General features: G+C 38.6%; 7 protein-coding genes across 10 annotated transcripts; 3 read left to right on the forward strand and 4 right to left on the reverse strand.

Moving 5' to 3' along the window:
- Positions 1-26,897: 26,897 nt before the first annotated feature.
- Positions 26,898-28,440, forward strand: LOC135934253 (uncharacterized). Of its 2 annotated transcripts, XR_010574095.1 has the most exons (5): positions 26,903-27,120; positions 27,212-27,384; positions 27,571-27,721; positions 27,780-27,996; positions 28,093-28,436. XR_010574095.1 is itself a non-coding variant. In XM_065475853.1 (4 exons), exons 1-4 carry the CDS (start codon positions 27,025-27,027, stop codon positions 27,888-27,890), a joined length of 531 nt encoding a protein of 176 aa, XP_065331925.1. In that variant the 5' UTR covers positions 26,898-27,024; the 3' UTR covers positions 27,891-28,440. The 2 variants fall into 2 exon arrangements, 1 of the variants encoding a protein (XP_065331925.1); XM_065475853.1 differs by having other exon boundaries at positions 26,898-27,120; positions 27,780-28,440.
- Positions 28,441-28,936: 496 nt separating this feature from the next.
- Positions 28,937-29,707, forward strand: ATPsynG (ATP synthase, subunit G). Its single transcript, XM_065475854.1, has 3 exons — positions 28,937-29,071; positions 29,220-29,380; positions 29,504-29,707. The coding sequence occupies exons 1-3, from the start codon at positions 29,032-29,034 to the stop codon at positions 29,600-29,602; spliced, it is 300 nt and encodes a 99-aa protein (XP_065331926.1). The 5' UTR covers positions 28,937-29,031; the 3' UTR covers positions 29,603-29,707.
- A 6-nt stretch (positions 29,708-29,713) lies between these two features.
- Positions 29,714-35,420, reverse strand: Tom70 (translocase of outer membrane 70). Its single transcript, XM_065475850.1, has 10 exons — positions 35,104-35,420; positions 34,799-34,969; positions 34,431-34,638; positions 34,230-34,374; positions 31,377-31,581; positions 31,188-31,322; positions 30,905-31,129; positions 30,751-30,847; positions 30,575-30,698; positions 29,714-30,519 (listed from the first exon to the last, which is right to left on the reverse strand). Exons 1-10 carry the CDS (start codon positions 35,371-35,373, stop codon positions 30,354-30,356), a joined length of 1,746 nt encoding a protein of 581 aa, XP_065331922.1. The 5' UTR covers positions 35,374-35,420; the 3' UTR covers positions 29,714-30,353.
- A 307-nt stretch (positions 35,421-35,727) lies between these two features.
- U3-55K (U3 small nuclear riboprotein factor 55K) lies at positions 35,728-38,389 on the forward strand. Its single transcript, XM_065475851.1, has 8 exons — positions 35,728-35,944; positions 36,667-36,892; positions 36,951-37,193; positions 37,248-37,372; positions 37,431-37,621; positions 37,676-37,873; positions 37,926-38,065; positions 38,124-38,389. Exons 1-8 carry the CDS (start codon positions 35,876-35,878, stop codon positions 38,363-38,365), a joined length of 1,434 nt encoding a protein of 477 aa, XP_065331923.1. The 5' UTR covers positions 35,728-35,875; the 3' UTR covers positions 38,366-38,389.
- A 92-nt stretch (positions 38,390-38,481) lies between these two features.
- On the reverse strand, positions 38,482-44,362 carry Cka (Connector of kinase to AP-1). Of its 2 annotated transcripts, none has more exons than XM_065475849.1 (11): positions 44,083-44,362; positions 43,581-43,684; positions 43,366-43,527; positions 42,925-43,297; positions 42,748-42,865; positions 42,552-42,694; positions 42,139-42,484; positions 40,704-40,871; positions 40,512-40,642; positions 40,250-40,451; positions 38,482-40,194 (listed from the first exon to the last, which is right to left on the reverse strand). In XM_065475849.1, exons 1-11 carry the CDS (start codon positions 44,311-44,313, stop codon positions 40,025-40,027), a joined length of 2,148 nt encoding a protein of 715 aa, XP_065331921.1. In that variant the 5' UTR covers positions 44,314-44,362; the 3' UTR covers positions 38,482-40,024. The 2 variants fall into 2 exon arrangements, with proteins under 2 accessions (XP_065331921.1, XP_065331919.1); XM_065475847.1 differs by having other exon boundaries at positions 42,139-42,487.
- A 356-nt stretch (positions 44,363-44,718) lies between these two features.
- baf (barrier to autointegration factor) lies at positions 44,719-46,337 on the reverse strand. 2 transcript variants are annotated; one of them, XM_065475856.1, is made up of 3 exons: positions 46,210-46,337; positions 45,792-45,935; positions 44,719-45,371 (listed from the first exon to the last, which is right to left on the reverse strand). In XM_065475856.1, exons 2-3 carry the CDS (start codon positions 45,915-45,917, stop codon positions 45,225-45,227), a joined length of 273 nt encoding a protein of 90 aa, XP_065331928.1. In that variant the 5' UTR covers positions 45,918-45,935; positions 46,210-46,337; the 3' UTR covers positions 44,719-45,224. The 2 variants fall into 2 exon arrangements, with proteins under 2 accessions (XP_065331928.1, XP_065331929.1); XM_065475857.1 differs by lacking the exon at positions 46,210-46,337 and adding an exon at positions 46,117-46,139.
- A 688-nt stretch (positions 46,338-47,025) lies between these two features.
- Positions 47,026-49,265, reverse strand: LOC135934252 (uncharacterized). Its single transcript, XM_065475852.1, has 7 exons — positions 48,877-49,265; positions 48,431-48,582; positions 48,097-48,374; positions 47,856-48,041; positions 47,637-47,800; positions 47,372-47,482; positions 47,026-47,317 (listed from the first exon to the last, which is right to left on the reverse strand). The coding sequence occupies exons 1-7, from the start codon at positions 48,950-48,952 to the stop codon at positions 47,049-47,051; spliced, it is 1,236 nt and encodes a 411-aa protein (XP_065331924.1). The 5' UTR covers positions 48,953-49,265; the 3' UTR covers positions 47,026-47,048.
- Positions 49,266-69,672: the final 20,407 nt, after the last annotated feature.

Here is a 69,672-nt window from a genome sequence, read left to right on the forward strand (position 1 = left end):
CGTTGCGTTTTTCTAAATCGCGCGGCATGAGAGACGCGAGTTGCCCTTTGTTTTCGTCGAGGGAAAAAGTTATAAGGCCCGATGAAATCACGAGTTCGGCGTGATGAAATGCCGCCAGTGCGGCTGTCGGCGGTGTTTCCCAACAGAAGATCAATCGCTTACTCAATTCAACCATTTCGGAAAATATTATTCCGAGCGTGATCAGTTGGTATATTTTGCCATGCATTTGACGTTTGCCCGTGGATTGCCTTGTTTGCTATGCAATCTGATGTCTGTCTGATTTATTTCCCCCTATCAGTTGGTCACAACAAGATTTCAATACCAAATAATCTATGCTATAAAAACACGAAATGCAAAAGTTTCTTTGCAGCCAATATTTAAAAATATGCGTATGCTGACAAGGAAATTTCATTGATTTTTCAAGTGTTCTGTACAGAAAATTTGAATTCAACGCCTGGACTTAAAAGAGAAATTGTTTAAAAATCAATCATTAATTGTTCTTTGGAAGACTCCATTTGACTAAATAAATCGATTGATGCGTTACATTTTCCATGCCTGAAATGTCCACTGGAATTCCGATTTTTGGTCTATTATGCAAAAAAATGTAGCTTTGTGTAAGGCTCAAAATAATTGCTCCAAAATTTATTTGCTGGTAAAAATAAAAATCTAGCTCCATTTTAATCATTAGGGAAGTTCTAAAAAATATATACATATTTAAAAATCAACTTAACCTAAAATATAAAATTAATTGTTTGGGAAAAATCAAAACTGCAGGCAGTGTTAATGAACTAACCTATGAAACTCATTTTCGAACTTTTTTAGAGTTCGAAGCTGCCTATAGAAGTCACCACCGTATATACTTACTATTATGGGGCACATCAACTGTGATTTAAGACTCAATACTGCTGCTGTATATTCTTCACTTCAACTGATTGCTTTTGAATTGCTTAAATTAAAAATATGTTCAGCCATTCTTACTTCAGATGTCAAATTGAAAAAAAAATCAACAAGAGAATTTGATTCAAATCGCATGCACAAATTCAATTAGATTGCTACGGCCATACTTATCAAAAGACTTTCCTTTAGAGAAAAATATTTTTTGAAGTGATGGATAACTTCTGCTTACCGCACAAACTTATTTAGTTAAAAAAACGCATCATCCCATTTTTTGTGGGTTTTAGACCTCATATTTACTTGGGCTCAAAAATCATGGTCTGACAGCGCTTTCATGAATATTTTTTTCCATTGTTTCGTCATCTTGGACGGCGGATTATAATTCAAATTATATATCCTGCCAAAAAGAAATGGAAAAGTACCACGGGCGAACAAAAAACCAAACAAAAGATCTGATGCTCCTCCCATTGAAAAAGCAACACACGGCTAATGATTTATTCTCCGTAATCATACACCCGGGGCCGCTTCCAAACAAAACAAAAGCAGCTCATTGTTGGTGCCCGCACAAGCATATTAATACACGAGAAGACAATGTCAGCGATCTTTCGCCGTCGAGTGATGCATTTGAATAATTCACTTCGAGACCGCAATGCGCGCTGTAATTAAGATAGCCCTCAACGCAGTATCCGGTTTCTGAAAAAATGCTTTTACATTCGGCCGCATGATAAACTTTTATTGACCAGCAGGCACTTTTTAACGCGCATATCGTAATTATTTTGACGTGTTTTCCGCACTCAGGGACATGAAGTGTACGCATAAGTGCTTTATTGTCCCCAATTTGCGCGTGGTTATGCTCGAATAAAAAAGTACGCAGCCGCAAAACATGTTCTGGCGCATTTATCGCAAGCAACATTCCAGAATTCAACTTTTTATAATTAAAACTTAAGTACCGCACTCACCGCATGCAAAATGAAACATCAAAATTTGGGCTTGCGTATACCCACCGTCATGAATAATAACTAAATTAGCATGATTGCGCGGGCCGAAAAAGGGAAAGAATTCGCCTCCGACATAGACTACTTGGGCAATTTTCTTGACTCTCGCCAACTGCCTGTTTATAGCTGAAACAACCCCAGTCTCCTTTCGCACGACCTGAGTTCACGTGTGGACGCGACTTTACAAAGCTAGGACTCGTCCAGAAGCATGAATTAAGGGCCGTTCGTCGCTCGCATGCATTATGCAAGCGTGCTTTTTATAGTGCTTTTCCAACGGTGCCCTCCGACCCAGCCCAGCTCACGTTGTAGGTGTATTCTAATGCAGATCGTGTTGACATCGCGCTGCACGCAAGCCCCGATGGAAAATCACGTCTATATTTGGCCGTGCATTGATATTTAATGGCGAGCAGAAAATAAGGCGCGCGCGGCAATCAGAAAGGAAGTCGGCCGCGTGAGATGCCAATTTCCGCTGCACTCTCTTTTCATCTAGCCAACCTCAAAACCAACATGCACACAAGCAAAATTGTTCGATGCACGCGCCTACCTGCGCTGAAAAAGCTATCAGCGCCGTGTGTGCGTTACGTATTGATTGCACTTTTTGCGCACGCTCTTTTTGCTTTTTCAAGCAGCCGCCATTGACTATTTGAAAAGGTGTGGATCGCGCGAGGGGGGTGCTAAGTGATTTCTTCAAATTATTCCGCCGATTTGTGAGCGGAAGACAATGTAGAAAATGAATTAAAGCTTTGAAAAATCGCGTAATCAGCAATTGAATTGTTCTTTTACCGCAGCCATATCCTGCTTTTTGTCCTGTACATATTAGATATATTTCTTGTTTAAGGGCAAGTACATAATTGTACTAAAATTTTCGACGGTTTTCTTTAAAACCCTGCCAAGCTGCGCCACCCGTCCGGGCCAAAATTCGGATGCAGTAGTTCATTCAGCTGCCGCCACTGAAAATTCCAATTTTTTCCTTCCCAATCTTCCCATATATAGTTTTCCACCTTGAATTAATCTGCGGCGCAAGGCTAATCCAAGAGATAATGACAGATAATGTTGGAAAAATTCCATCACAGCAGACTCCTTAAAAGCTTCAATCACTAATCACTATAATTGAAAAAATATCATAATTAAATTTTAAATTCTTTTCATTCAGTAAAAATGTGATTGTGAACGGAATAAGCATTGCTCTGAAAATTTATTATACATAATGACGAAACCAATTAAATATATCTATTTATTGATTAACATTTTATACATCAATTTATTGATAAACTTTATATATTAAAATATAAAATTAAATGTTAAATACATTAAAAGTAAAAATATTTTTGATAAGTAAAAAATAAAAAGTAAATATTTTTAAATTTTTTTTGAGTTAGTATTCATATAAAGTTATGTTAAAAGTATAGCATTGTAAATACAATTTTTTTTAAATCAAAATATGCAAAATTTTAAACAATCAACTGGTAGCTGTATTTGCTTAAGTTATATATACGGGCTTCAACAAGGATTTCCGCAGCCACATCAACTCGAAACTGCTGGAATGAAACTGTTCTGTATTCCTCATCCAGTGTCGGTGTATATCCTCAAATATCTTCTGCAATGATGTTCATTGGCCATTATCAGCCAAAGGCTTTTTCCCATGGCAATTCTGGGTGTTCTCTTTACTTGCCTCAGCGATATCATCGTGGTATAGCTGAAGCCATGCGAACAAGCAACTTCATATATCCCTCTGGTGAACTGGGCAGGCTGCAAAAGCCAGAAATGTTTCATTTCCCTGAGACGAGTGACAAAAAGTCATGCGATTGCTGGCTGGAACACCTGGCTGACCATGCACTTATTGGCAGGATTGTTCAGAGCACTTTTAGACATAATATACGAGAGTCACAAGACGCAGCCGCCGTGGCAACACAAGCGCCGCGACACCGCCAGCACCGCTACAGTTCTGCTGGACCATGAGCTGCGGATGGTATTGGGGTATTTGGTGCCCTTTTTATGTGTCGCGCACGACAATTTACGGCTCAACGCTACCTTTTTCTTGTCATTCATGATTTCTTTGCACTGCTCTTTGCAATCTTAACACAGCCAAGCTGGTATTTGCAGGGTTGCTCCTCACCGCGCACTCTCAATTACTCTCTTTTTTCCAGCCTTCTTTTTCTTCTTATTTTTCTTCTGCTTTTTGTTTTCCTTGCGGATCTCCTTTGAAAGTTCTTCCTTGGTGATTTCCTCGTAGAGTATATAGCATGAGTTTTGACATGCCCCTCTATTCATATATACTGCCAATTGAAAATAAGCTGTGTAAATGATGTATAATTTAATTTACTCCTCTTGTACTTCATAATATACAATATTAGTTCTATAGATCTATGAATTTTATTATAACAGTCGATAAATGTACTGATAATGGTATTTAAAAATCTGGATTAATTTTCTACCTTTACAAAAGAGTATTTCATGGAAATAGAGACTCGAAGGAAGCTTTCCATATCAAAAAGGGAGGTAAGAACAGGCAAGAAAATAAATATGATATCAGTTTATGAATATACAAAAGAATGAAGTACAAAATTTCAAAAAAGGTTATATACAGCAGACTTAAAAAATAAATTCAAAACATTAATAATATTGCGTGATCATATTGGCCCTGAAATATTTCGCAAATTATGCATTCGTTAGCAAGACAGAAGAAATCCGTTTCGCATTCACTAGCGTGTTCATCAGCGGTTCGGAATTAGTCCATATGAAATTGACAGGAGAGCAGACGCATGCCGAGGAAAATAGCGTCGAATGTTGCATGCGAGCGGCCCTGCGTGTCGGCGACTACCCCGCCCGCGTGCACCCTCGGCGCGCAATCCACTTCCTCATCACACACGTATGTTAATTCGCCTGATAATTAGCGCATCAGTTTCGCCTCCGCATGATGCACATTACATTCCGTGCGAGCACATAAATAAAGTTGTAGTTAGCAAGCGGAGCTCATTAAAAATTCATGTTCGTCCGCCGCGCGAAAGGGAATAAAATTTAACGACGCCCGAGTTATTGGACGTGTTAATTTGAATACAAATTAGGTGGCTCGCGCACTCATTAACCGCTCTCAGCGCGTCGTGTTGGCCACGACTCGGCGAATCAACCGCGAGGAGGCTCCGGGTGATAAACAAACGCGCTGCTGGACTGGCGTGCCAAATCCCTCTTCATTTTATCGTCCGCAGCATGGACGACGCTACATAATTCAATCTTTTATGTTTTTGGTCTGCCCTTGCCGGAACGGATGCTTGGGAACGTGTATATAATGCCTGCATATATTCAAACATCAGGGGATTTCAACGCCTGTCAAGCCGTGCATGCTGTGCGTGCTGCATTGTTCTCCATGCGGCCCAAGTCGCTTGGAATTCGGGAAATCCAATTGTTCGCCAATATCCACGACCGTCGGGGATGAGCAGCAGGTGAAGGCGCAATTCTCCAATTGCGTACCTTGCCGTCCTCGGACAGTATTTTTCACTTTGTGGCCTCGAACAATTTAATTTTATTTGTTTCAGTTCGGGTGAACCAAGACAAATGCGAATATAACGGCGACTAACTTTAAAATTAAAAAATCGATTCACTTAAAAGTTTAATTGCACGAAATAAATCCAAATTATCTAAAAGGGAGGACACTGAAACAAAACAACAGAAAATCATATTTACTAATGCATAAGAATTTAGTATAAAAGCACAAATTTTCCCAAGAAAGTAATGGTAAATTTATCTTGCGTCTGTATTCTTCCAATTTTAGCTAATTTCAGAATACAAAATTCCGAGAAAATTGGCTCAAAAGAGTGAGTGTGCAAGGGTTTTACTCTTTCCATGTAAATATTTTACTAGTTTAAATGGAGGTTCCCCTTTTTGAGAAATACACCGTTGGATGTGTCACGGTTAAACAAATTTGTACGAAAATTGATAAGGAGCAGATTATATTTCGATAATTAACCAAATTTGAAATTTCAATAAATATAGTGTATGTTTACATTTTCATAAAATATTAACTCTTATTTAGCATTTACTGAAGCCAATAGTGCACAACATCGTTTTCATTTTCGTCCTATTGTAATCCAATTCAATATTTTAACTATATTTTAATTCTTTTTAATAAATATTAGCTGTTTTTATAATGTTTAGGTTTGTTAGTGGTTTGATCTAATTGTTTATTTTTAAATATTCAACCTTTCGGAACATGGTAAACAAATCTTTAAACGACAATTTAAGATGTACAGCATTTTTTGCAATTAAACTAACAAATATTAAAATGCTGAACTTGCAAAATTGGCCTCAGAGTATAGGGTAAACATCCATTCCTAAGACCTTTGCGCCTACTTTTGAAATTGAAATAAGGCGCAAAATTTCACTGGCACACTTTTAATGCAATAATCATCTTCAAAATATATTTCGTGCGTATGTGTCAAGCGTTACAAAACAACGTCTACACAGCGTATAATTAAATGCAATAACCAAACAAAAAATGTATAAGCGCATATCATATAAGACAAACATGATGTTCGTGCAGCGGAGGTGTGGAGAGAAAACGTATAAAAATGTTTCAGGCATAAATTTCATTAAAATGACTGGTACATAATTTGGGAGTTTAATTCATTCTTGGCGTTTCAATGAGCAAGCAGAGGAAACGGGCAGTTGCATGCTACGGGGCGCATCATCATTTCCATTATTGCTTTCATCGAATCAAACGCGCACATGAATTATTATCTCGAATGGCAGCGTGTAATTATTTAAGTTTCAGCACGAGATAATACGAAAACGGCTGTTTCCTTTTTTTGATCTCGCACGTTATTTATTTGCTTAACCTTTTTCTTTTCGAAAGGGTCGCCCGTCAGACACATGATGCACTCATCTCCTCGGCCAAATCCTTTTTGAAATAAATTTTGTATAAATTGCTAGAAAACGCGTTACATCCTCCTCGACTGATGATCACGAGGTCATTGTGTGAGAGGCAGCGGAAAAAAATGGATGAATGAGTTCTCATTACGTCCCAACGAGATGATGGAGTCTATTGTGCAGAGGCATATATGAGCAAAAAGTTGATGAGAACGATCTAAATCCATGCCTTTGCTCACGATTTCCGACGTCCAATCAGTTTTTTATTCTAAAATTTCTCGCGCCGCGTGGGTCCTTGTTACCGGTCCAACCGATTTCCGACAGCACATGCGCTCAATTTCCACTCAATTAGCTCTGATTGCAAATCATCAGAAACTGCCTGACGACTGAAAATAAAATTATTTTCGCCGTTACTGCACCTGGATTGCCGGGTTTATTTCTTGGCTGACTGGCTATGGCTATGCATGCGCCATTAGACACTGCGCTATGCGGTGATATTTCCACTGCGAAATTGCTTTTCCCCAGTTCATCTGCGAAATGGCATTGACTTTGACTCATGCACGCTTTCGCCCCCTGCTGCGCGAATCCTCGCGCACAATAACGTCGTGTAAGCCAGGCATGAATTATTTACGACTAACAGCAGAAGCTCAGTCCCGTGTATTTTGTTGGCCAAGTTATTTTTCTCTCCATACCATTTGTCTCCAACAATAGGTATCACAAACGAGCCAGTGCGAATTTTTAGTAAGATGTACGCAGCAATTTCTGCAAATAGGCGTCTAAAGCGCGTGTTTTCGACCGTCGGCGTTTTATTAAAAAGGTGCACAAAAGGTCAACGGTATTAAAATAGACCTCACGCAGTGACAGACGGCCATAGTGGAAAAAGTCTATGAATAATTATCGTGAGCTGTCCAAGCCCTTTAATTTATTTTATTAACGCCTAATGCAGCGCTGCGATAACGACTTTGAAGAAAACGGTTTGACTGAATGTATTAAAGCTTAGCTGCGTGTTTGAAAATGAGTATTAAAATAAATCCCAACTCGTAAAACAAAACTGAAATTCACGAATGAATAAAAAAAGCACGAGACTCTTCAACTTGTTAATGATTTTGATGAAGACCAGAAAGAAATATCTCCGTTTGGAAATAAAAACTTTTGCCGTGCATTGTGTTGAGCGGTGGAAAACTTTTTTAATAGCAACGCCCATCAAAGCTCGACAACGATCTCTATTTAAGAAACTCTCAACACTCAAAATAACAACAATATGCATGCTAGTGGAACTTGCTGATGACAGAATTGCGTGCCGCACAAAAGTTAAACGAGAATTTTCAAACTCCATTCAGAGCAAGCCATTTGCATTTAATGTGTTGCTGAGAAATATAATGCCGAGCAGTCGGTCCGTTTTAACATTATATCCTCCACTGTTTGCCCTCGCTTCAAAAAGAGTTTCTGCGCCAGTAAAAAATCTCCATAAAAGAAGAAAATAAAAGAATCCACATAAAATGCGCGCGGCGCTCCTTGTTCCAGCCGCCGCGTGTTTCGTGCAAAAATTGTTAAATGTTAAATTCGTGCCTGCACGAGATAATTTGTTTGACAAAATAAGCCGTCTTTTTGCTGTCTGCCTCACAGGTGAATTGGGCGCTGTTTCGTTCGTTTCGCCTCAAAACTTGTACCCAATGTAATTATACGTCTTGGCCAAAGCGGGTTCTGTAAGTGGCCAGACCAGAGCCTCAGCAGCCATTTAAGCGACTTTCGTGCTGAACAATGCTAATTATCATGCGAGGCCGGCTAAGATAATGGCTTTATTTTCCTCAACTTATCTTTATTAAAATGAATTTTGATTCAAGTTTTTGCATAAGATAATAAATCATATTCCTAATGTAAAACGATATACACTTGCCGATTTTCAATTAAAACACCTTAAATTTAACCATAATTTTTATCTTCAAAATTTCAGTGTAGTTTACTGCTGTCTTCATTGAATTTTCCATATAGCAAAAATATCGATTGAATAGGTTGGTTTCAGTTAAAACCTTTCAGCAGATTAAAAGTTTTTTTTTATTCGTTTAAAACCAGTGACAATAAAAATAGATGAGCATACTCTGTACCGATTTGAAAGTCAGAATGCGGTGGCTATTAATGATAGTGAACGATGGCAAGGAAAAATAATGCTCAGATCTCAGCACCAGAATTTTACCTGTATTTTCTGCAGGGAATTTTTGAATCACTGGTCCTTGGAGATAATTTGGATTGCTGAGCGCACATTATGTTGAAATAAAATGAAATCATATCGAGTCCCGCCAATGGCCCTCCTTGAGACAAAACTACCTCGTGCAAAATTTTATTGTATTTATTTCCAGATGTTTCAAAGAGTGAAATTCTGCATTTTAAAACTAGAGAAACAAATCAAGGCTGGAAAAACTCCTCAATAAAAAATGGCCGTGAAATAATTTGCCATTTAACAAGTTAATATCAGGTCAGTTTTTTTTAAACAGAAATTAAATTTCCTGTGCCTGCTATTATTCTTTTATGATTTCTTTGAAACCATAGGTAAATGTTATAATTACTTAGGTTTTTACTGACAACAGGTTACATTTTTTCTGTGTTAAACCCAAAATCCTATGAGTAACATGTCGGACAGAAAAAGTTAGACACAAATTAAAAAACTTACAACATTTCCCTCGACTGAATCTCCTAGCCCTATAACAGAAAATTTAAACCAGAACGCATCTTTTTCATTTCCCTTACAAAATAGAATACAGTTTGTAGCATTTGTTGTGCACATCTGCCATAATGCGAGCAAAATGCGGGAAGCTTGAACGCGGAGCAGACCCTAATAATGCGGTGGGCGTTCCTTTTTTGATAATATTCCTCTCTTTTTTTATATCTCACGATGGCCGCGCTCTGGTGCCAATAATAATGATGTAATCTAGAAAGAGCTGTTGGAGGCAGGAAAGTGAACCCAATCCCGCGTGATTGGCTCTTTTTTCAGAGCCCCAGCTGCTGACGCAGGTCATTAAAAACTCGCCTGGCGATCTTTTTAACCGCAGCACGGCTCTGCTTTGGCGAGCTCATTAAAAACTGCTGGTACACTTAATTGCCTGGCTCTTATCAAAACAAAAATAAATAATAAAATTTCCTTGCTCGCTCGTTCGCTCGCTCTCATTCCGTGTCGGGGGGGGCCCATCCTGATTTATTTCTGTGTGATGATCGATTTCAGTTTGAAATAAATCAACCAGCTGATAGGAACAAAAGTAAGAAATAAATCTCTCGGTTTGTTTTGTTTCCTTTCTGTGTTTGGCTGCGAGGCGGTTCGAAATTGTGCGCTGGCTGGATTATAATAAATACACACAAAGAGCTGCGAGGCTCATTTTATTCATGGGGGCCGACCGCAACTTTAATTTCCATCCAACTCCACACAAACAAAGTCTGGCCCGAAAACCACCGCGTGCATGCATGAGAGAAATCGTCTCGGAAAATGAGATAGCATATCAGAGCGCGCGGCGAGATTCGCTTGCTTGGGAACACCTTTTCCTCTCTTGTAATTTACAGCTGCCGACCGCAGATGTAGAAAAAAAGGAATTGGAACAAAATGAGAAAAGCAATCAGCGGTGGCAGCGGGAGGAAGACACAATACAAAAACAGGAGCTTTTCCTTCCCGCCTGGCTTGCGGCGCACACACAAAAAAGGGGCCATGATTGAAAATTGTATTTTCCGTGCGCGGCGTAAATTGGCTGCCTGCGTGATGGCCGCTCTCGTGGGTATAATTTCGATGTTTTCCCATCTGTAAGTAACGAAATAATAATGCGATGATGATTCAGGGGGAATTGCACGCGGCGGCTGCACACTGCTGGAAGATGTTCCCGCCGCGCCATCGACGCGACCAATCCGAAATTGCTTTGTGTCCCTCGCATCTGCATGTTTGTCTGTCCCTTACCGCACGGTGGTGGTAATTTGTGGTCAGTGCGGCTTTGGGGAATAAATGAAACACGAATCGCAGCTTAGCGAGAGTAACAACAGATTTTTTCTAGTAGTTTTTAAAGACTTGTGTGGACGGCAACAAACATGAGATTGGTTTTGGTTGGAACAGAATTTTAGAATTCCAAATTTAGGTCTTCAAACAGGTTTTTCACATTTCAATTGATGGAAAATAGCCGGATATTTTTAAGACTAAAGCAAACCTTTGATAACTATGCTAGTTCCTTTTTTCCGGATTGGAATGGAAACGCAATATAGGAAGAAATAATTTCTGAAAATAGAGTCAAAGACATTAAGGGATTGATTTGATCTTTAATTAAGAGAAGAGAAGATAAATCTAATTATTTTGATTTTGTGTAATTCGTTATCGTCTGTGGTTAAATTAGCGTCAATAATCTATCTGTCGAAACCGAGAGTAAAAAATTTATGCAATTTTTCGGTAGAGGAAATTTAGGATTTAAAGTTTTTTCCCCTATCATTTTAAATTTCAACATTTATTTCGTTGATCTATATATTTGGCAGTGGGAGGGTAAGGGGGAAAGTTCCTTACCACTCCACAGTAATTATTAAGCTTCTAAATAACAAATCTAGAAAAATATATGGTAAATTAATTTAAAAAATAGAATTAGAAATGTTATAATACATTTTAGCATTTTTTATTTTCTCCTACTTCATTATGGAATTGAAAAAAAAATAAGAAATAGCAAACAACTAATTGAATTGTGTTAGGAAAACTTGTTACGCAATATTCCAACGTCATCCAGTTCTGTTAAACGTATATTGAAAAATAATTAGAAATCACGTAGGACGTATGACAAGAATGCCTGACGTTAATTGCCGATTTGCATTACAGTTTAACTGTATCTCAATCAATCTTGGCACATAATGGAAAAGACAAGCAGACTATTTTGTGCGACTGGTACTCTCCGCGTTCAAGGCGATTATCTACATTGTCGTAATTCAGTCTTGTCATGCGAAAGTGAACAAATGCTCCGAGTTGCACCGCACAGCACTGTGTTTGTGCGGCACAAATTCAATAATTAAAAAGGCGTGCAGAATCGCGAGAAGGGAGGAAATAAAAGACGTTTGTCTTTGTAAATCGAATGCAGGCGTCGCATCAATTATATTTGCTCTGCTTGAAGACAAGCGCAACAACCGGCCGTTTGAGAACAAAAATTGTTTCCTAGAAAGTCCGCCATTGATGGAAAACCTGCTCTTTTGTGCACCGATCCGAAACAGGAAGTGACCAAAAAACGATCGGCATCATAAGAAAGGATGAATTGACAACTTCTTCGTCTTCACACTGTAAAAACACTCGACCAATCTAATTACGTCATTAAAAACCAGCAGTGAGACTCTCAAGTCTGCGCTTTTTCTGCCGCCGCCGACGCCAACCGACGTCATGACTGCGGCGGGAAATGAAAAATTGCGACACTTGCGTCACCATATTGTTTTAATATCAAAGGCGACAAGCTGCTGCTGATATTGGAGAGAAGCAATTTGCGCCCAGCGGTAAAAGATTGCAGTGATGGCCACTTTTTATTTGCGGTGTGACATATTGCTGGCACAAGGGGCCAATTTTACCGCGTGCTTTTTTTGCGGTGCTACTTTATAGCCTCCTCAGTGGCAATATGTAAAAGTAATATACGCCAGTGATATCACTTATGGTATCAAGAGCCGCACACAGGGAGCCGGAACTCTCCGTTCAGTACCAAATTGTTCAATCGTGGAGACTAAAAATTGATAATTAACTGAATTTTGACAGTTTTTAACCCACGTAAAATTTTTTAATAACAAATTTTTTCAAAATTCAACACTTGTACATTATTTTACACAATGTACAGTTTAAACAAAGTGAAATTAGTGTTTTCGTTTATGTTTTGCGTTACGTCTAGAAGTTGGGAAATTTTTAAATTATGTCGTATAGTTACATGAACCTAAAAAAGGTTTTTTTAATGTGAACGCCAAAATTTGTTTTTTCCGCACAATAAAATTAAAACTGACTTTCCAATTTTCATTTTCAGGTTTTAAAACTATCGAAATATCTACTTCTTGCAGCAACCGGAACGTAATTTTGGCTATTTAGGCATAATGTCTCGTATTTCTGTTAAACTAAAACAAAAATAAATTTTACCGATTTGTCCGTCCACCAAGTTCCGCTCCCTGTGACAATAAGCCAACTTTCATATCATACGCGAGCAAGGCAATTCGATGCAGCAATAGCGTCGAGTGAGAAAAGTTGTTACGTCTTCTCACCGTCGCGGTGGTGAATTTGGGCAGAGGAACAGGCGGCAGATGTCTCAAACTGCTTTTCATCTCATCTTCCCGCAGCAGCAGCAGCAGCGGCACAAGAGCAAAAGTTTGCAGAGCGTGATCTTTAATAGTAATAAGCGGACTGGAAAAAAATTGTCGCCTCTTCAGCAGCCGCTTCTGATTTTCAGCGCCAATGACTTTTTTATAGGATCGTCCTCTTCAGGCGTGCGCTCTTTTTTTACGCAGCAGCACCGGTTTGTGTCGGGCGCAGAATTAAATGAAAAAAGCGCAAGCTGTTTTGTACATAAAACGTGCGCATTTCGCCCGGTGATATACACTCAAATTGTATTGTCAGCAAAATTATTCAATACATGCGCGCACGCCGCTTTTTTATTACGAGGCACAGCTTAGCGCGGCAGCTCTGGAGATTTTATCTGCGGACAAAACTCTCGGCGGTTCGAGGCGGTGTGCACGAATAATAAAAAATAATACGGTGTGTAAATTAGCATATAAAAATGGAGACCGCGCGGCTGCATGTTCAGCTGGAATAAAATATGCCATTGTTTCACTGTATGCAAATGCGCTGCCTTTTTCAAACTCGGCTTGGTGATTCGATGTTTTGCTGCGCCGAGAAATGAGCCGGGCAATTTCATTATTTTTCAAATGGCCACACTGCAGCGCGCAGGCAAGGAAACTTTTCCATACGGAACGATTTTATTGCTCGCTCGAGCGGATATTCTGCCTGATTTGGAATTCAAAATCTTAATGATGATATGCACCTTGCCGCTTCGCCGGCTGGCCTTTCCCAGGATGGAAATAATGGAGTTGTATATGTATTTATTATTTCTATACACGGAAAGAGCGAGCGGCTGGCGTTTTCAATATTTATCGACAGTAAGATGTAGCCCAAGATGAAATATTTATGGCTTCATTAATATTGAACAAAATGATATCAATGAAAATCCATTAATTCAACTGAAACCATATTCTTTTGTATCCCGATTTCAACTTCCCAATAGAAGTAAAAAATTGAAAAATTGCCTTTGATAAAAGAGATCGTTTTTTAATTTAATTTAATCGCAATATTTCTTGAGGGTTTTTCCAGTGTTGAATTACTGTATGAAATGCAAGGCAGTCAACTAATGTTGTATTAGATGCCTTGCCAGCAAAATGCTGAAATTAATGGAATCTCATGTCCTGCTAAAATTTTGCAAAACAATGAGTTGCAATGTATTTACAACAAAAGTTTTTGAAAAGCAGGAACATTTAAATTTTTAACAATCTATATCGACACTGATTAAAAATTCAGTTAGTGTAATTTATTTTTAAATATTAATAATTTTTCATGTTTATTTAAATTATCATAGATGGATCAAATGTTAATTATAGGCATACCTATTTCAGTGTACAAAAACATGAAATTGACCACACTACAAGGGGAAAAAACAGCAGAACGATACGCTGGCCAATTTGTATCACAATTTCTTGATTTTATAATCATCTGCTTTGAATGTAGCTTATATAATATGTGTTGCGATAAAAAAAAACTCGAAGATATCTGATATTTATTGCTTTTGTATATGCATGCTATAGTCTACATATTTCTAAATGTTTGTATTTATTTTAGGATGACAGTAAAATGGTTCCATTAAAGTAAAATTTGAATCTAAAGTATTTTTTCCAATCGCATAGTGAGACACAAATTCCGAATAAAAAAATTGTTGCTCTAAATTAATAATTAATTCCAAATTCTATTTCAAACTTTTATTTTAGAACGTTAATTTATATATTTGTAACAACTTTTAATTGTAAAAGTATAAGTATCACAATATATATTTAAACTGATTTAAAAATGAACTTTGACCTTCCCAATTTCCAAAACTCGCCTCGCTCTTTTAAAAGGAAATGGAAATACACTAATTCATGATGCTGGAAGACGTATTATTTTTGTATTTATATTTCAAACGATAAAAATAAACATGAGATTTAATTGCAAGCGAAAGTGCATGGCTGCCACCATAAGATAAAATTTATTAAAGATACAAATTGGTCTCTCATGGTTTGCGGCATCACGTTTAAATGCGCTGCTACTCGCTCGAGTGGGATAGGGGTGTGTTGTGGGAAAAGCAAGCGCTGGCACACGTTGTGACAAAGAGCGAGCGGCGAGAGATATGCAACGGGTCGTGCACCCTCAAAGCACATAATGCGAGCGACAAGGGACCACAAAGCTTATCTCTCACTGAATTGATACTCGCACAGGATGAAATAAATCTATTTTCGTGTGGGGTGCATTACATGGAGCGTTTTGTGCATGGGTGTCATCCTAAGGGATGAAAGGAAACATTCATAGATTAGCCATATATCTGGCGACGAGAATCGCACCCAACATAATGTTTAGTCAACAAACACGCCACATTACTTCCAAGTCAGCACACCCGAATCTCAAAAGGCGCAACCACCCAACAGCACCCTGCTGCGGGGTGGCAGAAAAGCTCTTGAATAAATTGTATGGAGATTCTTCTCCCAGGTGCATTTCCATTTTTTTCCCGGAGAATCATGACAAATAAATGTCAAGTAATAATCAAGGTATTTTATTTTTTTGAGATATCATCCCTGACCTGCAACGAAATTCCAACCTATCAAGAGCGGTGAAAAATATTCCAAAATTTCGGCCCATCTCTTGGAATACAATTTGGAGAAGTGCCACTTTTGATTGTTATTAATATTACGTATTATGCTTTTTATTAGGGTTGCAGCGTTGGACCAACTTATTTAATTTGTTTTTATAGCGTTATAAATTTGTCTCATTAATTTACGTAGGAGCTACGACAGCACCAAAGCATCGGAATCTGCAAGGCGCTTTAATAGCTGTTGTATTACCTGAGAAATAAGCCCCTGCTGACCCCCTGAGGAGTTTGTTTTACAAAAACGGAACGGCGTTTCTTTATTTATACAATGCGCAACATAAGAGGCACGAGAGTGAAAATGTGCGTCCGCACAATGCATCTTGCAAGGTGGTGTGTAGTCAGGATGACACCTTTTCACCTTTCCAATGCAGCCGCCTGATAATAACTGTGTGTGTGTGAGAGATGTTGTGCGTTTATATATACGTAATTGTAAGAAATTCAGCGGCACAACAAGAAGAGGAATATGCGTGCCGCCAAAGCCGATCTAACCACAGGAAAAAATCAACACAATACGGCCGCACACAAGTTTGGTTTTCAATTCTGCCATTTTTCATCCAGCTCCGCTGACTTCTCTTGGACCAAAATCCATTTAATGCTTTTTATATCTGCAGGCAGCATATTTGTATTGTGCTCACCTGTCTATAAGAGTTGTAATCAACAAAAACGTTGTTGTTTGTTGTCTGACATTTGCTCGCAAGCCAGAGCGGCCACATATTTCATGGAATCATAAATCAACAATTTTATGAATCCGCCAACAACGTTTATGGCCAAATAAATGTTGCGTCCCTGAACTGGCAGATAAAAATTCAACAGACTGAAGAATTCAATCTTTGAATATATTATTAACTTGTTCAAATTAAAAGCGATTTTCACATAATTTACGACGGTAAAATCGTTTTATTCTGACTTTTAACATTGGAAAGATGTGAAAATCGATGTTTTCCAGCATGCTAATCTAAAAATCAAAATAGTTAAAAATTAGAACAAAAGTCTAATTCAATATCAACTTTTAATTTTTTTAACTAAAATTATTGAAATTAACGAAGAGAAGAAGTTGATAGACATGGTTACATATTTTACCATTCTATATGTACTCAAATGATCTTTATTTATGTATATTTATTAACATTTCAATAACTATCTAGCATTTAAAAATGGATTTGTATGTTATTTAATTTAATTTCAAATCAATATTTTAATTATTTAAAAGAATGTTTATATAAAAGAAACCGAGAAATAAAATTTAAAATTATAATAAATTTTATATTAACTAAAAAAGCATATTAAACTAAAAACCAACCGCTGTACAATTACAGTGCAAGAACGTGTTTTTTATTTAATTTTTTCCTCACAGAGTAGTCACTATTAACTTACCATTGTAAATTAATTTTCTGTGCGGAGTAGTTCCATCCAGTCCTATTTAAGTTTGAATTAGGACTTTTAAGCGTTTACTATAATTTTATTATTTTACACAAAAAAAGGTTTACAGCATCATTACTCTCAATAATATTTCATGGATAAGGCCCAAAGAGGAAACCACTGAATCCCTTTAATTAGTCAAAGGTCTATGTGAATCTAAGTTTGACAAAGTTGATGCTGCATCAACATCAACACTGCAAAGACGTCTTACATACAGCCAGCGTGCAGACCATGTGCTCCATGTGACTTGTGTGGCCAGCAAAGTTACATTAATTTCTCACGCAGCCGTGTTATTACCCAATGTTTTGACTGAAAATGTCAAAAGCGAGCGGTCAGGGCGGCTACATCAATGCGGGTCGTAAACGCCACGTGGCACAAAGAGACCTCAGGCGTAGCGACACAATTCACACCATTGGTTTTCCTGTCAACTGGCGGCCAACTTCACAAGGTACGCGACACATTTTATTCTTTTTAGCGGCGGCAGCCGTTTGAAGCAGACTGAGTGTGTGCGATTACAAAGGTGACATCCCCAGGCAAGAAGCTTGAAATGGGCACCCTGCGCCCCAAATGAGGCTCCCCACTGGTTGCTCCCTTTTTAGCGCTACATTTAGTTAAATGGAGAAGCTGACCTTTGCGGTAGGTGAGATGAATGACAGGCACAAAGTCGTTATCCACGGACAAGGCGCACATGTACAGACATAGAAATTTGTTGCGCACCTTGATAGCCGTAACAAGGGGAATGCTGGTCTATTTACGATCAAGGAGTTATGAAATCCGAGAGGACAACAAAAAACCTCAGCTCTTAAAGAAAAAATGCAATCCACTTTTTTACTAGAGGCTAGAGCAATAAAAAAAATCTGAAGATGCGTTTCATACGTTGTTAGTATATATTTATTTTTGATGTAATATGATTTTCAAGTGATATGTATCATATGTGTACAAGAATTTCAAAACAAAATAGACCATAAATACTCATATTTATTTTGGCTTGTTGCTTAAAATTTAAAAATATTTTCGTCATTTTTAATGTAAAATTCAAAATGAACCCAGCATCTCAATTTGATGCATTTGAGTAGAGTAGAGCGATTTCAAAAATTTGTGAAAGCTATTGCAAGACGTGTCTTATGAACACGTGTCTCTTTGTGAGAAAGGCTATAGAATTTGCAGTTGTGTGGTCTTATTTTTTGGACAGTATGTTTGTGGGTATTTATTTGAGCAAAAGGCATGAGTCTCGGGATATATTGACTTATTTCGAGCAATACCAACGAGATTAACACCAGTTATCAGGCTAAATAATCTACGAAAATCTGCGATAGTTAATCATGATGTGGTTAGCATTTTGCTCAGTGAAAATGAAAATAAAATATCGACACACTCAAGATTTGATATATTTATAATATTAAAGCGGACTTTATCCTCGTTGCTTTTAAAACTTCCTCTTTTAATCTATCAATCCGACATGTTTCAGCTTCAAATTAGAGCCCTATTTCGTAGATAAAACAAGCAATACCAATAAATAATAACAAAAATTAAAAATCTTGCAACGATATGACATACTTACTAAAATTTCACAAATATCAATTTATACCTATAATTTTAGCAATATATTATTTAAAGGAGGATATTTTAAGGAAAAGCGGATGTAGACCATTTTAATTGTAATACAATTTTGTTGCAATTTTTTACAGGTACTCTATGAGATATTTTTTAAATTTTGATATCGTAAATCATCTCGTGGCGTTGAGTTACTCTTGTGAAGCCCGATCGAATGAACATCTAAATTTAAGGTCATCTATCAAGATCAAAGGTAATTTTCTTAATCTTTTTGGTGTATTTTGCAGCTTTTAATTCAATCAAAAGTTTAAGTTCTTCAAAAGAAATTAAAAAATCTGTTTGAGCTTCGCGAAAAACAAATTTCACTCAAGGTTGCTGCATTCTTGATAGAAAAATGAATAGACTTCATCTTTTTATCAGGGACATTGCAGGGTTATTTTTAAATAGGGTGAACTGAATTTGCCAAAGTAAAAACTCTGGAATCAACGAGTATGAAGTCAATTTCATTGTAATTCTTAACTGGAAACTATAGTTACTTACATTATGTTGTGGACTTTTATGGAAATTTCAGTGGGGCATCCGCTTTCACTTTTGAGAGATTCCGCTTTGAAAATTAAATATTAACCCTAAGTTTTACAATTTTTGGAAATATTGTCACTGCCAAATCTCGGGTGCTAGTTACCAAAATTCCTCTAATGAACTGCAGAATTTAGTTGATGCTCACTCCACATAAAAACTTACTTCAAGTCCAATTTTTGCAAATCATTAAGAGGGTCAAAAAATTGCATCAAAAGCCCAATATGGCTAAATCAAACAATTTTAAGGCTAAAACTAAACTGTCAAAATATAGGATGAAAATGAAATCCACAGAAGAGAATAAAATTCGAGGCATGGTATATAATAGGTGCAGTTCATGAACTGTGCCTTTTATTTTCAATTGGAGCCATTCAAATCAATGCGTTTTGCCTCCGCGCTGTCAAAACAGTTTACCGTTGTGCCCGCTCTCACAACCATTTGAAATCCCGTTTCGCCAATAAATTCGCTGCTGAATTATGTCGCTTATTCTCAGATCACTGATCAAAATACTTGCTGCCTGCACTGGGCCGCGCGCAGCTTGAGAATTTATCTGGCGTGTATATTGGGAGTCATCAATTTTGATGCAAGCAGCTACGTGCCATTCGGGATTTATTTACGAGAGAGAGATCGCTGTGTTTTCAGCTCGATTACAAGCCCCTGAACGTTGTTTAGCGCATCCCAACCCCACGAGGGCTCCACAAATCAGGGCGACGGCTCTTGTAAAATGCCATATAACACTGCTGCCCGCCCAGTAGACGGCTTGTGGTGGCATTCTCTCTTTCTCTCTTCCTCAGACCTGCTATGTTAAGGCGATAATTTATCACTTTTGGTGGCTTATATCGGACTTGTTCGCGACCGATATCAGAATTTCATATCAGTGCGGCTGGTTGTAGTTCGAGTTGTTGGGGAAGAGGAGTCAAGTTTTCTGTTTTCTCTTTAGATTTTCATTTCCACTTACACTCATGCGCAGGGACGGTTGTAATTTAAAGTAGATCAATGACCAGTGAACTGTAAATCAATTTTCAGATCGTTCGTGGACCATCACACGTCAGGAAAAATTATTTATCGTCACTCTATATAGGTTTATCAAAAACGTCGAGTCGAAAAAACGAAGCATATAATCAAGAAGCACAGCTTCACGGCTGTAATTTATCGGGACCAATAAAGCAAAATAAATATCGGAGATCCATCCATTCTCCGGCCGCCGAGGAACCGAATTGTGCGTGGACGCAGGATTGAACGGGCGAGAGGCCATCGTCAGACGCATTCCTCCATTAAGACGCATGTTCACGCATTAAAGTTTCCGTTAACATTATGATTTAATCATGCTTCCATCGGGTTATTAATGGCTTTGTGTCCACAAAATACTATTTCCAACCGATTGAGCGTGCGATGCTCTCTCAGACCTTGACTCTCGCACTCTCGGTGATTTGCCGTAGAAAGAAATTTGAAACTAATTTGGAAGTCGTTAGTGAAGGAAATAAATTAATCTGGCCAACAGGTGACAAGCGAATGAGTCTTTCAAGGTCCGTTCACGCACGCACGGTGCGGTGTTTTAAGGAAACACGCCGGGAAAGTTAATAATCTGTAAACCTAATTATAACGGAGGCCCGTTCAGCCGGTATAGGTTTAATCACTTTAAGAGGGGGAGCTAGATTTTCATATTGAAAAAATTTGAAATTCAGGAAAATTACCTTTAAGCTTAGGAAATAAAGACGACGCAGTGTCTAATCGAAGAGAATTTTCCATCGAAAACTAAAAGTGTCTATTAACAGTTTGCGAACAAACAAAAATTACTTAATGATTTATTAAACGCAACACAATTTTAAACAGGATGTCGCCTCGCGTACTTGACTGTTACTGGAATGTGTCCTGAACTGTGCCTGGCAATGAAAGAAAAACTTGACGACGCTTATTCTTTGAATTTTAAACCGTTCGTTAAAGGTATACCTAGATGACTCAGCTGGTGACAAGTTTGGTGTTGTTGTGCGACAGGGACTGCAAGAAAAATTGAATCAATGCTTTGCTATATCGTCCATGGATTTGAGACCAAGGAGAAACAAGTGATCCGTAGAAGAGTTATTACGTCCAGCTCCAGACACAACAAACTGCTGAAAAGCAAAACAATACCAATAAGGATATCAGCGAAAAGGTGAAAAAGCTATGTGAAGTCTATAGAGGGAGGGCAAGATTAGCAAGAAAATCAGATCCAGCTTTTTAACCAGCGAGCCAGATACTGCTGAGACTTGGGAAATCAACACTATTAGAGCTGTCTTATAGGTTTTGAGGAACAGGGACAAAGAAGTGTCAAGAGGCTGGCAGTTTCAATTTCTGGTCTAAATACTGCCTCAATTTCATCCTCGAGGCGAAGTTCAATCTTCTTGGGATTATTCTTAAATAAAATTTCATCTTTTTCTATAGAACTGAAATGCCTCAAGGAACAAACTTAAAAATGTCTTCAAATCCACATGAAAAATTAAATATTTAATCGAAAAATAAAAAAACGCACCGGCAGTTCTGACCATTTCGTTCGATTAAATGTGGCTCAAAAGTCAACAAATTGTTTGTTTCGTGCTCTTTAAGTGGATCAGAAAAAGAAATCGATCATTTTTTAATTCCCAACCCTACATAACATAATTAACAAACGCAAAATAAAACCGCAGTTAATGACAAATTTTGCGAATAAATGTTCGCAAGAAAATTGCTCTTGATTTAATACCCTGTTATTTCAGAACTTAAATTTTCGAAAACAAAATAACGGAGCCTCGAGGCCGAGAGTAAGACATAAAATTTCATTTCCATTCGCATTCCGCGTAGTCAGAGTGCATGACGGAAAATCGTGCGTACAATTTCCTGCCGCTCGCTCGATGACGAGTTCCCTGACCAAAACACTGTAATTCATGCTCTAACGAGAGTCTGCATTAAGTGATTAAAGTTGATTACCAGCCAAACAACATGACATTACTCCTTCGACACGCCGCGCGGTACTCATGCAGCTTTTGAACGGCGCGAGTGGGTTCAGCACTCATGCCTTCCATTATCGCCTATAATGCATAAAAAGCTGCTCTCTCTCTTTCATACACCGAGTACTTTTGTCAACCGACCACTTGATGTGAGCAGAGCAGTGCATTTTTTTCCTTTTTCTTCCCGTGCTCCCCTGAATGCAACGGCCGCTGAGGAGCCGGAATTAATGGCGCTTTTCCCTGCTATGCAGAATGCAGACACGGAGAAAAGGGCATATTATCATTATTACCACGAGAAGCCTCCCGCCGCACACACGGCCGGTAAAAACAATATTTATCATTTCTAAACACACATGCACGCATGGCGCTGGAGAGGATTTTATGTAAAAAGGTGGGTCTTGGGCCTGTGTGAAGCTGTCAGAGAAATATGAGTACAACAAAACAAGCTTAAACTTGATGTCATGATTTTATTATAAATGTATTACCGGCATAATATATCGAGGGTGTGGTTTTCTTTTTCTCTCAGCTCGGTGCCTGACAAAAGGCACCATTCCATGCTGCGCGTTTATTCAAAATAAGCGTCCGCTGTGCTGTCACGACTCCATATTACCGCCGATAAAGATGCGTTTGCAACACCGTAATTTGCGCCAAGCGAAATGCGAGTGCTTCCACGCACACCGCCCAGAAAGAGCCAGCAATTTTAATAGTACATCTGCAATTTCGCCTGGAACGTTTTAATTAAAAGCGAACAATAGCCGCAGACACCTTGAATGGACGGAATTTAATTGCTTTTGCTCACTGGTGGCGCATGGTGTGCCGGGCCATGATGAATTACTCGAGTTACCGCTGCCCGCTTTTGTATTCTATTCTTTTTTTGCGTCCGCGCCGGGTTTAATCAGTTTCGCAAGCGCTTTGATTGGATGCACGATGACTGCGAGATAAGTATCGCAAAGTCTGTGCATAGCAAAGGCAAACAACGAGACATGACTCTTTCCCAGCACACGCTTCTCGGAAATATTATCGTCAAAAGATATTGAAGATGGCGACCGCGCGAGCGAGTGACTTTTCTTCCAGGTACAGTAGAAGGGCGCTTTTGATTCGAGCAGCCTTTTATTTATTTAATTATGTTCCGAGATAGCGCATGCAAGCATAAAGAATGTGCTGAGCCTGAACATGATTTCAGCACATCTTTTATATACGCGGACACGCCGACTATAAATACATTATATACAATCGGTTCGCCCAGCGGTGAGTGCTGTGTTGTGTGTATCTCCTCCCTTGTTAAGATCCAACACACATTTACATTTCGCTGCAGACTTGTTTCGAGCAGACGAACGTAATGGATTCGTCCAGAGGTATATTATCATCTGAAATTTGATTCTCGCCCCTCCGTGGAAGGAAAAATATATTTTAATGAGTTAAATAGATATATGAAACGGAGAAGCAACACAGAGAAAAATATAGTTTTGACTTTTATTAACCTTCACATGTGGCAAGAAACGCATGTCCAGCTTCACCGGAACGAATCTAGGCAACCTCACTGCATGCAAGTTGCACAGGTTGCATAGTCTTGGTCATAATATGGTCTGCAGCGAAAACTGATAAAAACTGCTAAGGTCCTTTGGAGGAGGCCCTGGTCCAGAAAAGGACCAGCTCGTTTTAATTCACCGGCTTTTTTGTCGAAACGCTGAAACAATGAAAAGGGTGGAAACAGTAGTTGTTTGGTGCCTTTTTTATCTTATTTTAGTTTGATCATCGATGATTTTTTTATTTTGTTATAAGCAAGAATTTGACATATTTATTAATTTGGTTTTCATGTGCAAACGATAATTATTATACTGGGCTTCACAAAACTATGAGCATTAAATAATTGGATCTCACAAACAGCACCAATCGGCGTTTCTTGTCGAATTAATTCCCCATCAAATACAGTTGAAACGAAAACTGCAAATTAAACTAATTTTCTTAATGCTCGACGCAATATAAGGTAGATTTCCCTTTATTCTTTCATGATTGAGGTTTAATGGAGGCAGCTAAACAAAAATAGAGAAAAAATTCATCGCTCATTATACGGAGGTAGCAGCCCTGGCGAAACCGTTTGCGTTTGCAAGTTAATTAGCCGCACAGATGGCGGCGTGCAGACGATCGTGTAAGAGACACCCAAAATTATTTATTAACTTTTCAAAGCCAAGGGCACGGCGAAAAGGTGCGTTGGCTGGGGCCAAAAAGACGATTAAGAGCTAGCGCAGCGACAGGATAGTTAATTCCCTGGCGCACGGAATAATAATCAAGTGAGCCCACCTATATATAATAATTTTCAAAGATGGAGCAGCAGCGTTATTGCCCGGCCATATTATAGGTGGAAGGATGGCTGAATCGAATTAAGAAAATATAGCCGCGTGCATGTGGCTAGCAACACGGCACAGCGGGAATGGCCAGAAGAGAGGAGGAATCGCCGCCGCGGCTCTGCGGCTTTCGGATGGGCCCCCCAAGGAGTTTGATTTACTGCCGTAATATTAGGCTCTCTACCAGCCAATTATACACAGTCCGACGTTAGATGATGTACCACAAAAAATAACCAACTCACGGCCTCCAGCGAGTTGATGGCTTTTTAGTATCAAAGAGAAACATAAAGCCTCAGATGGACGAGAGAGGAGCTGAGGGGCGGAGAGACCGCGACTCTCGGCTCGAAAAACGCTGAAAATCTTCTCTCTCTCTCACTCTCTTCGGTCTTTTCCTTTTCCATCCGCCCGTGATAAATAGTATGTAATTTTGTACCATGTGCGAGAGCGAGTGAGTGAGTGCGCGAGTCGCTCTCGCTATCATGATCATATTTTTATGAATATATTAAGCCGGCCATGCACGCCTGCCAGATAATCACTTTTTTAATCTGCCAGCACACACGACGACATGAGATTAATTCAATTTCTATGTGTAACAAAATGTAAATAAGCGCCCATGATGGAGCAGATTTTTTCATTCCTCGCCTCTGACGCGTCGTGCTTTTGAATTTCTCGATTCCCTGCTTGCCTGGTGCCACGGCTAGTCATGATTTTTAATGCTATTCGGGACGCCGAATATAATTTCTCATTTACATGCACCGTGTAAACAAAAAGATGGGAAAATAATAAAAGGTCTGTATTTCGACTGATGGTGGGCTGTTGTTATTTATTTTGCTCTTCCCATCTGACACGAACAAATTTTACGTGAAGACGGACACGGACGTGTAAAAGAAATTTGAATAGACAGCTTTTTTATCGTTTCACACTTTTCAAGGCCATTTGATTAAAATAGAGAAACTCTGAAGAACAAATATTTACTGAAAAAACAGTATAAAATTATACAATAATTACAACGAGAAACACTTCATGAATCAAATGGCTTTTGCAGGTTTCATGTTCGACAAGTATTCTGTATATTTTCCTTTCTTGCGTTATTAAGACCTTACAAACCACTTATTATTTTATTTTTGTAAAGCATAGGATAATAAAGGATTCTACGTAATAGTATTGATATTTGTTTCAAATTATCTTATAATTAAAAATTAATTTTTATATTTAAATGATATTTTGACAATATTCGCAGCAACACTTCTTCTTCCATAGACGATAGCTTTGTTGCAGCTAATTTAGACGATCGTTGAGGTCTCCTCTGGTTTCAATAAATTTTTGTCTTATCAATTGAACGAGTCAGAAAACTAATTACGACTGTATTCCTGGTGTTTTTTTTAAATCGATTGCCTCACCTCCTTATAGAGAAATGAATAGAATTGAAATATTTTTTAAGAATTTTTTGGTATAAAAAATGCCAGTATTGCCACTCTGCCTTATTCAGACTTGATATACCCAACATGTCAATATTTGAGTTTGATATTTTAAACCATTTACATCAAAATAGTTATATTTTGAAAGTATTTTAGAAAATAACGTTAAATTGCTCTAAAGCTAAATATTTATTTAGCCAAAACATGTCTAGTTTGCTCGTTTCTTTAGCGAATAGAATCATACCATTTATTAACAGTTTGTTACACGGTATATTATGTACATGCTTGAATTTATGAAATTTATCTTCCATCTGATGCGCATAGTTTCAGAATGAAATTTTATTATTAAAGATGTAAATTTCGTTTAACAAATTAATATGACAGACTTCTTGTTGACCATAAGTCTGCCTCAAAAGCACGATCTCTGCCGGTCAAAATGAAGAATTATACAAAAACATGCTTGAAGCTTATGCAACGCGCATAGCTTTGGTGATGTGACAGTTGCCAACTTTCTCCATTCTCGCTCGCTCTGTCAGCCAGGCACCAAAGATAAAGATTATTTTGTAAATAACAATCAAAAAAGAATTGGATTATAATAAAATGTAATTTAAAAAAAAACAGTGCTTTAACTTTATTCGCATTTATTTTTATTAAATTCGCCGTAGTATGTAGCGGAAAAATTGCGCATATTATGTAGCTCTACAACCACATGCGAATTTCCTTCTTGCAAGAAAAGTGCATCAATCAATTTATCAATTAAAAAACTTGAGTGTTTGTTGAGTGATGCGCAATTTTGCCGTTACCACGACGAATTGCAAAAACGATGCATAAAACTCAATAATATAATAATTATTATGATATTATTTATTTACTTTCGTTTCGCTAAACGTTTGAATTTGTCATCAGTTTGGCGCGTTTCGGCTCTGTGTGGGATGGGCAAAATACGGTGCTGGTGCTGGTGTAGCGCGGCAGCATGCGAACATGAACACTGCGAGCCAGAACCAGGGAAATCAACAAACAAGAGCACGCGTGGAGCCTGGACCTGGAGCAACCTGGAGTAGCCTTAATAACAAACAACGGCAATGACAGCTCAAGGGCTTAACAACCAAGAATTTTCCTTGCAGTTCCTTCATCCAGAAATGATGTCCATTGAAGGCATAAAATCTGTCCTTGTTGATGTAAGTCAGTCGAGCAGTTTGAGTGTCCAAACTCATTTTTAATATTGTTACTTCTAAAGTCATTATTATATCTCTAAATTTAATTTTTTAGCGCTGTATTCATTTGAGAAATATGAACACTATGAGCAAAGAAGAATTGGTGGCTGTCTTTCACCGAGTCGCAGTTCCTCAGAGTCAAAGAAACTGCTTTCGAAAGAAGAGCCATCAACAAGCCAGCCTCGATGTCAGAGTTACTACAAATTCTTTGTCAAATGAATTAAAAAGGTATATATTTAATTATTTAACTACCAACTCGTTACTGATACATTGTCCTGCATGATGTATTAATGATTTTTACTAATAAGCTTATTTTGTCGCTTTGGATTTTTTCAAAAATATAATTATAAATGTTATACAAATTAATTTGTCTTCCAGATAGTTACATTGAAACATTCTCTTCTTTGTTTGCAGGGATACGAATGCGTCCAGTGCTAGACTAAGTAACTGTATCAACTATGGCAAGAAAACAATTAGGCTTAGAGAAAATCCAGAGACTAGCAAATCTAAAGTGGCCCGAAATGAAGTTGTAACAATGGGGTCTTCGGAGATCACTTCAGAAATAGTATGTCAAATATTTTGGGTTACCTGAGAAATGAACTAATAAATAATTTTTGTTTTAGTCTGCTATGGAAACTTCAGAAGATGATACAAAACTTAAGAGGAAAGAAGTCTCAGCTGGCATTGAAAGCCCAAAAATACCACCTAAAAGAGCGAGGATTGCTTGGCCTTAGCTATTTCAAATCGTGCTCAAAACACTTCAAAACCTGGATAATTATTAATTAATTAAGGCAGGCTAATGCTAATATGTTGTATGTCTCTAAAGTCAAGTTAGAGAAGGTTTGCGGTGTTATTGGGACCCGGGTTTCAGCATTTGTGATAGTGCAGTGCGCGCCATTCCCGGTCCTCGGACAGGGATAAAAAGAGCAAAAAAAGGTTGTAATTTCGCTTCAAGAGAAATGATACAAAACTAAAAGTTATACATTTTTTTTACTTTAACTCGACTCAAGGACTGATAGTTGCTACCGCAGGGCAGATTTGAATTTTTATAGCCCAATTCGACAACCAATTTAGCAACCAACGCAATTCAAGTAAATTAAACTTGTAATAAAAACTGAAGATAAAACTGGAAAATTCTTTGTGTTACGAAAAGACTTCTACATTAATCATTTGTGATCAAAACTCAAAACTGCAATAGTTTGTTTTAATCACCTCTACGTGTCAATGCTGAAGCCTGGAAGAGATGATAAACTGACAATCCTGAGACATCTTCTCATGCTATTAAATCGTGTCATGGTAATTATTATGTTATTTTCTTCATTATTGAAATGGTGAGAAGATGACAAGACAACTAAGAGCTGAACACCATAAAAGTTAGGTCTTTTAATATTGAATTTTGAGAACTGCCCAATCAAAAATTATATCTTCCTTTTTTTCATGAAATGAATTTGATGAATAATTTAAAACTATCGAAATTAAAATCATCATAATTTTTAATCCTAATTACACACATTGTGAGTATGAATAGATGTGAAAGATAAAAGTGAGATGAGATAATCTGGCCAAAAAGCAATTATATCATAACAGTCGTAGTTTAACGTAATAATAATCATAAATTACTACAATACTGAGGATAAATTATGACTTCGCGCGGAAATTTAAATAAGTCAAAGGTAAAACCAAAATTTTTTTGCTGATATTAGAATTTCAAAATTTCATTACCTTTCAATTTTAATACTATTTAAAAATCTTGTATGGTTTTTTACAACTTTTTTTTATTTATTTTATATTTCCGAGATGGTTTTTCTAATTAGTACATAAACTTGAATCACGTTGATTCTCCTCAGTTACGCCCCTCTGTCCGATTGATCTTGAATGGCCGCCATGGCATCTAAGGCTCCAGCTCTTCTTAAATGTAAATATTTAACACTAAGTAGAATAATTTCTCCCTTTTTGACAGTATTAATCCATTCTCTGGTAATTAATCAAAAAGTCTGAGCTCATGCGAACAATTATTTGGAGGGTTATAACGGAGTACATCACGTTGAAAATTTGATTTTCAGCCGCCCTTGATGGAGCACAGCCGAAATTTCAGACCTTCTTGCGCTACGCGAAGGTAGAGTTGGCCCCTCCAACCCCCGGAGAGCTCGGCCAGGTTAGCCAGGGAATCCAGCGATTGCTGTCTGGATTCAGGACTGGCCGCTGGAAGCAGCTGACTGTCAAGGTAAACCGATTTCACTAATCATATGTTCGAGTCGGCAAATTAACACCCATTGGACAGTGGCTTAAATCTATCAATAATATTTGTTCGAAATTCCTTTATTTCATTAAATAATTTGATCTTTAGGAAGCGACTCTTAACACTCTGGTCTTCACTGAAGTTGTATGCTGGTTCTTCATCGGTGAGTGCATTGGCAAGAGGAGCATCGTTGGCTACAAGGTTTAAACATCTCGCCATTGTAAAGTGTTGTAGACAAAGTCTTGTTGAAAACAACTTCGTGTAGACTACATTCTTAAAATAAAATGATTATCGTTATAATTTAAAAACAAACATTGATACTGTTATTCTATTTGACTCGAAATGTCAGGTTTATTGTAATAACGTTCACATCTCCTACAAAGAAAATATGAAAAATCAAAACAATTTTGATTTTGAATTGAACTTTGAAACAAGTTGAATTACTTCATAATATGGTCTAGAGGAATGACAACATCTGTTCAGTAAACTAAGGACGTTTAAACAGACTTGCTGAATATATTGATCTGTGGCCTGTGGTAATGCACTGCAATCCGTAGCTCATATATTGAAACAACAGCTCAAGCATAAAATATGATGCACTGAATTTGAGAGCTGGCTCTGGAACTTGGTATTAAGCAAAATCATAACGACTAAACATCTGCAACATAAAGGCACTGCAAAGATAGCATTTGTCCCTCCACATTTTCTTCCGTCTTTTATGGCCAACGGTATAACAATTTTAATAGTATATTGACTGCTGGATGCCAAAAGCATTGAATTGGGTCAACAAAAACCTTGAATTCAGCAACGCTACGCCTATGAAATAAGCATCTGATGAACCGTGCGGAAATGTATTTACATCATGAGAGCTATCTGATAATGAAAGGTGCATTTGAATGGATATATTCTTTCCATATTATATAATCATTCCCTCTAACGCTTAATTCTACCAACAACCTCACGCGAAGTTTGGCCCTGAAGGAATTTGGATTTTGTACCGACGGGCAACCACTCTCTGGGCAATTGCTGCGTCCAGTAGGGCAAAAAGATGGGACAGTTCCATCTCAGTCTTGGCTAAGGGAACAGTTTTCCTGAATAGCTCGATTGCGTGATCCAAATTAGCTCTGGAAGTGTTTTAAAATGACAAACATTCTCAGCATAAATTGCGCAAAATCTCACCTTTGAACCTCGATGGTGCCCAATGTCTCATACGCAAACGAGCACTTGTCGTCCAGCTTGATTGCTTCATTGATTAGGTCAACAGCCTTTTCCATGTTCTGCGATGAGTGAAGAATCAAGATTGCTGTCAATGCAAGTGTAAATTATTTTAGAAGGACGCAGTTAGGTAACCATACCTTTATGCACGTAAATTGTGGCATTGTCAGGGTCAACAAGCAGTGCTTTGTTGTAGAGTTCTTCTGCATCTTTGAATTTTTCTTGTTCAGTTAGGACCTGAAGTGCAATTAAATCGTTACAAGAAACCAAATAAATGATGTAGGAGATTATAACCTGGGCATAAAGATTGTAGACTTCTACGCAGTTGCTGAACTCCTTAACAGCTCTTTGGAAGCCTTCGATCGACTCCTCCAACTTAGTTACATCCTGCTTTGACAGAGCGTATCGGAAGTCAGTGTAGCATTTCTGAACAACAGCGATAGGGAAGTTCTTATTCATGTGAACCGCCTTGGCAAAGTCCTGCATTGCTCCATCAAGGTCTTCCATCAAGAGCCTCACCTAGAGAAATGTTTTGTCAGTATTACTGCTCTCATATTCATCTTAGCAAATCTTATACCTGTCCTCTATGGTGGAAAACATCAGCATTCATGGGTCCCAACTCAGCTGCCATTTCAAAATCAAGCATACTTTTAGATGGGTCTTCCAACTGCATATAGAGTGATGCTCTCTTGATAAGAGCATTTATGCGGATCTGTTAACAAGTTAATTTGTAAAAATGTGACAAGTTATTGAAATGTTAGACCACCTTATCGCTCGCCCTAATATTGTCTATGACCCTCCTCAAGTCCTCCAATGCCAAGTTATGGTCTCCCTTCAAGAGATGAATTGTGCCTCTCATGAGTAGGGCAATTGATGCTTCATCTCCTTCTTTAGCAATTTCTTCAGTAGATCTGTCGAAGATTTCAATGTACTTTTGCTCCACAAGCTTTCCTTTGGCCCAAGAAATGAACCTAAAATCATAATCAAATTTTATGATGCGTCTGAATGATTATATTTTTTGTTATTAGTGAAACGCCAAACGCCAACAAAAGTGAGATGTGAAAACAAGATCTCGAGTGACTCCACTATCCTTTTAATTGTAAAAGGTAAAAATTCAGATTGGGACCTACTATCCTTGCATAAATAAAAAATGTGTTAAGCCAGCAGGAAAATACCTGAAAAATACAACTGATAATTGTTGATGGGCTGATTGATGATTTTTAACTAATGACCATGCAAATTTATTTTACCCAGTTATACCTGTCAAGGTTCCCCAACAAAATGAGAACTTCCGTAAGAATGGTAAAAGACCTTCCTTACTCTAACAATAAATTAAAATACTTAAAACACATTATTCTTAGGATAGCCATTAATTTTAATTGTTAACCTACAATTTGTAAAACCAACAAAGAGTACTGTTCTATTAATTTGTTGGTTTGAAATCATAAAGTGAACTGACTAAGAACAAAAGTTCTCAAAGAATAACAGCTAAAACGAGGTTTCACCAAAGCAGAAGAGCAAAATGAGTTTCAACAGTCAACAGAAGAAATGCCTGACGTTCATTTTCAAAAAAGGCAAGAAGAATATGATTGTCAGCATGAAGCAGATTGATTCCTGCGATTCTGCTTTCACCCTACTCGAAAATGTTGTTGAGGACATCATTAGCAACATCAGCAAGAAGAGCAAGAAAAAGAAATCCTGCTGCGGAGGCTCAGACGGATCAGAATTCATTGAGTTGATACAAGAGATGCAAGAAGATGGACAAATCAAGAGCTTGGTGAGTGATGTACAGGAAGTTGCCCAACAAATCAAGGCTGACCCCAAGACCCAGACTAAAATCTTCATTGAAGAACTCTTTGACATCATTAAAAAGCGCATTGGCGGAGAAGAGTTGAAGACTGAAGTGGCTGTTGAAGGCGATCCAGAGTAAAAACGGGACCAACAGGACCACAAAAACTCTTCCTACCCAATTTTCGTTAATAAAAGCGTTTTTTCGTTCTGAACTAACTTTGATTATTTCAACATACATAATTCCTCGTGAAATTTAAATATTAACAAAAGTTTGTAAGTTGTTATTTATCTCTATTATGTTTAAGTGGAAGCGATGTGCCTCTGATGCAGATATTTTTTTTTTGGTTGGGCAAATTTTAAAATTGTGAGGGCTAAATTTTAGCAAGAATAATGCATATTTCACTGCTGAACAACATGAACACAAATTTTCTTGTAATGCCGGCACTATTGACTGTTGTGTTATTTCTATTGTTGACATTTAAAAACATGCCGTTTATCAATTTGAAGACTGAAGAGTATGAGGAGCGAATGCAATGTCTACGCGTTTTGCTGAAGAAAAGCAGGAAGAATGTAATAGCGCAACTGCAGCAAGTCAAAGCCCCCACAAAAACAAGGAGTTTGGAGATTGCCAAAGGGGAAATTATGAAATGCTGTCTTAAGATTGCTATAGAAGAGCCAAAATCGACCTGCTTTGGCTGCATTTCATCCCGCAACGAGGATTACACAGATTGCATTTACAAAATTCTGAGTACCAACGAGTTGCACAATTTCTTTAGCTTCTGTGAAAAAAAGATTCAATGTATGTCCGACAAGAAGATCAAGCCATCAAAGTTCATCAGAGAGCTTAACCAAATGGTTTCCGACTACATTGGATGCATTGACGAACCATCATATTTGAGCTCGACAAATGAACAAGAGAGGAGAGTGGACAGTTCTTCAATCATTCCAAATTTACCAGTGGCAAATGCCAGCCACACAGATTCAACTCAGTCAGACACAATTACTAAGAGAGAGAAGAGGAGAAGGTCAAAAAAAATTAGGCCTGTTGCAAGGTCGAGTCTGCTGCAGATGGTAACGAAACTTTCAGATACGCCAATGGGCAAAATTTTGGATGACAACGCTTACATGGGAGATAGGGAAAGCACTCCACGAGATTCTGATAATAAGGGGTTTGCAGTGCAGTTTTATCATCAGGATATCAATGCTGAGAAGAAAGCGTGCAAGATGTCTGACTCTAAAATTTCAACAGTCAAGCGACATTCAGAAGACTCCAAAGAGAAAGAAACAGGAATATGTCTCAAACCAATTATTAAGAAAAGCTTGAACACCAAAGAGCCACGACTTGAGTTGTGTGGAGCACCTGACGGGCAAAACCTTGTGAAGCGAGTGATTTTCCACGCAGACCTTTATAATGTATACGCTCAGTCAAGCAAAACTTCTACAAGTCCTCCGAGATTCACTGCTGCTTTCCCAACGCAGCTCTACGTTAAACAAGATCTTCAATTGGATCAAAGAACAGCGGATAAGAGATTGCAAAGCGTTCTCGCCAACAAGAAGAGGATTGACCAAGAAAGAGCGACGTTGCTGCAGGACAAGCAGCGCAGAAAGGAGGAACAAAGTCTTATTTTGAAAGGATTCCTTCAGAAACAGCAAATGAACCGACTTGAGGAAATGAAGAAAATTAAAAAGATCCGCATAGCAAGAGCGAAGGCTAGGAGGCGAACTCAGCAGGAGCGGAAAACACAAAATTTGCAAGCACGTTAAACCCTACCTCACTATCTGCAGGTGTTCAAAATTACGAAATATACATAGTTAAAATTCTACTCACGATTGATCTCCTTCTCCATTCACGTTGGTCTCTTTGTAACTCTGAACTGGGTCTTCTTGGAAGGTTGAAAAATAGGTTTTGACGAAGTGCTTTGATGGCAAGATGGTCGTCCTTTTCGATATCTCTTCTTTTGCGTGCTTGCGTCCTGAGGTTAAATTCACATTTATCTGCGTATTTTAGAAGGTTTCGTGCAGTAAAAACCTAGAGATTTAAGAATCCTGTCTGCTGACAAAAGTGTGCTTTCCGATGAAAATCCTTCCAGGATGCAGGCTGAGGTCACATCCTCCAAACTCTCTACAAGGTTGCCGAGGTTTTCATTCACTTTTGATCTTCTGATAAGAGCTTTCACATAGACAGGATCATATTCAATTGCTTTGTCACATTCCTCCTTGGCTCTCTGGTAGTCTCTCTATAATATAGACAGAAATAAGCGTAATTTAACACACTCTTTAACGTCAAAGCAACATAATTACTGAATTTGAATGCATAAACAATTACTATGCGATAGCACAAATTCAATGGAGCCGATAGGTTGCAATCAAGTTAAAAGCATCCAAAAATAAATTTACCAGTTGCTCATAAGCAGCAGCTCTGTTTTGATAAAATTTGGCCAGCTCCTGCAGCTGCCCATTGACCTTGGGGAACAACTCAATTGCTTTGGAGTACTCATCGATGGCCTCGGTGTATTTCTGTTCCTTGAACAGTGCATTGCCTTTGTCTTTGTACTTCTGACACTCTTTCTGCAAACGAATGAATCGTGACATTAAAAATCTTGTATGTAATAGAGAAAAAAGTATAGTTAATTCGAGTTAATTCAAAGCGAGCCGAAACTGTCCATGGAGTAACAATATAAAAGAAAAAGCGCTGCACTAACCAAGTGCGTCTTTGATGACGATTCCTGTTTGTCCGGTTTGGTCTCATTCGTTTGCGACGGTGGCGTTAATTTTGTGGCATCAATGGACTCCTGCTTGACGAGATCTGCGGCGCCCTTCTCGTCACTTCTTTTCTTGCTTATTGCTGTCACCGATCGTCTCTTCAAATACCAGTAGCCAAGACCAACTGCTACTGGGGCACCCACCACCAATGCAATTTGCCATTTAGACCAAGTTGTTCCTGCAAAATTGTAAGTGCCGGTGGGTGCCATGCTTCCAAGTATGTATCCAGTCTTGTGTAGCAAATTATTCAATTCAGCTGGGCACAAGCGGCACCTCCCACCTAGAAGTTGCAATAGTGGGGGGTATTGTGAAATAAATTTGATACACATAATTTTCACGGTTTTCACAAACATTTTTTCTAACTTTGCATTATGCATTTTGAGGGTTTGACTAAGTAATTATTACTTGGAATTTGACTTATTTTATTTCTCCAATTACGATTCTCTGTTGATGTGAGAATTAGAGTTTCCACAGGACTATCATCGATCATTTAACGACAACACAACCGATGATTTTCATTCGCAAACACGCTGTAGGGATTGGTAGCACTGGCTTCACGCCTGCTTCACGCTAAAAGCTACGGCTCCATACACGTGAGGTTAGTGCTCATGAGGTTGACAACGTTTGCACTCTCAATTATTTTATTTGGAATACAGTTCTGCATTTGAAGTAAGAGAGATTGAACTCAGTCGAAGCCTTGTCTTTTGAAAGATGTCGTTTTTCATCAGAGGTAAACACAGTGTTGACCCAAAGAAATCAAGCAAGCCGCTCAAACGGAAAGTAAGTTTTGCTGCATGGGCTATTTTTCTCCACTCTCCTTAGTAAAATTATTTTAACGATTTTGAATTATGTTACTGTGATTGTTCCACAAACTAAAATTTATGGCAGAAGCACAGCCCATCTGAAGTAAAAATTGACACGAGAATACTGGTTATCTAAAAGTTAAAGTGGAATGATACAGGGCAACATTTGAAAATTATTTGAATTGTTGGATGCCATAAACAATTGATCGATAAACGATTTATTCTACTATTTGCAATAATAAAACAAGAACCTTCCTACAGTAAAAATTCAAATTTTGCCAATTTTCTCCAAAATGTACAGTGCTTTATTTTCTTGGCATAATGTATTCCGATTCCTCTCGTCGAGATCTGTCCAACGGTGTACATAATGCCACTTATTGGGGAAACTCTTGGTTTTGAAATTAAATCGGATTTCAAGGAGACAGCCATTTCACTAAAAAAAAATACAGTGCTTCTTACAATTAGGTCAATTTAGGCTTTAACTGAATCCTAAGGGACAAGTTTATGCATTGGCAAACAAGCATTTTCCAGGCTTTTGCAGTATCATTCCTCTTTAAGATTTTATTGTACTCATGTTATGTACATAATTTGCTATGTAAGGTAATCTATCTATAATACTTCATTTTTTTTTGGAAAATTTTGCTTTAGAAATTAATACTGCTTGATTTTCCCTATATTATCGTTTTATTAATTTTGCAGCGACTCGTGAAAAAATCCAAGAAAGAAGCTGATCTAGAAGACCAGATTGCGACCAAAAAGTCAAAAGATGATGACGATGAAGAGATTTCCAGTGAAACTGATGAAGATCTTCCTGTCCAAAATGGAGCTGCTAAGGAGGCAGAACCAGATGAAGAAGATCGTGAAACTGCACAAGAAAAGAGGTTAAGACTTGCCAATGAGATAATAGAAGAACTTAATCGGAAAGGTCTGCACTCAAATAGTTTTCATCCCTGATGAGTAGTAATTAATTTTTAATCTTTCAGAGCAAGAAAAGGCTGGCTCTAAAGACATCGATAGAGAGGCCATTGGAAAAAGAATAAAAGATGATTTATTGGAGCAGGCAGGAAAATTACGAAAGAACATTGCAGACCAATATGTCGGATACAATGAAGAGGGCATTAAGAAACTCAGGTGCAAGGAACACAACTCTGCCATTACAGCGTTGTCGCTGTCTCAAGATGGAAAATTCCTTTACTCTGCTTCCAAAGATTGCAGCATTGTCAAATGTAATTATAAAGTATCAGTCAAAGAAATTTTCCTAAAATATTGTTTAAATTTAGGGAGCCTAACGGATTTCACCAAGGTGAAGAGCATACCTGGTGGTCGAAAAGGAACAGAGAACAGGCACAAAGGTCACACTACCACTGTTAACTGCATTGCTGTGTCCTCTGACAATAAATTTTTGGTACGATTTTACTAAGTTCACATAGGAATGAAAAATGTTCTGATTATTGTTCTTTTAGGCTAGTGGTGATGATAGAGGGCAAATCCTCATCTGGGATGCGGAAATTTTTGACCTTCTGAAAACCTTCAAACATCAGAGTGCGGTCACAGGCGTAGTGTTTCGGAAGGGCACTCACCAGCTCTATAGCAGCTCAAAGGATCGGTCCGTCAAAATTTGGAGTCTTGATGAGATGACCTACATTGAGAGCCTGTACATTTTCGTGTCATCCATAATGGACGGAAAAATTAAAATCTAATCTTTCAGATTCGGCCACCAAGCAACTGTAACTTCAATCGACGCTCTGTCTCGGGAAAGGGCTATCACGTCTGGTGGCAGAGACAATTCTCTTCGCATCTGGAAGATTGTTGAGGAGTCCCAACTGATCTACAATGGCCACAAGGGAAGCATAGATGGCGTTAAACTGATCAACGAAGAGTACTTCCTTTCTTGCGGTGATGACGGGTGAGATTCGAAAATAAACCTTGCGAGGTGATTCTAACAAATGATTGAGCAGGACTCTGTGCCTATGGGGCTCCATGAAAAAGAAGCCTATTGCTGTGATTGAAAATGCCCATGGGTTCAACAGCGAAAACGACCAGCCCCACTGGGTGAGCAGCATCGCCGCTTGCCTCAACACAGACCTCGTTGCTTCAGGTGTGCTGTCATCATTCATTCATTTGCCTCAAGTTTTTATTAATCTAAATTCTCGCAGGTTCCATGGATGGTAACTTAAAGCTTTGGAAGTGCGGCGAAGGCTTCAAGAACCTCACTCCACTGATGTCAATTCCAGTCGTAGGGTTTATTAACGCCATTGCTTTCACGCCTGACGGTTCACACGTTATTGTGGGCTTGGGTCAAGAACACAGGTTAGGCAGATGGTGGCGCATGAAGGAGGCGAGAAACTGCATTTTTGTAATTCCCCTTGTAAAGAACTCGACAGTTATTAAAGATTAATTATTGACATAAAGTGAAAATAAATGCATTTTTGTGATCAAAACACATTCAAAACCCAACCACTTGCAGCAAACCAATGCGGTTAGTTCGGTACATAATAAAACAAACAGCACAAGTGATGATTTTATTATTTGCATTTATTACCTGTACGCATACCAACTCACATTATAGTAAGATATTTGCAATAATTTACAAGTTGGTCATAATTAAATAATAAATAAGAACAGGGAACGATGGCACCACGAACCCATGATTTTTCGAGTGACCTGTCCGATCATGTTCAGACACTTCTTTTGCCAACTACATCAAAATGTCATCTGATGCATATTCATAGAGTGAGTAAAGGTATAAAAATTGGAGTAGTATTTTGTTTATAAATTATATGTTATGATTACTTCGTTACAGACATGAGAGTATTAAAATGAATTCGCAATAAAACTCTGGAAAATTTGAAGAATCTTTGAGTTATGGCTAAAATTAAATCTGCTCAATTTGATGACTCCCTTAATCACAGAATATTGCAGAATATAAATCAAAATACTCCCTAGTTATAGAAAGAGAAGCATTATTACAGAAGACGCAAATTCGGTAGAAATTTAAGAGTGCAGCTGGCAGAATTTACCTGAAAGAAGCTACACAATCATATACGCAAATTCTGCAAACGCACGGTCGCACACACAATCATCTCCAAGCATGCATGCCATGAAAAGGAGCTGAGACTGCAAATGAAAGTATTATTTAACCAAGATCTATATTCTGTGTTTGTTTACTATACAGAGTGTCAGGGTGCGCGTGTTTATGTCTGTTTCTACAGGGTGTGTGTGTATGTTAAAACTCGGCTCCATTCACACAACCTTTCAGAAATCTAACAAACATCCACTGATAATTCATTTGTTATGATAATCTCAGCACTGGCTTCTTTCCGTCTACAATACATGGAACTCAACAATTTTACAATGGAGTAATGATTTTCATTACTTTTTATTTTATTCACTCATTGCCTCTCTCTTGCAGAATATTTGACAATGATTACATTCAATTTTTCTGTCCTCTCGTCCGCTTTCAGCTCGTATAGCAATGACACATCTCAAACAAGTAAAATGAGTGGACAACACATTACTTGATGATCCCCCCGGACAATTTCACTTTGTATAATCCACTGCAGCACGCTTTCCCAGCTGCCTTAAGAAGATACAGTCACGATGACTTGAAATGTCGCAAAAACACATTGAATCAAAAATTTCTACACATTCAGTTTTTTTTCACAGAACTATTACTTTAATTTGGATCAAAATCGTCAATGTCGCGGACAGATTACAAAACTCCCTAGAGTATAAGGTGTTAAAGGAAAATAAGGCAATCAAAACAGGCTGACCTAATCGCTGAAGAAAATAATGTACACATGTTATCCTCAGGGAAGTAAATCTCTAATTATAAATACTTTTGTTCATTCTTATAGAGCAGCTCTAATCCTACCGGCAAACCCGATGTGATTTTGATGGCCCTCCCATCCTATCTACACATTCAGAGGTTGGATTAGAACAGGAAATCATTATTCACTTGTTTCTTTTTTTAAGTAGTGATGCGGTTGCATATCGTGACGAAAAAGAGACGCAGACGAGTTTCTATTTTAACGATGTGCCATCAGAAGACAGCGCTTCACACAAATACCTTGGCCAATGCATCTGCTCCTGCACTTGCGATGTATGGCTTGGAAGGGTGGAAGGCAACGTCATAGATACTTTCATCAAACTTCTTTCGGTGAGCTGTAATTTCTTGGACACACGTTTTATTGTCCAAATTCCACAGCCTTATACTGCAGTCATGGCCTGGAAAGATTCCCATATAAATTTCTCATGATCAACCAATTGCCAAGCCACTTACTTCCTGAGAGAAGGTAAAGACCGTTAGGATCTATAGCAAGACTGGTGACAGCATCCAAGTGGGCCACCATTGAGTGGACCATTTTCCCAGAAACGTTGTCGAAGAATCTGATGTGGCGGTCCTCGTGAGCTGTGACGGTGAGGGGCAAAGTTGGATGCGTCACGACTCGATTGATTTGTTTATCTTGAGAAATGTTTTCAGCCTGCCTCATAAAAATTTATTAGCCCATTTTGTCGAAACATAGCCAAGACAAGAACATTACCTGACTGGTTTCTAGTCGGGTGACAGGTTTTCCTGTCTCCAAATCGTAAATTACACAGTGGGACGAATTGTAAGCTGTAACCATTTGATTGGTCTCGTTGTGAACGAAGTCTACAGAAGTTGGCTGTCCATCTACAAGGAATAGGGTGCACAGTAATATTTTAGCCAGTTTATATATGATTAACGCAATCACCATCTGGAGAAGAGAAAGTAGATAGGAGTGGAACTTTGTTTTGAGGGGACCAGAGGCAGACGAGTCCATCAGCGCCACATGACAGGAGCTGCATGCGTTGGTTATGGATGCTGAGACCCCACACTGCATCTGTGTGACCAACCAAGCTGCCAGTGAGTACGCTGGGGTCTGAAATCACAACAACAAAAATTCATTAATACGACCTTTCTATTTGCCAGCTTGCTGTTTTTGTCGCTCTATAAAAAATTGTTGCAATAGTAAGAAGTAGTATTACTGTTGATAGATGCCAATGTATTGAAGTGGGCACTAGCATACGAGGTTGCCATAATATTTCAGTTGAAATTGAATGCAGCTTTCTTGAGGTATGTTGCAAGCTGTTTATTTTTCCGTTTTTCTTTAGAAGTGTCTAGCTCAACTAGTTGAGCAGGATATTTTTATAAGAATAAACAGCTGTATACACCAAATAAGCTTAATTTAAATTCAACATTTAAAAATTAAGTAAGTATTGAAATAAAAAATATAGCAATTCACATGTGTATCTAAATCTTAACTTAACCAGGCTAATTTTTGCAGCAATTAACAGCTGAATTAAAACACCTCACTTCTTTGTAATTGTCTAAGGCATGTTGATTTAACAATAAAATTGATTTGTTGATCATGGATGTCAACATAATATCAATGTAGTTCTCAACACAACAACAGACGCATCAAGGTTTGGCAACTGTCTTTGCACTGTATAAGAGAAAGCAGCTCAAGATAGCGTTGAACAATGATATTATTTGTGAATCAAGTGGTATTTTTTAGCATGAATGATATAATTTCCTCTAATTAACCTTGACTTCTCCAAAAATTATGTTTGGTTACAGGCCAAATATTTGAAATATTGGTAAAGTATAAAACCTAATCAAGTGTCTATTGATCTATTGAACATGAAGGCGTCTACACCTGGTTTAAACTGCAACTAGTGATGAAATTGAAAAAATGTTTAAATGCCAAAGGTAATAGCAATATTTATGCATAATTTGTCCTATTTTTAGAGTGTAACGGTGAGAGCCCACACAAAATGAGTCAATTAGTTTAACAGGTCAAGATCACATCAAATACAGCTCCTGGCACTTGGCACTTAATTCAGAATATATTTCAGTGCCTGAGCAGTTCTACTCAGTTCAAAATTATTGTTGTTTATTCTCATCCAATTCAATAGTACATTAATGGTACAAAAATTGGTAACAATTAGTCACCATTTCTTTCGATTGAAAACACCAAAAATGTCATAAAAAAATGGAAAATTCAAATTCAAGACCTTTTTATCCATATACTGCCTTTTTTGTCTCTATTCAAGAGTTGCATTGACTATTATTTTGATTATGGTGCTAGGCTGGTCTACTGATGAGTAGACTGGATAGGTAAAAAATTCTAGAACAAAAGGACTTACCAAATGAATCGTAAGGGTCGATGTTGGGGCTGGGCAAATTCCAGCATTGGATCAGTCCATCCAGCCCACCACTGTAGCACTGCTCGCCAGTGCCACTCATAGTCAGGCAGAGGACTGGACCAGTGTGTGACCTAAAGGTGTACAGAGGCTCCACGTCGAGGGAAGCTGACTTCTTAGCAGGCACGGTTTTCTGCAGATTCCACAGTTTAAGCGTGTGGTCCTCGCTAGCTGTGATGAGGACTGGCTCTGTTGGGTGGAAAGCAAGAGCGCGCACTCCGTCAAAGTGGCTCCGCAGTGTGTACTTTGCGTTCCACATCTTACGATAAGCTTCTTTACTGGATGCAATCTGCTGAGAAGGTATGAATTCCTCTAAATAAGCACGCTGTCACTTAATATAAAATAAATAGACCTACATCATAAGCTGCTTCTGCTTCATTATTGACTGTAAGCTGTGCCAATTCACCCAGACCCAGTGAGGAGTCCAGCCCCTCATCATCCCCCAAGGCGCCCATTGGCCTTCTTGAGCTCGTAGCAAAACCCATACTTGGCGAACCACCTGAAAGTCCACCCGTGAGTCTCAACGTCAAAAATACACCCAGCTTGACAGACCTGGAGCACGGAGTTCATTTTGTGCATCTTCAGATTCAGTGAGCAAGTTCAGCTCATTCAGAACTTCCTCAGCCTCCGCGTCTACGTCATCAGCAAGACCCTCGTTCATCATCAAGCACTGAAAATCAATTTGCAGCGTTAGAACGCCAAACTGGCAACAAACACAGATAGACGCACTTTGTTCTTCCGCTTGGCCGTTTTCACATCATCTGTTTCATCATCTTGCTGGTCTTCCAGATCATCGCTCATGTCATCATCATCATCCATATCAACATCAGGCGAAAGAAACTCAAAATTGGCCATTACAGCAGCTTCTGTGTCCAAAATCATAGCTTCGGTGATTGATGAGGATTGCGTCTTTTTAGCTGGGGTTCTTCTGCCTTGGGTTTCGCTGGCGCGTTTGTTTGAGGATTCATTGCCATTGACTGCCGGGGAAGAATTGTTCAAGTTTTCTTCACATTCAGCATTGTTGTTCAAGCCAAGGAGTGAACGCACTCTGTTTGAACGGACATCGAGGATTGTATCGGCGTAACCAATTTCTTGAAGGTACCTAATGCGAAACCATAAAATTAGTACCTGACAGTTAGTGGAGTGGTTGAAATCAAAGTCAAAGCTTACTGTCTAAGTAACTGGCGGCCCTGCCTCCAACTGATGTTGCTAACAGATGTGAATGGTGCGTCTGCTTCCAGCTTGGCATCAGTCACAACATCATCAAAAACAGGAGGTTTCATGTCTCCTTGTTGCAACTCTGTTCCATATTTAAGTTTGTGGAATTTTGCCCTGAAAATGAGGATTTATTCAAATTTGTAAAATAAAAATAAATCAATGTTCACCTCTCTTGTTTTAAGGCGTATTCCAGCATTTTAATCCTCCTCACGAGATCGCTTTTGACATTTTCTTGTCCCTTCCTTTCTCCCTGGAGGAACGCTATTCTGGCCTGTGAACAAAACCCATTTCAACCCTCAATTTATTTCATTGTTTACAAAAATGGCTGATGAAAAACAAGACGCTCATTAACACCAAACCGGACAATGGCGTTGCTGTTCTACCAGTCTAATTTATCTTCCAGTACTTGCATCGTGTCAAAGACCGCGGAGAGATAAAAGAGAATCGCCAATCAACAATTAAAAGGTGCAAACTCGACGATAAAATCGACTGATGACCGCCTTTCAAGGGACAACGCCTTCCGCTTTTGACTTTTCCCAGATGCCCAGACGTCACCCCTTACACACCGCCATGGCCTCCAGACAAAGCCCCGTAGAGAAAACGAAGATACAATGTTTAAACTATCAAGCTGTCTAATGCAAATTATGCAAAACCGAGTGACAAAATTACCTGAAGCTCGGCTCTTTCCACTTCCCATTGCGATCTTTCCAGTTCGAACTTTGCCCACTCGTGTTGGATGAAATGCAGAATTCCCGGTATCGAATATTGTGTCCTTTGACTTCCATCGTCGTTTTGTTTGTTGGAAACATTGCCACCTCCACTTGGATCTAATTGTCCATTGTGATTTTGCGACGAATTGTCTTCCATCCCAGGCAAATAATAATAATCAGGCACCTTCATGACATGGCCGCCATTACAGCTACTAAACTTCTCGTCCTTTAATTTTTACAACGCTAGTCAAAACGATGCTGGACAGATGTTCGTCGAAATTGTTGAATGATATCACATGGATTTTAAATTGAATGATATTACTTAAAATTTATTATAGCGTGTACCTGATAACGTCCCTAAAAATTATTAGCTATAATATCATGAAACCTAAAGTATGAAATTTGAATTTCAGCGGGAAATCATTTCATGTCAGAGTTGTGAGAAAAGGTGCTGATGCTCACACTCTCAAGCAGAGAACAAAATTGAAGCAATTTTGTCAAATAATATAAGAACTATTTTCAAATTATCCTTTGTTTATCACCAATTTAACAAAATAACATTAAATTTTAAATGTAATAAAACAATCGTGCAAAATTATATTCAAATTTGTAAGCACAGAATGATAGTGCGCATGTCAATTTTATTTTTATGATAACATTACATTTAATTCACAAAGAGTTCAAGGGCGAACAAGTTTAAGAAACCTGATCCTGAAGTAACCTGATATTAAGGAAGGATGAATCTAGCAGGAAATTTAAAATGATTTTATGTATATTATGCCATATCTTTTGCACATTTTTCAAGGTTTTAGAACTGCGACTTTTTCCAATTGCTTAGAGCGCAAGCAAAACTTCATAGATGCTGTTGACCAATTGGCAACAAGACATAATTTTTAATACATTTCCATGCAGACCATCTATTAAGACTTAAATGTTGAAATCATTTTGGACATGAATGAACTTAAGACCACGAAGTATTGTACCCCTACACATGCATAAATGCCTTACATCAGAGAATGAGATTGTAAGTTAGACACCAAGTGCTTAAGAATAAAATAATACAAGCTGCTTAAAAAGAGTTGATACAATTTTTGAAGAGGTTTACAAGAACTCGTCACACCAATCATTTAGGCAGTTGTAACAGTCAGTGGATTGCTTGGTATTCGCACTACAGGTGTCCTTTAGCCAGTCAACAAATAGTTCTTGGTTCTTCTTCAGAACAAGGTATTGTCCAAGAACAACATATGCCTGTAACAAAGTAAATTTAGTATTCAATTCAACCTCAAACAGCATAAAAATTGACAACAACTAAATATGATTGCTATCAATGTACATTAAAAAATGATAATTTGTTGTTTCCTCTAGAGTAAAGAGGCAATTATTTCATGTCAAAAATGAGGCCAAAAATCCTGTTAAACCGCCCTAAGAATTGAATTAAAAGGATTGTCAGATCCTAATCTCTGATTATATGACACCTCTGCCTCTGTTGCCAAAATTGATACATAGTATAGATCTGATACTAGATACCAGTTTGAATATTTGCCGCTAATTATAGATAGATTTTATCGTGTGACAAACAGTAATATGTACATAATCATAAAAACATGACTTTGAATCAACAATTTTTGAGGATGAAGCCTAGATTCCTTTGAAAACTACCGCTCTCACCTTGTCAAATCCTTTTCCTTCCAGTCTTTTGCCCAGAACTTCACCAATTCCTGCCAACTCCGTCACAGGCTTCTCGCCCATAGGCTCTGCGACGAAGTTTTTGTGTTTCTGGGACGTGCTTGACATTTTTCAACCAAAAGAAACCTGAAAATGACGTATAGTATGAGTCAGTTGTAACTGATCAAGCTGGCGAAAACGTAAAAATTCTTAAGTGAGCTTGGGTGTTCGAAAAAGAGGCGTGTGAAGTGATTGCTAGTTTAAAACATGCTTTCGGTGAACGAAAATTTTGAGTCTCGTAAGAAGTAACGTGAGTTGTTTTACAGACATGTTAAATATGCCAGATGTGCTTAGCCCGACAGAATAGATTTATTGGAATCTAGTTGAATCAATATGTGCGAAAAACTGATGCAAAACTTACTGAAGTCAAGAATCAACAACCACGCAAATGTCGTTTGTCGTTTTATGTTTTCAATTTTAACAGCCGTTGGTTGGTTGGGCACACGCGCTGTGATGGGAACACTAGCGCCAATCACCAAACATTTTTTATACAAAATTGTAATAAACTGAGAGCGGCAGAAATCTAGAACTAAAAGTAATCCAAATTAAATATAAGTGATGGCGGTAAATTGAAATACTCTCATAAATGGAATAATGTATGGTTTTTATATCTATAGACAATCCATGAACAATCTCTCGACTTAAGTCTCTAAGACTAATGCGCGTTGCAAAACGAATATTTTATTTTATAATATGAAAAATCGCAACGTGTTGTACAAAAAATCTGGATGTGGCAGACCAATCTTCATACTAGTATGTTAATAAAACGTACCACAGAATATTGAAAATTTTCTTCCTCACATTGAAACACAAATTTGAGCATTAATATCGCTCAAGTTTGAGTATTGATGCAAAATCCAACCCTTTGTCAAAGGATACTGGGAAAAGGCGCTGACTCAGCAATATGTCAAATTTTATACCGTTTGTCAGAAGTTACTGGCAATCGTCGCTGTCAGTAAAATTCAAAAATGTAATAAGATTAAAGAATCAATCCTTCAATTTTTCTTTATAAAATTGAAATTCCATTTTATCATATTAAGATGAATGTCATGTTTCCAGCTTGAGACGGATAAAAAATTGTGTCACCTTTCTCAAATGATTTATAATTTATAATTATCAAATTTAGTATTTTACAGTTAGGAATTTATGACAAGGCCAAATTAATATTCAAATAATATTAAAAAAATTATTCTTCATTTGTTACAACAAGACAGATTTCAATACATTTCTTGCTCTCGTTAAAAGATTGATGGAAGCCACTTCATTTGGCTTCTTTTTCAACATTTTCAAGATACCAGCTACTTGTCTTCTAGCCGATGAATAGGATTCGTTGTTGGCATCAGAAATCACTTTCATAAAATTAGCAAGAGAAGAGCAGCAGTTGATACGGTCAATCATTTCCTCCATTGATCCTGTCATCTTGTTTTCAGTCTTTGCCTCTCTTCGTGGTTTCTTTTTTTGGGCTGTTTCTGCAAATTGTTAATAAGATTTTTATATTCGAATAAAATACCTTGAAATTTTACCATCCTCGACGTCAACAACTTCTACTTGCTTTGGTTCAGATCGACCCCTTTTCTTCTTTTTCTTTTTAACGTGGTCAAAGACAACTATTTCCTCATGGCGTGGGACTATTTCTGAAAAATATATGCGCACACCTAAATTTTCAGGAGAATATTTTTTTGAGTCTTGTTGATCCCCCCTAAGCAGTGTAGAAGACACATCTCAAATAAATTAACTGTCAGTTTTACTTCTCAATCTTCATTTAAAATAACTCATTTATCTATCTACCTCCTTTGTCCTCTGTGACATCTAGTATGGGTTTAACATCCTCAGAAGTCTCGCAAGCATCCCTAGTTTGTTCAGATTGCGCTGTACTATCATAAAACTGGATAACGTCATCATTATCTTCATCTATTTCTGCGGTCTTTCCGACCAAGTTGAATATTTTGGAGCTATCGATTCTTTATGTTAATATTTTAAGTTACAAACACTACAATTTTCACTTGCCTCTCAGTGGAGATTTTCTCTTTCATCTTGAAAGGATTTTCCACGCACAAGGCCTCTTCTAGTGATTTTGGGAATTGGAACCCATCAGGTGTCCAGTTGGGCCCAGAGAGCTTAAGGAAGTCCAATGCAGTAGCTAGCCCATTGTACTGTTTGCAGCACTTCCAGCTCAGCCTCGAACAAACGTGACTGCAGAATTTGAATTTAAATTGAATCAATCAAAAATGATGGTATCAGCTCTTACTTCACTCGAGATGCAGCTCCGAGAAACACAGAAGCTGTTGACCAAGAGTGACCAGATTTAATTCTCTCAATGAAGTGAATACCAGATTTTTCAGAGTAGAAGACTATCTTCTCCAAGATGACCACAAACGCTATCAGTTGGTGCAAAAGGTGTTGCAACATCTGGCAAGACGGAAGGTAAAACGATGGCCCGAAAGTACTTTCAGGCAAACAAGACATAAAGTTTTCAAGCACCAATTCAAGGTTCAAAAGTTCTAGTTTCGTGGAAAACCTTTTGATCTGAAAAATTGTACCAATAAGTAGTGCATCACATTGAATTAAAAAGTTAAACAAACGTTTCGGAAGAATCGGAAGCCAAGGTCCAGTCTCAGCCGGTTGGAGTTTCTGTAAATTAGCTTATCGACTAAGCTAACCTCAACTTTGAAAACCTTGTTCAAAGTAATCAGTTTCCTAAGTTCCTCACATTTACTCTTCAGGTCTCTCACAACTGAAAGGATTCAAAAATCAAATTAATGACCCTAATTCCTTAGCACTAAGAATTGATTTGATTTTACAACTATGTATGTAGCTGTCTAAAAAATTTATTTGTTAAACAAAATTATGCCAGTAGAAATTATTCCAAGACAAATCTTTAAGTTTGACTGACGAATTTTTATCTAGGAATAAATACTCAGCAACACTTTTCTTATTTTTTCACATGAGGAAACAACTTTTTTCGATTTGTGCAGAATGTAAACTTTTGAATTTTATATTGTTAATTGACATTATTCCTCGCATTTACCAGCTGCTGACAAGTTGCATTTGATGGTGCTTGTAGCTGGTGCCTTGGCATCAAGATTGTCTAATATAAGTTCCATGGCTTCGCTGTTTAAATCCTCAGATTTTAAGGTTTAAGCGGTTCAAGAGCCTTCCACAGCTCAGCGGCTCAGTCAGCTGTCAATCTGTCTTATAGTACTTTCAGTACATTTCAGTACGACGTTTGGTGAAAATGCTGTACACAACGTGTGCAATGCGTTGTATTCTGTTTTTGCTGCTCGTCCTCGCGACGTGTGTTTGTGTTTTGTGCTGTCTGAGTGGGCGGGGGCCGATCCAGAATCCGAATATTCCGATTCCATGTTCCGAATTCCAAGTTCTTCAATGTTTGCGTTCCTCCATCCCAACAACCACAGCCATTGACGGTATTTCCACTTCCACTTTCCGGTTGATTGAAAAGTTTCACTGATTCGCTAAGAGATGGCGCGAGAGTTGATCTTTTAAGCCGCTCTCTTCTCACTATTTGACTTTGCGGACTTTGCTTTTGATTCTTCGCCAGACCAGCTCAACATAGATGACAGCGATTTATTCGTGTTTCGCGTTCGATTTATCAGTGGCTTAATTTATGGTCCTTCATTTAATAGCTTAAATTATTAGGATTGACAAACGAAATTTTTAAACACTAAACCAGTTCATGATTTTAATGAAAAATAAAAATTCATAATTATTAATATTAATTTCCACCAAAATTATAAGAGCTATTGAGTACCAATAAAATGCTTTATAATGAAACATTATTTGATATTTTAAATTTTTTTTCTGATTCTTTATCTACCAAAAATAGAACTCAACTATGATAAATAAAATTACCGAAAATTAAACTTTATTTTATGTCTTTAAAATACAATTATGGCATATTCCCATCTATTTTATTGCAAAAACTTAAATACAAAACTGCGTTTTCAAAAATAAGTTGTTACATGATTCAACATTGTTTAAAAAAAATCAAAAGATGAGTTAACTGTATATAGTTTCAGTCTATCATTAAAAACGTAAATTAACTTTCAATTTTGCCCGCATATTGGCTAGGGACCTCTTCATATAAGTTGATGCCCGCTATATTTTCGATATTTTCAATTAATACTTTCAATTAATAAATTTTAAACCATGAGATTTAATGTGAAACCTAGTATTATTTTGTGTTAATTGATAACCTGCTTATTTTACTATTTATATATATAGCCATCCAACGTTAAATTCGTTTGACCCACTTAATCAGAGAGCTCTTAAATCACAAGGTCGTCGAGAACGGTCAAGAAGAATGCAAATTTTATTGCTTGCACGTGGATGCCATATAACAGAGAGAGCGCCTTATTTTGTCAACGGCACTAAACTAAACGTAGTTTTCTTTGAAATTCATAAATTAGTTAATTAATTAAATTTTCTTGTCACATTCCAATATCTTCTAAACGACCAATAAAAATATAAGAGAATTCTTCAGAAGTCATGGTCTATTAATGTAACTTAATTAGTCAAAAATATTAGAACACAAAAAAGGTCTAAAAATCATGTATTTAAATGTTTTATTAAAATAATTTTCGCAAAACATTGAAATGGTTGAAATCAGAATCAGTTAATGCAAAGCACCTGCCCAGCTATTATAAAACAGTATGACTTTTGATTCATGCAATGATAATTGTCAAGCTTCGGCTACTCATTTTGTAAAAATATCTTTTTTCTCCTATTTCATATAAATTTATAATGTTAAAAATTACGTGATGGTCAGAGGCTACTGTGGAGTACTGCCTCGCTTAGTATAAAATGCTCCTAATTACACTCTATGTTATTGAACAAGAGTGCTGAAATTTTCTGCAAGTCTACAATCAGATTCGCACGAAAGATTTCGAACAAGGTCGAGTGAACTGAGGAAAAAACGGCAAACGTGTACACTCGGCTTGATTGAGCCGAAAATTGCAATTTGCCATTGCACAGAGAGGTGTAAAGAGAGGGGGAGGGGGAGAGACCAGTCTGGCGGGCGCAAAACAAGTCATCTGCGGATGACCGACCGGCTCTGGCTGGCTTGATCTATTTCTGAGCAGCTAATCAGGTAAGATTACCCTGAAGTAACAGTCTGGTGGCCACGGGAATGCCGCCTCTCGTCGGATCCTCTTTGCATTCAGAAGCTAGTGTGGCGCGCGCGAAAAAGAGCGTGACTCACAGCACAATGAGCAAGCCGCTTTTGAATCGCACCTCGGCCAGATGCATTTCTTCTAATCACACTGCTATCAAGTGTCAGTCAGAATAAATTTCACTGGCAGTCCTTCATACAACGCGTCATGCTGACTGTCTGTCTTGTCTGCCCACTGGAATTACACACAAGTGCAGCTGTCTATACGGGAAATTTCGCGCTTCAAAACCTCGCGAGGCGACACCAAAACCCCCGGCAGTGGAGCAGAATGAAGAATGACGCGTTTCAGGGCGTCGTGCCAACCGGCCTGCTAGACGGCAAAAACTTGCTGCATACGCCAGAGATGGTTTTAGCCCTTAAAAATAAGTACTAATTTCTAAAACGGTTTATACAGTTTTAAATACGGCGATACATCAAAAAAGGGAATAAATTGCTTATTCGAGCTTCAATTGGCAATGAAACGAATTTTGCAAGCCATTTCATTTGGTGATATTTGAAGCAATAAGTTTAATAAATAAAGCAATGTGCCACGGTTTCCTTTGGAGGAGGATATTTATAATTTATCTAAGTCCAAGAATGCATGGCGTTGGATAAAAATTGGTTGAGCCAATATTTGCACCATTTAGTTTAGAATAGCTGAGAATTTAATGACTGATATAAGGTATTTTTATATCCTCTTTTCGTGTTACAATAACCAAGCACAAGCATTCAAATATATATATGATAAAAATGCAAATGAAACGACAACCCACCTCTATCCCAGCATTTCAAGACTTGTTTATTAATTATTTGTGTTAACATTTTATATTATCTGTTTGAATCATCTCTCTTTCCAGGAAGAAACAACTCTTTTTGATCGAGTCAATTTCACCTGAACGTGGTTTTTAATTTTCACTTTGAATATAAAGATCATGAGAAAGCAATTGGGGACTAGTCAAAGAGCCGAAACTAGATTTTTTCATTGCAATCCATTCTGCGGCGGCACACCTCTTTTTAGCAGACAGGAAATTCCATTGACCACCGCAGAGAACACATTCTTTTTCACTGAGAGAGTGTCTTACTTTGCCGGATTTCGCTCTTTTGAACCGTTAGCTGGGACAGCATCCAGTTGAGATGAAATTGGATGTGAACAATACCGAGCGCAGCCATTGCACACCAGCGGCATCCTTCTGTCGCGATGAGTGCGCGCCAGCAGCACCACCAGACAATGATAAAAACAAATCCGAGGGAGACAATCAGGAATGAGCCGCTCCCGTTCACTCGCCCAGCATTTTAGTGCAGACACGAAGGCATTTTGACACCCAGCATCCGAGAGGCAGCAGTTCACAGTCAGCGTCGCCTTTATGTTATAAGGCAGATGCGTTCCTTTGCACAACTTTGAAAAAGATTATGCTGCCCAGGGTGTTGGATTCTAGCCGATTAGAGCAAAAGGATCTGCAGTTGTACCATAATTCATAATTTGCAACACAATTCTTTTTAATTTAAAGCTCGATTTTGTGTAATTTGATCAATAAATTGATTTTAAAAATTCCAAAATGTGTTAAATTGAAGCTAAAATATTCAAATTTTGCCCGTTTGCAAGGGGACTGTAGGAATGATGCCTGGGCCGAATGGGAATGACTTTAAAGTAAACTGAGAAAATCTGACTAATTGTAAGATATTTTTCTAAATTTGTTTTTACGTCGTTTTTTAAGATCTCGGGGTGTAGATGCAAGACGTCCTTCACTTTCAATTGTCAATCTTCGATGTTATTTCTGGATTACATTCTGATAATGTGCGCAGACCCGTGAATAATTCTTTCTTTTCGCTTCAACTGACCTTCTAATTACGCCAATAAAATAAAATAAAAACGGAATATATTTCATTACGACACGTCTGAAGGGAAAATCGTAAGAGCATTCCTCGGATGCAGCTGGCTGGAGAAGACGCATTGCGAAAAATACATTTTTGCAAGAAATTTGAGCTTAGTCATGCGCACAAAATGTTGTGTAACGAGTCATTTGAGTTTGCTCTTAATTTCCAAATTGCCGGCACTATTACATTCGACATTTAAGGCACACGGCGGGGCACACAGTTTATTGACCCAAAAGCTGCACGGCGCAGACAATTTGCACGCAGAGCCACATTGCTCTAATCCACCTCCCCGCGAGAGATGTTTACCAGCGCTGTGTGTGCGCGGAGCGACGTCGACATACCGGCCGTCCTTAGTCATCTCGGCCCCATCTTTCGAGTTTTTGTGCGTACTTGAGAATCGCTCGCGAGAGCACACGACGACGACGACGACGACGACGTCGAGGAATTGCATTCCATGCGATTGAAGAGTATTTTTAGCGGCACACAGGAGGGCACAGTCCGTGCCAAGACGATAAGTGGCTGTAAAAAGTAATGCAAAGAGCGACAGAGATGATCTACCACAAGCAAAAATTTATTTTCAAAGGCTAGACGTCTGTGCGGTGCTCCACATAGAGGTCGGACCGGCAACGCAACTCTTTTGCCAGCAGCGGCTCAGCTCTCCGCAGACGTTTTCAATATTCGCTCTGCTTTTGAATAATGCATCGCGGCTTTTAATGTAGACCGGCGACGGATCGATGCAGCTGATCTATTTGCCTATCAAATACAACGCTCTATTGAATTAAATAGCCCGACTCGCTTTTGGAATGCTGCTCTGTGAGAAAAAAATAATAAATAAACATTCTTTTGAAGCGCGCCCTGCTGTATTTATTCGAATGAGCAATGATATCAGCTTTTATTTATCAATTCTACGTGTGTATTGGGAAGGAATAAATTTCAGGGTGGCCTTTGATGGAATGCAATCAAAATGCTTAGCGGAGAAAATCGGGTTTGACATCATTGGTATATTTTTTGTGTAGACCAAGACTTAGTCTTTTTCGGTCTGTACCCAAAATACGTTTTTTAGATTGTATTATTTGTTTAATTAAAATACAACCATTCATTATTTCATAATTTTCTTTCTTGTTGAAATTACGATCATCATCCTGGTTTTCGCCATAAAGAGTTTACTGTAGGAAACTCTTTTAGGGATGGGGTAGTGAGGAAAAATAGGAAATGAGGGAGAATTAGCACGTTACAAACGCTAAGGGAGTATTATTACCAAAAAAAATGCGAAATTTTGATTTTATTATTCCAATTTTGAAAAAATTGCAATTAAATTTTGCAATAACTTTTTTAATTTAATAAGTTTTGCAATAGCTCTTGGTCTGTCGAGTCTCTTACTAGATTTATTATTATAAAATCTAAATGTGTATTTTAATGATGGAAGAAAGAAATAAGTTTTGCTATTAACGATTAATTTTTCTATTTCTTTTGGCAGGTTTATGCAACCCGCCTGGTGGGAGTGCTAGTGCAGGTTGCATAACTTTTTTATGGACTGGTGTTGTGCCACTTCAATTAAATGTTACAAAACAGACAGTTTGCTCATTAAAAATATCGCAATCCACTCGCCATCCTCTACGCAAATCCTCCGGGAAAAGGGGGACATGCGAGATTCTGCGTGCTTATTGATCGACGCAGCAAAAGTCACGACAGGTCATGAAAAGAATTACGCCTCCGTTTTTTCTGCAGCTCAGCAGCTCTCATACATTTGCTGAAAAATAATTAGCCCTGGCAGTAATCCCAACTAAAAAAAGAATCTTTCACCAGCACTGAGAGCAGCAACGCCGGCTCAAGGAATAATGCCGCCCGTCCATCAAGCGCCGTTTTTATTTATCACCACTGCAGCTGCAGCAGATCATCACTTTGACAAAGGCGCGTGACTTCGTGCTCGCGTCACGGGTTTCACTTGCACCTTATTAATTTGATATGACAATAAAACTCGTGAGATAAAGTGCAGGCTATTCCGTGTACACTTGGAATTTTAATCTGCGTGCAATGGTTGGATTTAGTGTCACCCGTGTCAACAAAAGATTTTGAACCTTGATACAACACGCCATTAAAATGTATGAGAAGAGATCTTCTTTCATTACTTTAAAGAAATAAACAATTACGCAAGTAATTTTATGAATTTTAAAATTATGGAACGACTCTCTCCATGGATTAATTCAGGATGGATAGCAATTAAATAAATTTTGAACCGATAGAATTAAATAACACACTCGCATAATGTTACTTATCAGCAGCAATTTTCCTCCAAAACAAAATTCATACCACCGTATGAGTTGCAGAGACTAATTCATAATGATTCACACAGAATGTCAAACTCAGGCTAAGTGTAAGTGATTTTTCATTTCAGGAGATACTTCAGTTCTTATTAGAGTGTATTTCAAGACCAAATTTTTGAATTGTCTGGAACTTTTCTTGCCGAAACTGGTATTGTTCCGGTATTGTTTCTGAAAGGAATATTTAAAATTTTCTTGTCTTGTATTGTTTTTCAAACCTTCTTGTTTTGGTATTGCTTTTCTGACAAAAAAAATCTTGTTTCGGTATTATTTTTTTTTTTTTTTTGAAAAAATTTCTTGTTTTTGGGATTTTTTCTGGAAGACATCTTTTTTAAGTTGTATATTATCAAATCTTACTTTAGCATTTTAATAAAATTGTCATTTTGCTTGATTAAATATATTCTAAAACTGAAACTAGAGAGGGGACCAGGGACAGGGATTACAGGATTCCCGTCCCGTCCCTGAGGGACGCGGGTTGAATTTTTTTTTCAAGACAGGGGTGGGACGGGACAGGGACAATCTTCAGCGGGACGAGGGACAGTTTTATCGGCAGCAATGGCAAAGTGCAGCATTAAAAGCCTAAAGATTCTCACTTTGTCAACTCGAGGAGGAAAGAAAGCTATTGGGGTTCGCCCAATTTGCAATACGCAAAAATGCAACAGCAACACTGGTTTTTTACGCAAAAATTAACAGCTGGAAAACACCTAGTTTTGTTTTTGTCCGCATTTTTCCGAATTTTACCCCGAAAGAGTCATAAATGCAAAAATAGTCAGAAATTTTGGAATATTGCAATGAGAGATTAAATTTTCGGTCTCTTGGTATAACCAGTGCAGGGTTCGAAAAAACACGCATTTTTTTGGAAAAAAACCAACTGCATTGCATAAACCTTTTTGCGGATTTTTCTTCAATTTTTATTGAACATAAAAAATTTACACGACCAAAAATAGGGGTTTTTAAAAATTAGAAGAATTTATCTATGAAAATTTCTCTACCACCATAAAGAATTCAGGAAAAACAATATTCTTGTATTGCCTTTTCCAGTATTGTTTGGTATTGTTCTGGTATTGAATTTTGAAAAAAATCCGGCAAAACAAGAACAATACCGGAAATCCGGTATTATTTTTCGGTCTTGTTCTTGAAATACACTCTAAGTTCTTATCTTTGGTAATAAAAAAATATTGAAAATCAATGTCAAGAACCAACAAAGGAAAAATTTCCATGCTGGCGCGAGGACGTGCCAGTATTTAGGAGAGCTCCATGTGCTGGAAATCGATGTCATCTCACATTACGCACTTATACGATGCTTTCATTATTACAACCCGTTCCTCTCTTTTCTCACTTAAAGGAAAACACGAGCCGGCTGGCAGCACACGGTGTTAACAGATTATTTGCTCCTTTTTAATGATTAAGACATCATTTACTCTGCTTTTTTACTCGGTCGGCGCGGCAGCTCTCTTGAAACTCTCTTGAAAATGTTGCGAGACGACTTTCGTATTTTTAATGCCGAGCAGCAGGATGTCAATGGAAAGCAGCTTGAGAGTGGTGGCGGTTCTGTATAATATAGCCGCCGCTGCACTCTCAAGTTGCGACAAGTTTCAAATAATAAGGAATAAAAAACGTCCGAGAATAAGAAGTAGAAAAGAAGGAGCAGTGTCCCAGACAGACGAGACGAGCATATAGGTTCGTGACCTTTAATGAGCTCTCTCTCTCTCTCTCTCTCTCTCTCTCTCTTTCCCCATATGGAGACACCCCTTGTGTCTTGCATGCCCAGACTGCATCGTGCATAACATGCAGTCGCAAAGTCAACTTATGTTGAGTGGCACATCGTTCAAGCGTCAACGTTTTTTGTCTCGTCAAGCATAAATGCTCAGAAACATTTATTTCCTCACCTGATCTTCGATTCAGTGACATCAGACATCAATGTTTTACTTCAAGTGGAGCAAAATAATTTTTTAATTAAGAATTTAGGTTGGCCACCTATTATTCTGCAAGGAAAACTGACAACATATCCTCATAAAATATGAATAAAATTTCGAATATTAGATGTTTTAATATAAACTAGGCTTGTCATTTCTTGACCAAACCAATCAAATAGACTAATTAAAACCAACCCGAATAAATCACTTCAGGAGCTTCAGGGCAAAAAAATCAAAGTCAATTTTGTTCTTAAAAATGTGTGAACAATTTTTCTATCAAATATAAAGATATTTTCTGATATCCAGAGGGTTTGAAATACTGTAAATTTTTACAGAGAAGGTTATATTTGAACTCTTTTCAGAAAAGAAATCTTGTTATTTTATTTATTTTTGTTTATTCTAATTTTGGGCTTATTTTGTGCTCCTCAAGAATAATGACTAAATGGGTAAAAATATAAAAATAAATCGATCTCCCCTGATGTAAAAAAGGGGTATCTGAACAGGAAAACCGATTATTTCGATACAAATTTCCAATAAAAACGCCTAAATTGTGCGGAAAAACCTCCTTTTGAGTTCCCAATGCTATACTGTTGATTTTGTTTAAAAGGTCCATTCGAATTTATTGCTTAGATAAATACAGCTAGTATAATTTAACAATTGGATCGTCAAACTCGTGAAAGTCCTAAAAAGCTTTTATAAAAGCCATGACAGTTTTCGCTCGACAAAAGCAGCAATGTTTTGCGCGAAATGTCATTCAAACAAAAATCTGCTCCGCCCACGAGCATTTACCGATAAATTGTACAAAACCTTTAATTTGAATCGGAGGGTTTTTGCTGGTACTGGCTAGACAGTCAGAGATGTGTCTGGCGGCGGCGTCTCGTGCCCTATATATTGCCGCTCGCTAGCTCTCGTATGGTCGAGGGCGATGGCTTTTGCATAAATCAACCGCTCCACCAAATGCAGACTTGTGCTACGGAACATATGCGAGCGATTCATGCAAATGTAATTACAACAGTAGGAATTTTATGGCGTATGCGTGATTTTTTGTTCTTTGCATCTGCGAATTCACATGCGACACACGCACTAAAATAATATTGTTTTTTTCGTTTTCGATGTAATAATAATTGCTACCCGCCACATGGAGCATTCGGTAGAGTGAACGCAATTAATGCAGCAGTTGATGATAAATTTCAGCAGGGCGGCGTGTGAAACACATTTTCACTCGCTCTGGTTGCCATATCACCAGGCGACAGGCTGGAATTCCCTGAATGATATAAAACGAATATACAGAAACCTTGATGGCCGTGCTATCGCTTTCCATATTTTTTATTCTCACGCAAAGGCAGCCAAAATATGTGTTCCTAACGACCTTTAAATTCAAATTTTGAAAAAAAAAATGAAAAGTAGAATTTTGTTCTATATTGTAAATTGTAAACGTTATTTTATAAATGAAATTATTTTGCAAATAAAAATAATGCATATCAAGCATAAGCAGAAAAATCTTTAAAATTAATTCATTTTAATAAATCACTTTTAAAGGTCGTTACGTTGGAATTTCAGAAGTGACTCATGTTTGTTAAGCAACAAATATTTTGAGCTCTTGTCGACAGATTGGATTTCTTAACGACAAAAACATGAAATTACAGACAGGACCCTTTATCACTTCTGTGGCGACTTAAGTTAGAAATGCTGGTCTTGCAAGGTTTGATAAGAGCTAGCTATAGCGCAGTGAAATCTGCCTGGCAAAGCGATCATTTCGCTTGTACACAACACAGGAAACGACGGCATCCACCCCTCGACTAATCTGTTACGCGCTCAAACATACCATAGGCGTTTTTGTCTCCAGAAAAAGAGCACCAAAGCAAAGCAAAGCCAGCAGCAACAGCAAAGCAAGCTAATCTGAAACGCGTGCAGGAGAGCGAGCGTTCCTCTTGTTTAACTTTTGACCTACCCCTCCTATCTCGCTTGTCATTAATCGAAATGCATAGAGAGCAGAGAAGCGTCGCTTTGCCTGTCAAAGAGCCATAGCCGGCACATTTGTGAGCTCATTTGTATCTCGCATGTATCTGACTGTGAGAGAGCGTCTGTTTTTTATGCACCTAGGCAGCCAGCTCCTCGAAACGTCTGCGCTCTGATCTCGATTGAGATCTTCCACATGCGTTTCTCTCTGTGATGCGTTTATAGAAAAGGGAGCAGCTCTATCTCTCTGAAGACTAAAGTTCATCTCAGGCACCGTTCGAAATGAAGATTTTTGCAGAATTGTGTGATTGCGACGCTTTACGTCTTCTATGTAAATATAACCTCTAGCAAACGACGTGAAAGAGAGCAGAGAGTACGTTTTTGTCTGGCGTGCTCTCTCTCTCTCTCTCTCTCTCTCTCTCTCTCTCTCTCTCTCTCTCTCTCTCTCTCTCTCTCTCTCTCTCTCTCTCTCTCTCTCTCTCTCTCTCTCTCTCTCTCTCTCTCTCTCTCTCTCTCTCTCTCTCTCTCTCTCTCTCTCTCTCTCTCTCTTGATTGAAAAACGCTGACTGTTCACTCCTCGTGGCTGTTTTTGTCTAGCTGCATATTAAATTTTTCCTTCATTTTGGCAACAACTGTTTTCCCCCTGTTTCCTAAACTAAAATATTTCAAACTTAAACTGACCGCAGAGGATGAGATTTTTCAAAGTAGTGAAAATGGAATATTTAAAAAAAAATACAGTGTATTTTATGTGATACGAATTACAACATCTCAAATAGGAAATCAATAGGAGCTCCACTAATATATCCAAATTTGACAAAACCCGGAACAAGTTGACTCTATGTACATGTACACTAGGAAATTCCGGAAATTCAGATAGGATTTTCCTCTTTACAAATGTGCAGCCAAGCCAACTCGAAATTTCGCCTGTCAAATTTCCCAATTTTTGCGCCTTCCACCCGCGTGAAAAATCTTCTAAATTTTTTCTATGCTCTCCTTCCCCTTCCTTTCTTTAATATTCCTTAGAATTTAGCAGACTATATTTGTATAATATTTCAAGTATATATTATTCGTGCATTCGATAAAAAAATTAATACTGCCGCTACATTACAATTTTGTATTCTAATACGGAGTCCAAAAAATCTAGAATTTCCACCAACACAAAAAATACCGCCTTATTACATTGCCAAAAACCCCCTAACTGAAAGTTGCCCAATGATTATAATTGGTTTTTGATAGAGTTAGTAAATAATTGAGGGAAGTGATGCTGCCCCATAATCAAGCGAAGCTGAAAAAATGTCACTCTCATTATTTTAAATTAATTTTTCTTTGGGAAAAACGTGTCACGCATCATAATTATTCAATGCAAATTAATATTTGGCCAATTTTGTAAAAGTTTGCGTATGCAGAAAGTCTCTCCCCAATGTTTCAAAATTAGCCTCGAGCAAACTAACGATAAATTGACGCTTTCCTGTCTCAACTGATAAGAGAGTTTTGATCAAAAATTTGTAGAGTTTATTTGTACGAATTTTGGAAACTAAACTCGGATATTCCTTAGGGACACGTTAATTAGAATTTCGATATTGCATGCGTATCAAATTTAGAAAGTCCTGAAAGCTACGCAGTGCATTTCGTTTGGGTACAAAGTAGAGACATTTATTTGTACGTGCAACATCAAAATATTCCGCAAGTGCAAACATCCCAGAGAAATGCGTGCGTCGTATGCGTGTAATTGAAATATTCAAAGTAAACCGGCGTGTGTTATGAAACCACGCAAAAGGAGAGAGAAACTGTTGGTGCGGCGCGTGCAGAAGAGCGCAAATATCCTGCTCTTGTGCACACACCACATTAACTTTAACAACACCAGTGGCAGTTTCCTGGTATATAATTCAGATTTCCTCCAAATTTAGCACCCAATGAGGCCCTTGATGGCATCTCTTTCTGCTTTTTGAGAGACGCACACGCCGCGTCGCGAGGGCTGCTGGGAAAGAGAGTGAGTGAGTGACGGAAAAGAAAAATTATGCAAGAGTCTAGCGAGAGGTGCGGCGCGTGGGAGGGAGAGCGGGAGGAAAAATTAACTGCTCTCTTGACGCACGACGAGTGTTTTATTCATCCCTCAAATTGCGTTTTCCGAAAGTTGGAGACGGCGGCGGCGTGCTCGCGAGATTACATTTTCATACGCGTACATATAACTTGTTGTTTGCCGACGTTACACGCGCTCGCAATATATTTACGTATATGTAGCAGCGTGTGGAGCGGAGATGCGCGTCCGTAAACCGGCACCTTGATTAGATTCTATTTTGCTCAAACGACACAGTGACTCACTCTTTCGCTGGCTGCGGGCGTAATAAAAAATCCCCACGGCAAACACAGCAGCAGAGCGCATTTCACCCTGTCAGGCCATAAAATAGCGCTGCATAGAAACTGCGGTGCGGCGGTGGCTGGCTGGCTGCGTAGGCGCTTGGCGATGCGCCCCGGTACCGCACCGACTGACTTTTACAGCAAATTATGTATGACTTAATGGAGCGGTGGATCTTATAATAAGGCTAAATACAAGCAATAATACAAGGCGCATAAAAAGTCGGCGCGTCGTCTACAGGCCATATTTTGCCAGGTCCACAACCCCAGCGCAGAAAGGATAAAAATTTTATTAGCCATGAAATTTTTCCTGTTTTATGGAGCGCGTTTTTCCTCTTTCTCTCGCACCAACAGCAGGGAATTTTTTATTTCTATCATCTCGGTCTGTGCGGCTCTCTTTTGGGGTAATGCGCGTACGCAGCAGCCGGTAGCAGCAGCTCTCTTTTATTCCTTCATACATGTGCGTGCTTACGTACTGGGCTGTCGAGAATTACAATTCAATACCTTATTTCATGAAAGAGCTTTAGCGACGACGACCCCTTTTTTGCAGCATGTCGCCTCTCGCGCACTGCTCTCTTGCGGTATTTACCGATCCGACGACATGCGGAGGGACGAGAGCGAGAGAGACCTATATGCCGTGTAATAAAATCAAATCGAGCCAATTTTCAGCAGAATAAGATGAGCAATTCAGCCGTCACTAATGACACGCCAGCCAGCAGGCTGCTCCTCTCTTTTATTCGCTCCCGGCCCCCAGCCCGCCCTTACATGTATGTTGCTAAGGTAACAGACATGTCTGCGACCATTTTTCAGAGCGCAGCATAAAAAATAAGCACACTTATTTGTAGACGGCACTCACACACGCCGATGGCAGCAGCCAGGTCGGAAGAGAGGCAGCGCAGACGATCCGAGAGACAAGCCATCCTTCGCTCTGATGATCATGACACCGAAACGCCGTCTGCAAACTACACATATCTCGGCGAAAAAGACAAAACAAATATGTCACCGGGAGAAAAATCCTCCCACGCGGGCGTGGAAAGACGCGGAAATGCGGATGTCAGCTTAGTTTTTGCGTGCTGTCTGCGTGCCTCCGCGATATGAATGATGTTGCCAGACGTGTTAATTTTGTTCGGTCTTTTTTGGCGAGATACACAAACTGTGTGACCTTTTAGGGCGAAACCAGAAATGTTTGCGTTTACTGAATAGGGTCAGCAGGTTCTCTTAAAGGGATTCCACTAACAGCTATTTAAATAGTTTCCAATTACCGGGTTCTAAGTTTGCCATTTTTATAGAAGTGGCATAAATGTAGAAAAGCATCTTGCAATATTTCAAATAAACTTTCATTTGCAGCACTCACAAAGAAACTTTGTGATTCAACGATATTAACGACGAATTTGGAGTTTTGAAATCAAATTTTGATGCCAGTTCTACAAAAATGTATCAAATTTTTTTAGCTAATTCTCAGGTGCTCTAGTTTTGCGCAAAAATTTCTCAACAGTTCTCAAAATAACTTTATTTTTATCAGTTTACTCTTTCGAGATGGGCGACCCCCTGATAGAGAAAAACACGCGAAAACTCCGTGTCGCAATAACAAATAATCTAGTGGTATACAACATTCCATGCCTCGTGAATATCACTACTTATTGTCCTTAGAGTTTTCTATACAGAAAGAAATAAATTTAATTTATTTTTCAATGAGAGGTGATTAAAACATGTTATTTATGTTAAAAATTCCCAAAATTTCGCCTATGCTTTAGAAATTAGTTGACTTAATTTAACAAATTCTTCTATAGAAAAAAGTAATCGTGACGCTGCGAAACCGACTTCTGTTTTCAACCAGCTGGTGATACGTGCATTTCAACATGTTTGCCGTGGACTTTTAGCGTCCTCACACACCGATATATAAACACGCTAGATTACAATCTGGTATTTTGGTCATTGCCGGATCAGGCGAAATATTTCGGGAATTTCCGTAATGGTCCAGACCTATTAGCATCAAAGCATCATTATTAAGCACAAGGAGTTATTAGCACGCTGAGCAGGTTGGGCGAAGAGTGATGTTATTGCTGCCAACGGATTGTGTGCACTCCTCTCCTTGTGGAGTCTATTTTCAATTCTCCCGTGTTCGTTCGCACGATGACCTGGTGTCTATTTTAAGCAGAAAAAAAGAAACATGTGTTTGTGTTTACTGTCCCTATATGGCAATGAGAGCGGTCGTGCAGTTTGTCACCACAGTAATATCCCTGAATTTAAGACCACGGATAGGAATAAATTTTGAACGAGCAAACGGTGATGGAAATAGACTGTTTTATCAAAAATCAGTTCCTCTTGTTTATGGAAAAAGAAACTGATTGCGATTATGTGCAGAATATTTGAATTCCAAATTTAATTTATTTAAATCGAAATCAGGGGACGCAGAACAAATATAAATAAGAGCCGAAAATTTCCATTTTCTGCCACGCACTCTGCCAAAATTGGGGTATTAGCATACAAAGTCCCGTAAAAAAAACTAATGCAAGTGCAACGCGCGACACCTTCTGGGACAAGTTGGCAGGCATTAATTATTGCTGCCAGCCCTTTTCGCACTCTATTAAAGGAAAGGACCCCTCGCGTGCGCGCTCAGCTTTTAAAGACAGACACCCAGACAACGCGCGAGCTGATAGGAATACAAGATAAATTATCGCTCGGCGCAAATTTCCTCGCAGGCAGGTGCAGCAGCAGCAGCAGCGGCAGCCGAGCCGCCCTGTGTTAATTTGCCGGCGCCGTAGTCTCTGGATATTTGAGCCTGGCGCTGTCTGCCAGCGAGATTAACCCGCGCGGCGCGGGTGGGCGGGCGGGCGGACGCGAAGATGTTTGTGTACGCTTTTATGGAGTTGCCCGCTGCAAATTAATAGTTGTTGGCAGCAGCTAAGAAAGTTTTAACGCACGCATTTTAATGCGGCGTCAGGAGGTGCGAAATTGCGAATTGCACCGAGCTAAGAGCAGGCTCGTGCATATGCATTCACCGTCAGATTAACTTCAAATTTTCATGGCCGCGCGGTTAAGTTTAGTTTTATGACAGCAGCCACGTTTAACTCGGTATATTTTACGTCTTTTAGTCATATGCGAATGATGCAGGGTTTTAGATTTGGGAAACTTTTCGTACGCATTATGAGAAGACAGGCCTCTAGGGGTAGAATATAAATTACTAAACCAACTTAATTTATCGTCTCTATATCTGCTCCTCCATAGCAACTAATCATATTCACACAGTGAACATGTAGCTGTTGTGCCAAACACGAAAATTAAAGCCAGATCGTTTGAATTATAGGTTATAGCTAAGGTTCGGAGTTAAAGATGATCAATTTTTTTCTGTGTCAATCTTATTAGCATTATTTATAGGCACTATAAGAGCACTAATCTCGCATTCGAGGACTTAAAAAGTCGTCTATAGATAACTGTCTTAACAATTCATAATCATCTTAATCGCTTGCGAAGCTTCATTAGCACTCATTAAACGGTTTAAATGTTTTACATTGTTAGTGATTTCTGCACATAATTATAAAATAAAAATGCATTTTTGCTCCATAAAAAATTATTTCGTGTTGATTGTAATCTGTTTTAGTCGCTTTCAGATCTCATTGCAAAAACTTCAAAAAATAGGTGTTTTTTTTATTTTGAACAAGTCATCTTTCAAATTTATCAATTTAAATCATAAATGATGATTGTAGATTAAAAATTAATAAATCGGCCAAATGATATTTTTAAAATATAAAATATCATTGACGTCACATTTTATCATACTAGAGAAAAAGGCTAATTTTTGCGCAGATTTTTATTTTTAATAGCTTTAAGAGCTTTTGGGAAAAGTTATTAGGATGGTTCAGGCCTTCATGAATTTGTGAATGAAGCCATCAGAATTTGGCCAAAAAACTAAAACCTTCTTTTTAATAATTATATTATTCTGTCTGAACTGGATATGGCAACAATGTAGCAAAATAGCCCTGCTGAGAACCATAATAAAACCATCAATTTTAAACTAAAAACATGCAACCCCTGCAATTGTCACGGGTATAATGTGTAAAAAATATCTGTATATGTGGAAAAAACGTTTCAAATTATTCCCAGCTATAATCAACTTTCATGATCGCTTCTATTTAGCTGAGGTTAAAAGGTTTTATAAAGAGGGATGATTTATTCGATGGCACCTCCGCATATTTTGTTCATCAAAGTATGAAGCTCGAGGCGTTTATTTTCTTTCTTGACCTTTTATTAAAGAATGATTGATATTGAGTTCTTGAAAAAAACATCTACAGGATCAATATTATTCAGTTTGATGTTGAGGAAAACACCAAGTCACTCTCATAAGAAAATCCCAAACGAAGTGAAAGAAAATCGATGGTGCTCGTGCTCCGGCAATCCTTTTTGAATAAAACGCGGTGTCGGTGGAATTCCCACGGTGAATTTGTTGGCGAGAGGGCATGAGTGGCTCAACAAGATTGTGATTTTCCAGACAGAGCATTAAACGTGCGCAGTGCGATTAGTGCGGCGCAGGGGCCACCCACGAGAGAGCGAGCGAGAGCGAGTGTCTCTGCTGAGAGATATGCAGACATGCTACGGGGTGTGTTTTGAGAAGATAAATTGCCGCCCGAGTGTCATATGCCATTCAGCAGGAAATGGGCCATCCCAATGCGTGATATGTTACTTAAGATTTGAAAAGCAGCGCACCCCTTTTTCTATTTTGACACCTGCTAGAGGAAAAGAGAACGAGAGCGAGAGAAACCTGCCTGCAATGGGGTGCTCTGATTTCGCCCGGCGCCCCCAACGAAAATCCTTTCTTTATTCATCCCTTATCACACGAGTTGCTCGCTCTCGCGCGCATCGATTCATGCCCCAAAAATTCCGGTGAGAAAGATTTATTCGCTTTTCACGTGCAGGAGGTTACAACTCAATGGAACGGGATCATATCAGCGTGATAAATTTCATATATTTCACAGCGTTCCATTTTGCCGCCGCGAATGGCACGATTAGTTTAAAATGGACTTTGGGTTTTGGCACGAGCCTCGGTGAAAGTGAAATATTGTGCCACCTCTATCGCGAAATTGAATTTTCGCTTTAGTGGGTGGAAATTTCGCCTTGGGCGCACTGATCGACGCCGAGAAGAAGCTAAATTTTGCTATTTTGACCAGCCGGCATGCAGCAAACAGTGAAGATAATGATCTGCTTCCTCGCCCCAGGCTTTATTCCACCGGAACAGCTGAAGGGTGCAGTGTCCTGCGAATTAATTTAACTTGATTTCAACAGGCGCCTTCGCCTGGCAATTTTCCTGTCTTTATTGCGCGCCATCACATTAATTTAAAATCAACGAATTTGTCACAAATTTGCATAATCTCGCCGCGCTGACACTTCGGCTGACTGAGCCGCGGGGCGTCGCCGTAAATACGAAAGGGTCGGCGACTGCGGGGCTGCTAGGCGCGAAAATATGCGCACAATATACACCAAGTGTAATTGCATTTTGCATATTTTGATTATGCAAAAGGTGCAGAGAGGCGACGGGGTTGCCGCGCGCGGTAATTCAATAAACCCGAGACATAATGCAAATTCAGTAATTCGATCAGATTGACAACGACAACGCACAGGGGATGGCAGCTAATCAAATAATCAGCGGCACCGTCGCAAAACCCCCTCGCCACGTGGACGCATTATAAATATAAATTAATATCCCCCGACTCGCGAGCGAGCCTCATTCTGTAACACAGGCAAAATCGCGCGCTCGCGCGTGTGTGTGTGTCGCGACGAATCGTCAGCAGCAGTAAAAAGAACGAGCGCACGCACAGCATCACGCACACACGCGAAAAGTCACATGCACAAAAGACTCTCCGCTTCTTGGAGTCAACCTCGTGTGCACGTTGCTTGCCGGAGTGTATTAAATTCGACTCTGGCGCTTGTGTGCTGTGCGCGCATTCAATTAGAGTGGCTTGTTATTTCAGTGCACGCCAGCCGGTATAATTCAATGCAGCCAAGACTGATCATATTCAAATTATACCCTAATAATCTCCTCCTCGAACAAAGACATGGAACTGCTCTGCTGATTTGCATGCGCGCAGGGGCAATTATTGTGTGTGTGTTGTGTACTTTGTTAGTTTGCCGGGTAATTGCACGATTTCTGCTGCCGTAGCTCTGCAATTTGCGTTCGAGCACAGCACCCGAGCCGCGGCTCCAACACTCTAAAACACGATTATTTTGCTGAAACTTACACCCAGCCAGAGCGAAAGTGAGCGATGCGTAGATGAATGATTCATTCAGGCAACCTTTGCTTGTTTCGTCAAAATGAGATTTTATCTTGAAGATGCATATATTGCTCAGACGCACCGAACTCATCGTCTCCCCAGGGAGTTTGATTTCTCTCCATGGATCTGAACATCTGAAGAGCAAAAGCTCTCCTGGCAACAAGCTTTATGGCCTTAACGGAGAGACTTGGGAATTTAAACCTGTTTTCTGGTCAAAAAATTGGAACATTTAGACAGAATTTTAGAGCAACCTGGTTACATGAGTCATTTTCAGAAAAGAGAAAGTCCATCTCAAAATGAACTATTTACGTTGCTTTTCTTGTTGTTAGGACCAAAAATACCGTTGATAATTGTTAAAAACTGCATCTTATGATTGCAAAAATTCGAAACAAATTCTGATTAAAAATAATTACAGATGTATAAATATATAAATGATTTCATTACATTTTTTCTTGTTTTTTTATCGAAATGAGGGAATTTAGTTTGTAACTTCTATAAAGAAATTTTAATTTCATATTATACGATATGTTGCGTGTTGCCCACCAAAGAACAAAATTAACTTCCAAACTATGATGATGTAATGTTCGGTGAACCGAAAATGAAATCCATAATTTTCTAAAATATTTAGCTATATATGTAAACATATTTTTACGGTTCATCAAAGAATATCGGAGAGGATACATGTATTTGATGTAAAAGCATTTGATATTGCCTCAGAGAGTTGAATTAAAAAAAAAGGAAATGCTCCGGTGGTGCGCTTTTGTGTACACATAATTACCTCTTGGTTCCCTAAACATAATATTGTGCTGAAGTTTGGTGCGTAGTATACGAACAGGGTATCCACCCTGCAGCAATGTTTTTGTTAATGATGCGAAAACAAAGCCGGCCGAAAAATCAAATTACATGACCAAACATTCAAATAGAAGATCCGAGGAGAGTCTATTCTCCTTTCAACAACGTGAATTTCAACAAGCTGCATTTTTGTAAGCGTCCCTCGGAAAATCATCGCGCACGGCTAACTTTGTGCGAATCCCCCCCAAACATGGTAACAACAAGAGTGAAAATATTTTGTGTTTACGTTGACTCGCGTCAGCTTCATTTCCTCGGCCAGGCCGAATTAAAGCGTTTGGCGAGAGCGTATGCTGGGACAATAATGATAAGCAGCGGACACGAACAGGGGCAATCTGGAAAACTGCAAATTGGTTTCGAAAACTGCGCAGCACCTCGTCTTCACCCCTGCGGGGGTCGAGGGGTTGGCCGGCGTGTGGGTGGATCATCCCCATTGCGGGCTCACGCAGCGATTGCGGTTTCAACCGAATTCGATTATCGTAAATAAAACAAAAATCGACGTCGGGGGCGGCTTGCTTTAATATGTTTGTGCGGCACAAATTCGTACACGTAAGTGCCACGCTGCACCCCGGCCCAGCGCGCGCGCTATTATTCTATACACGGCCGTATATGTACAAGGTGAGCAACCCTCTCGGCGGCTGTCTAGTTGCTGGCGGGCAGCGAGCGCGCCCTCGGTCGATATTCGCCTTAAATTTTCAGATACACGTGGCGAGGATCGACCGGAAAGGGAACTGGCAAGAAAAATGCCGCTCTGAGGAACACACACAAACTTCTTGGTCTGCCACTGGCCACTTTTCTCTACCCCTTTTTCATACAGCCCCTACTAGCTTCCTGGTGAGCGTATCACTCGTGTCTGCGGGCAGTACGGAAACCAATGAGCTCTGTCGTTTGCCAAACTCATTATTCGCACTCAGAGGCATTTCCCGGAAAAAATGTGTTTATTATTATTATTTTTTTATCATCATGTCCCGCTTACTTTTGGGGTCATAGGTGAGTTCATTGGACCATTTATTTGCCTCTGCTCTAGAATATTTCATAGGAAATATCATCAAAATTTGCTGATATATAATGAAAAACATGGTCCGTGTCAGTAAAATTGAGATAATATTTTATACA

The sequence above is a fragment of the Cloeon dipterum genome, chromosome 1 (genome assembly GCF_949628265.1).
Source record: "Cloeon dipterum chromosome 1, ieCloDipt1.1, whole genome shotgun sequence".
In the NCBI taxonomy this organism is placed as follows: domain Eukaryota; kingdom Metazoa; phylum Arthropoda; class Insecta; order Ephemeroptera; family Baetidae; genus Cloeon; species Cloeon dipterum.

What these genes read in the sequence shown, in the direction of transcription:
- LOC135934252 (XM_065475852.1), bottom strand. Translation starts at nt 48,952, where the DNA reads ATGGAACTTATATTAGACAATCTTGATGCCAAGGCACCAGCTACAAGC. An exon ending in GCTTCCGATTCTTCCGAAAC is followed by an intron (nt 48,375 to 48,430) that starts GTTTGTTTAACT and finishes ACAATTTTTCAG; the next exon opens with ATCAAAAGGTTTTCCACGAA. An exon ending in AGTTGTTGACGTCGAGGATG is followed by an intron (nt 47,318 to 47,371) that starts GTAAAATTTCAA and finishes AACAATTTGCAG; the next exon opens with AAACAGCCCAAAAAAAGAAA.
- Cka (XM_065475847.1), bottom strand. Translation starts at nt 44,313, where the DNA reads ATGAAGGTGCCTGATTATTATTATTTGCCTGGGATGGAAGACAATTCG. An exon ending in CGGCCAAGCGGAAGAACAAA is followed by an intron (nt 42,866 to 42,924) that starts GTGCGTCTATCT and finishes ATTGATTTTCAG; the next exon opens with TGCTTGATGATGAACGAGGG. An exon ending in CGACCCTTACGATTCATTTG is followed by an intron (nt 40,872 to 42,138) that starts GTAAGTCCTTTT and finishes TTGTGATTTCAG; the next exon opens with ACCCCAGCGTACTCACTGGC.
- LOC135934253 (XM_065475853.1), top strand. Translation starts at nt 27,025, where the DNA reads ATGACAGCTCAAGGGCTTAACAACCAAGAATTTTCCTTGCAGTTCCTT. An exon ending in TAAAATCTGTCCTTGTTGAT is followed by an intron (nt 27,121 to 27,211) that starts GTAAGTCAGTCG and finishes TTAATTTTTTAG; the next exon opens with CGCTGTATTCATTTGAGAAA. An exon ending in CGGAGATCACTTCAGAAATA is followed by an intron (nt 27,722 to 27,779) that starts GTATGTCAAATA and finishes TTTTTGTTTTAG; the next exon opens with TCTGCTATGGAAACTTCAGA.
- baf (XM_065475856.1), bottom strand. Translation starts at nt 45,917, where the DNA reads ATGTCAAGCACGTCCCAGAAACACAAAAACTTCGTCGCAGAGCCTATG. An exon ending in AAGGAAAAGGATTTGACAAG is followed by an intron (nt 45,372 to 45,791) that starts GTGAGAGCGGTA and finishes ACTTTGTTACAG; the next exon opens with GCATATGTTGTTCTTGGACA.
- U3-55K (XM_065475851.1), top strand. Translation starts at nt 35,876, where the DNA reads ATGTCGTTTTTCATCAGAGGTAAACACAGTGTTGACCCAAAGAAATCA. An exon ending in AGATTGCAGCATTGTCAAAT is followed by an intron (nt 37,194 to 37,247) that starts GTAATTATAAAG and finishes GTTTAAATTTAG; the next exon opens with GGAGCCTAACGGATTTCACC. An exon ending in ATGACCTACATTGAGAGCCT is followed by an intron (nt 37,622 to 37,675) that starts GTACATTTTCGT and finishes CTAATCTTTCAG; the next exon opens with ATTCGGCCACCAAGCAACTG.
- Tom70 (XM_065475850.1), bottom strand. Translation starts at nt 35,373, where the DNA reads ATGGCACCCACCGGCACTTACAATTTTGCAGGAACAACTTGGTCTAAA. An exon ending in AATGGAGAAGGAGATCAATC is followed by an intron (nt 31,582 to 34,229) that starts GTGAGTAGAATT and finishes TTATGATTTTAG; the next exon opens with GTTCATTTCTTGGGCCAAAG. An exon ending in CACAATTTACGTGCATAAAG is followed by an intron (nt 30,699 to 30,750) that starts GTATGGTTACCT and finishes TTGCATTGACAG; the next exon opens with CAATCTTGATTCTTCACTCA.
- ATPsynG (XM_065475854.1), top strand. Translation starts at nt 29,032, where the DNA reads ATGGCCGCCATGGCATCTAAGGCTCCAGCTCTTCTTAAAT. An exon ending in GGCTCCAGCTCTTCTTAAAT is followed by an intron (nt 29,072 to 29,219) that starts GTAAATATTTAA and finishes TTTGATTTTCAG; the next exon opens with CCGCCCTTGATGGAGCACAG. An exon ending in GGAAGCAGCTGACTGTCAAG is followed by an intron (nt 29,381 to 29,503) that starts GTAAACCGATTT and finishes TTTGATCTTTAG; the next exon opens with GAAGCGACTCTTAACACTCT.